Source organism: Ambystoma mexicanum, chromosome 1p, assembly GCF_040938575.1.
Source record: "Ambystoma mexicanum isolate Mex_15411 chromosome 1p, UKY_AmexF1_1, whole genome shotgun sequence".
NCBI classification, from domain to species: Eukaryota; Metazoa; Chordata; class Amphibia; order Caudata; family Ambystomatidae; genus Ambystoma; species Ambystoma mexicanum.
The window spans coordinates 933,307,070-933,379,158 of record NC_090921.1 but is presented as its reverse complement, the minus strand read 5'-3'; positions in this window follow the sequence as shown (position 1 = coordinate 933,379,158).

Genomic DNA, 72,089 nt, shown 5'->3' with positions numbered 1-72,089 from the left:
AACACAACACAACGAATACAAATTACAAGAAAGGAGTAAGTGAACTTCATTTTTCTTATATGTGTGTATACTTTTTGTATGAGGTGCAGAACAAATAATGTATTTTTGTTGTTTTGACACAGAAATGTGCAGTACTTTGGCGTGGCTGGAGGAGAAGTTTCAGAATGGCGAAATGTCAGAAGATAGTGATAATACTGGTACATCCTTCTCTGCCTAAGCAAATTAATAGTCAGTACTTTATGGGCACTTAACATGTATATATTTATTTTTAAAAGACCAGGGAAAAATTGAAGAAAGTCCACCAAAAGACACAGTCCAAGACACCCTGAAATGCATAGAAGACAAAGTAGACATGCTAAAAGAGAATTTTACTGGGTTAAGGCAATTTGTGGAGGACCACGTGAAAGGAAAAATCACATATCACTGTCCCACCTGTACCTGCCCCCCTTCTCCATTTCCCAGTGAACTATCCCCAAACCCTCAAGAACAACATAAACGTTTTGACAAAACTTCCATCCCCTCATCCCCTCACAACCAGCCTCTGGAAACCCCTAATTCCTCCATATTTGTTTCAGTGTCTGCTTCTCCCTCTCTCTCTTAATTGCTGTATGTGTCTAATAAAAAAAAATGTTATGTTAGTTTTAGTGGAATTGTTTGGGTCTAATTTTTTATTTTTTTAAGAGTTAAAATGTCTGTGGACAGCGCGCATGTTCAGTCTGTCCGTAATTAATAAAATATGGATGTTCTAAGGACAATACACCTACCCGTACCATTCGCAACCAAGATGGAACTGTTCTTAGAACACACCAGCTATCCAAGATGTCTGTAAATCAACAGAATGGGGGTGTCCTAAGGACATTCTACCTCTCCGCACTGTTCACAACCAAGATGAAACTGTTCTTAGAACACACCAGGTGTCCGGGAAGTCCGTAAATGAACAAAATGGGAGTTTCCTAAGGACACTATACCTGTCCGTACCGTCCGCAGCCAAGATGGAACTATCCGTAAAACAGGCGCGGTGTCCGGCATGTCCATAGTCAAACAAAATGGAGGTGTCCTAAGGACACTGTACCTGGCCTTACAGTTAGCAGAACATCTACGTACATGCGCACCACACCCGTAAGTCTTGCGAACATTGCACCTTTCCGTAACTGTCTGTCTCACTTATGTGACACTTTTAATTAGTTTCAGGACCCGAACACTGTCTGTAGAACACCAGCGCGCATGGGCACAACCATTCCTGTGCATTTAGAGTCCTGCAGGCACCCATTTCCTTCGCAGATGTGTTCACAACATCATCATGTGACCGCACCCATGCTGAGCGTGTGTCCTAATTTGCGCACTTTGTCCACTTTCGCAACATTTCAAAAGAACTTATGCAAACATGCCAAATTATTTTACAATACAAAATCACCATTTCACATGTCCCATACAATGGCCCTAGCTTTCAACATATTATTTGGAACTTTTTCAATGCTTTTGAGTGATCAATATGGTCACGAGGCACACCCCTCCGCCCCCAAGCTCATCTTCATTGTACTTCTGGCGATTGTAGATTGAGTTTTGCTGCCTTTAGTGCAGTAGCAGGGATGATCTCACCAACCCTAATGGCATCCATGGCTGTTGTTGCTACATCAGCCTCAGCACCGCCACCAAACCCTCCGCCGCCACCACCTCCCCAAGGGCCTGCAGAGGGAAATATGCGTGAGGATATAGAGAGCGAGGAAGAAGAGAATGAAGAGAATGGGATGGAGGAACTCCCTACTAGCAGCATTCGCCGGGAGTCGTGGGTGTGGCGGTTGTTTACCCTTTTTGGTAACGTACCAAAAGCATGTGTGAACCTGGTCACCTGTAAACAGTGCAACTTGGTGCTGAGTCGTGGGAGACCTGTTGCGTACAGCTTTGGTACGACAACCATGAAGCGACAACTAACTTTGTTCCACGGTGCGGACATTCGCAAGGTGGTACCATGTAAAGAACGTAGTAGGTCGAGTTCCTCCGCAGCATCCTCCGTGTCCGATCCTCTCACCACAAGAGACACTCCTGTGGGAGAGCGCATCCCTCCAGCTGCCTCATGGGCCATTCGCGATGCTGTTGACCCTTACCTTTTTAGGGTCACCATATTGTGTATGTACTGAGATGCAGTACTCTGCAGGGGGAGAGTCTTAAAAGTGCTTTCGAGACTACGGACATGGAGCACCAGAAGACTGCTACCTACCTAAATAAGGCCCACCCTACTTCTTTCTCTCTCCACCTGCCCTTTCTTATCCACGTGGTTGGTGTCCCTTCCTTACCCTCCTTTCCCCTCCTCTCCTAGTGCAGGGCCTTGCGCATTTAAAAAAATAATTGGAGTGCAGCCCTAGCAAAACCAACACACTTTTCTCTGGGAGTAAGTGTTGGCTCTGGAAAGAGCTTTTTGGTGGTGTTTTGTGTGTTTGAAAAACTTGGCTTCGTCAAAATGTAATGCAAAATAGGTGACTATAAATCCAAAAAAGCTTGCACTGCATTTTGTACATTTCGAAAAAATATCCGATTGCCAGCATATGTAAGATGGACTCCATCTCTGCAAAAAATGAATGTGCTACGAAACAAAATATTTTCATTGTGGAAAGAGGACGTGCAAACATCTCTTAGAAAGGCACAAACAGCCTTATTGACATTGCACTTCGCTTCCTCCATTTGTGGATCAAATAAAGCAGAATGCAGCCACATTTGTCTTTGTGCAATACGAGAAAAAATTACTTGGCAATTTGGAAACATGTCCATGACCTTCTGAAGTCCTTCATTCATTGCAAATTACAAAGAAATTCTAGAGACATGCCCTAAACTGTTTCCTCCACAATAAATGATAATTATATCAGGATGACGCTCTGTCTGTAAAGTAGCACAGAGAGGTACCAAGTCCAGCCACTTCATTCCACGCACTCCATGCCAGTGCACTTCCACATGAGGGAATCCAAGATCTGCAGATATACCACAACGTTCTGCATGCACCTTCAACCAATGTATCCATGAGTCCCCCAACATCCAGATAATCTGTTTTCGAGCACACACAGCCATAGCTGTCTGTTCTCCTCTCAGGAAAAAGACGTTCTCACTAAATCTCTCTGTTCAGAACACACCCACTGAACTTTACTGACCAATCTCTAGCTTTGCTCATTCTCATTTTCCCCTTTAATGTGGGCTCTGAAAAGAGCTGTTTTTTTGTTTTTTTTGCAGATGCCCGACAGACACCTGGTATTTTGTATTTTTTTTTTCTCCTTAGTTTACTCCTACAATAATCACATAACCTTCTCCAAAGCAAGCCTTACATTCCAAAAGTACATGCCATTTCCCAAAAAAGATAAAGAAACACCAACTGCTTCAAAATAAGCCACATTACTGGAAACAATGTTCTCGTAGCTGCAGAAAAACATACCAGCTCTTAACATGAAAGCACGCATGTTGTGACTGATGGCACACCTACCAATACTTTGATCAGGACAAAAAACAGAACTGTTGTCCCATTTTGCTCTAGGGAGTAAGCCAGAAAAAATTACTTTCGAAGTTGGAAAGATGTTCAATGACTGTCATGATCTCTGCTTCCAAAAGGTCAGGGTTTTCCCAACGCCCTTGGAAGCAGATCCATAACCCAGGTTCCGAGTGCCAACCAGTCCCAATTGGGACCTTTTGTACCCAGTCCTGGCGCCAGTGGCACCAGGCTCATAAATATGCCCAGTCCCAGCGCTGGAAGCGCCAGGCTCATAATGCTTGGGTGGACTTACCTGCAGCAGACCATGCTGCTTACTTGCCTGCCAGTTGAGTCTCTGATCCTCTTCTGTTTGGAACTACTTTTCCTGTTGGGTGGGGCAGGAGCCACTCCCTAGATTCAGAACACTGGAACTCTTCTGGAAAGCAGGAACTCTTTTCTTACCTAGGCGTGGCTGTGGAAGGAGACACCTAAGCACTACAGGAGGCTATTTAAACCACACCCGATGGATGAATCTTGCTTTGCGTTATTCTGCATCCTCAGCAGCAGAACGCTCATCGTGTATTCTGCATCTGATCCTGGGCCTAAGGAAAAAGGCTTACCATTCTGAATCCAGTCTTCAGCAACACCTATAAAGACAAGAAAGAACAGGTTAGCATTGCGGTCTTCAGTGACAGCTCTTCACTTACCTGGTCCATCGGCTGTCACCAACGCCTCGCGCTGCATTCCGGCATCTGAAAGACAAAGGCTTACCTACTCTTTGTGCGCTCCGGAAGTCTTCACACTGCATTCCGGCATCTGAAAGACAAAAGCTTACCAACTCTTTGCACGCTCCGGAGGCCTTCGGCGCTGCATCCCGCATCTGAAAGACAAAACAAGGTGCGTTTAAAGACATTGGGGAACTTTAATACTCACGTGCCATTACTCCTTTCCACATCTAACCCAGTGGGTATTACGGCACCCTGCAGCCGCCCCGAACTTGTACCTGCAAAATAAAAAGACAGTTAGAGCGCATCGTGAAGCAGGCAACAAGCGCTTACTTACGTGCTTCCAGGCGCTTCTATTCATCACACGGGCTCCATCTTCAACTCACTTCAGCCCGCCATCCGCCATCGCCGGAACCCTGCAAAACAAGAGACATCATTACTAAAGACTTTAAAGACATTAGAATTACTCGAAACTTACCGTTCGTGCAGTAAACGACGGACAGCAGTCCTCTGAAGTCAAGAGGCCTGCTCCCCTTATCCAGTGAAGAAACTGGTTACAGCACCCTGCCTCGAGGCAGATGGAGAGCATGGCGTTCACTTACCTAAGGTGAGAGCGTTAACCTTTGGGGTTCTACAGGAGAAGAGAAAGGGAAGAAGAGAGAGACATTCAATAACCCAGTTCATTAATCCCACATTTTCTATCTGCAGACATCTTACCCTTCGAGCCAGACATACAGTGCACAGAGGTCCAGCCCAAAGAGCCAGCCGTGTGTTACACATCACCTTTGAAGATACGTCATACGCCCAGTCAAGACCGGCGCCTCTACGGGAATCAGGTGAGCGTTACAGAACGCAAAGCCTACCACAAAACTCCCGTCCAGGCGCTATGGAAACCTCGGATACCGACCAGCTAGCCCAGTTACTTGGGGAACTAAGGGCAGAAGTGCCTGCAGCCCGTCAGGAAACGAATGCTCTAAGAAGGGAACTGATTATTTCCAAGGAGCGAACAGATGATCTCGCTAGACAATTGCTACAGTCACAAGCCGGACAGACCCCGTTACCCGCATTTGGGGGAAATCTTCCTTCTACATCCTCTATGAATCCAGTGCAGATCAACCTACCTGGGAATGTACCTCTGGCTCCACCCGAACGATTTTCTGGTGACCCAAAGAGGTTTGCAGTATTTATCAATCAGTGCCGGTTGCATTTCTTATGCCGGCCAGCAGCCTTTCCAACTGATCAAGCTAAAGTAGCTTTCGTGCTTTCGTACCTTAGTGGCAATGCGGCAGACTGGTCGATCCCTCTAGTAAATCAAGATGATCCGGTCCTCCATGATTTTCAAGCTTTTCAGCTCAGTATGGAAAAACTGTTCGCAAGACATTCACAGGGGCAGGCCCTGGACAATGAGCTTCTTTCGTTGCGACAAGGTAATCAAGACCTTTTGGCTTATATTGCGTCTTTCAACAGACTGATAGTGGAAACTCACTGGCCTGAGGACAAAAGGATTACGCTGTTTTATAGAGGTCTACGCGGAGAGCTCAAAGATGTGTTAGCCCAAGTAGTGAATCCCCCACAAGATTGTTTGGACTATATAGACTTAGTCGTTCAAATAGATCACAGACTGCAGAACAGGAAGGCCGATCGTTCCAAGTTTGATGCTCGAGTATTTTCCAAACCGCCAACTCCTTCCAAAGGAGTAGACTCCGGGGAACCCATGCAAATAGGGGGTCTGAAAGGTCCTCTAACACAAAAGGAGCGGGAAAGGAGAAAACAGTTGCAATTATGCCTCTATTGCGGAAACTCAGGGCACTTTCTTCGAGACTGTCCGGTGAAACCTGCCAAGAAGGCAGTAGGAGCTGCAGTTACCAAAGTTACAAACTCTGAGCAGGGAAACGACCTCGCCCGACAAGAATAGAGGTCCTCTTGGCGAGCGTGAAAACCAGTTCCGTGACCTCACATTTCGTGATACCTATGGTTCTCATTAGCCCTGATAATCCGGATCGATTACATGCAATTGAAGCTTACGTCGACAGCGGTGCCATCGGCAATTATGTGGATCATGAAATGGTTTTGAGGATGAATCTAACTCTTTGTCCCAAGGCTGTAAAGGACGTCATTACTACGGTGGATGGTACGGAGATAGCCTCCGGGCCCGTAATGCATACCACTCAAGAAGTGACGCTAGTAAGTCAAGATGGACACCATGAGAAGATCGTGTTCGATGTGATCAAGGCCCCTCAGTTTCAGATTATTCTAGGAATACCTTGGTTAGAGAAACACAATCCTCTGATCGATTGGCGAGCAAGAACGGTCCAGCTTCCAGAATGTGTCTCTACTTGTCACCCTCCACCTGGTGTTGCACTGGCAGCAATTTCTTCAGAGACTCCCCAGTTACCTCCCGAATACCTAGAATACCAAGATGTTTTCCGGAAGGATCAGGCTAACTCTCTACCTCCTCATAGGTCTTATGACTGCCAGATCGACCTGATACCTGGATCTACTCCTCCTTGTAGTAGAATTTATGCCCTCACCGAGCCTGAGAACCTTCAACTTCGACAACACCTGGATTAATACCTGGCAAATGGGTTTATTCGTCCTTCCAAGTCCCCTGCTTCTTCAGCTTTGTTCTTCGTTCCAAAAAAGGAAGGAGACCTTAGAACTTGTATAGATTATCGCTCCCTGAACCAGATCACCGTTAAGAATAGATATCCGTTACCTTTGATCCCTGAACTCCTGGACCAAGTCAGAAAAGCATGCATATATACAAAGCTGGATCTTAGAGGAGCTTACCACTTGGTACGAGTAAAAGAGGGCGATGAATGGAAGACGGCCTTCCGCACCAAGTATGGGCTATTTGAATATCAGGTCATGCCCTTCGGACTTTGTAATGCCCCGGCCGCCTTTCAATATTTTATGAAGATGTCCTCAGAGAGCTCATAGATGTGTGTGTTGTTGTTTACATTGACGACATCCTCGTTTATTCTTCATCGGAATCTGAACATCGGAAACACGTGAAAATGGTCCTCGAAAGATTGCGTCAACACAAACTTTTCGCTAAGTTGGAAAAATGTGTTTTCAACGTGACTGAAGTTGAATTCTTGGGATTCATATTATCACCTGGCGGAGTGCTTATGGATTCAAAGAAGGTCGATGCAGTTCTCAAATGGCCATCACCATCCTCCGTAAAAGGTGTGCAAAGCATGTTAGGCTTTGCTAACTTTTACCGCAGGTTTATCCCCGAATTCTCTCGAATAGTCCAGCCCATCACTACCTTGTTAAAGAAAAACAAACGTTTTCAATGGTCTACCGAGGCGGAACAAGCTTTCCAGGATTTGAAGACTAAATTTATCTCTGCACCAATCTTAAAACACCCTCGCCCCGAACTCCCCTACATCGTGGAAACTGATGCTTCAAGCCTTGCCATGGGGGCAGTTCTATCACAAAAGGACCCGGTAACCAATCAGTTGCATCCCGTGGCATTTTGGTCCCGCAAATTCTCGCCTCCTGAAATCAATTACACGATTACTGAAAAGGAACTTCTGGCTATCAAGTCTGCCTTTAAGGCTTGGCGGCATTATCTGCTGGGGGCCCGACACACCGTTACTGTGATTACGGATCACCGAAACCTGCAATATTTGAAAACCGCAAAAGCCCAATCCTCTAGACAACTCCGTTGGGCATTATTCTTTGCTGAGTTTGACTTCATAATTACCTATCGACCTGGTACAAAAAACGGTAAAGCTGATGCCCTTTCTCGGATGGGAGTGGAAGAACACTTGATCAACCCTAAACCTGTACCAATCATTCCCGAACAAAGAATTCTGGGTGTAATCGCCACAGAATCCATTGAGGAAGTTAAGGATAAAGCCAGGCAACTTGTAACTCCAGCAGACATACAGAATTGGCATCTGCAGGGAAAGGACTTTGCAGTAAAGGACAACTTATTGTATTTCCAAGAACGATTATACCTACCCAGCACAGATTTACAGAAAAAAGTAATCTCTTGTTATCACAATTCTTTAATGGAAGGACATCCCGGTATGGCCAAGACCTCAGAAAAGATCAAGCTCTACTTCTGGTGGCCGTCTTGGAAAAAAGATATCAGAGACTTTATAATGTCCTGTGGAGTATGCGCCCAAAACAAGAGTCAAAAGGAAAGACCAGCAGGCCTCTTACGCCCTATTGACATCCCACCTCGCCCTTGGCATACGCTTTCTATGGACTTCATCACCAATCTACCTCCATGCTCCGGATACAATACGATTCTAGTAATCATGGACTTATTCTCCAAGATGGCGCATTTCATTCCGCTCAAAGGCTTGCCAACAGCAGCAACTCTGGCCCGAGAATTTCTCAAAAACATCGTCCGACTGCACGGTTTTCCTTCGGTTCTAATTTCGGATCGAGGTAGTCAATTTATTTCTCATTTTTGGCGAAGTTGCTGTCGGTCGGCTCAAATTGATGTGAGACTATCGACCAGTCACCACCCTCAGACCGGCGAAGAAACCGAGAGGACCAATCAAACTCTGGAACAATATTTACGCTGCATGCTGCAACAAACTGAAAAAACTTGGAAAGACATCCTTTGGATAGCCGAATATGCCTACAATAACTCTGTCCATTCGGGAACTGGGAAAACCCCGTTTTTTCTTTTGTACGGCAGTCACCCTCGAACCTCGGAGTTGGATCCCCTCCAAGATCTTGAAACACCAGCAGTAGACTACCTGCATTTTACAATCACCCAAGCCTTTAAGTAAGCTGTTTCCCACCTTCAAAGGGCTAAAGAACAATACAAGAAAGGAGCAGATCAACATCGGAAGGAAGCCCCTCAATATCAAGTAGGGGATCAAGTCTGGTTATCCACCAAATATCTACCTCTAAAAGGGCCACGCACATTCAACCCAAGATACCTTGGTCCCTATTCCATCACTACCATAGTAAACCCAGTAGCGGTCAAGTTGGACTTGCCCCCGCACATGAAGATACATCCGGTCTTCCACGTCTCTCTATTAAAACCCGTGCAACCTCAAACCCGACTAACCAAATCTCCAAAACCTATCCTAGTTGATGGAGAACACGAGTTTGAAGTCAAAAGCATTCTGGACTCCAAGATCTCCAAATCTAAACTATTCTACCTAATTGACTGGAAAGGCTACGGCCCCCAAGAGAGATCCTGGGAACCTGCTGAATATGTCCACGCTCCTCGCCTAATCAAAAGATTTCACCGAACATTTCCTGACAAGCCAAAACCCCCGGAGAAGCCCGGTTTGGGAGGGGCCTTGAGGGGGGGTACTGTCATGATCTCTGCTTCCAAAAGGTCAGGGTTTTCCCAACGCCCTTGGAAGCAGATCCATAACCCAGGTTCCGAGTGCCAACCAGTCCCAATTGGGACCTTTTGGACCCAGTCCTGGCGCCAGTGGCACCAGGCTCATAAATATGCCCAGTCCCAGCGCTGGAAGCGCCAGGCTCATAATGCTTGGGTGGACTTACCTGCAGCAGACCATGCTGCTTACTTGCCTGCCAGTTGAGTCTCTGATCCTCTTCTGTTTGGAACTACTTTTCCTGTTGGGTGGGGCAGGAGCCACTCCCTAGATTCAGAACACTGGAACTCTTCTGGAAAGCAGGAACTCTTTTCTTACCTAGGCGTGGCTGTGGAAGGAGACACCTAAGCACTACAGGAGGCTATTTAAACCACACCTGATGGATGAATCTTGCTTTGCGTTATTCTGCATCCTCAGCAGCAGAACGCTCATCGTGTATTCTGCATCTGATCCTGGGCCTAAGGAAAAAGGCTTACCATTCTGAATCCAGTCTTCAGCAACACCTATAAAGACAAGAAAGAACAGGTTAGCATTGCGGTCTTCAGTGACAGCTCTTCACTTACCTGGTCCATCGGCTGTCACCAACGCCTCGCGCTGCATTCCGGCATCTGAAAGACAAAGGCTTACCTACTCTTCGTGCGCTCCGGAAGTCTTCACACTGCGCTGCATCCCGCATCTGAAAGACAAAACAAGGTGCGTTTAAAGACATTGGGGAACTTTAATACTCACGTGCCATTACTCCTTTCCACATCTAACCCAGTGGGTATTACGGCACCCTGCAGCTGCCCCGAACTTGTACCTGCAAAATAAAAAGACAGTTAGAGCGCATCGTGAAGCAGGCAACAAGTGCTTACTTACGTGCTTCCAGGCGCTTCTATTCATCACACGGGCTCCATCTTCAACTCACTTCAGCCCGCCATCCGCCATCGCCGGAACCCTGCAAAACAAGAGACATCATTACTAAAGACTTTAAAGACATTAGAATTACTCGAAACTTACCGTTCGTGCAGTAAACGACGGACAGCAGTCCTCTGAAGTCAAGAGGCCTGCTCCCCTTATCCAGTGAAGAAACTGGTTACAGCACCCTGCCTCGAGGCAGATGGAGAGCATGGCGTTCACTTACCTAAGGTGAGAGCGTTAACCTTTGGGGTTCTACAGGAGAAGAGAAAGGGAAGAAGAGAGAGACATTCAATAACCCAGTTCATTAATCCCACATTTTCTATCTGCAGACATCTTACCCTTCGAGCCAGACATACAGTGCACAGAGGTCCAGCCCAAAGAGCCAGCCGTGTGTTACACATCACCTTTGAAGATACGGTATACGCCCAGTCAAGACCGGCGCCTCTACGGGAATCAGGTGAGCGTTACAATGACTGCTTGAACCAACTGTTCCAAATCTCCCAACAAAGTAGGTGAAATCACGTAGCCCAAATGTCAAGCACCATAGAGCAAAACTACCAAATGGGGATTGGTCATCCTACGCATATCTCTGCAAACTTGGAGAATTGCTGCTACATTGTAATCAGTCGCAGCGCTCCACACCACCTCCACTCCTCTGACATCAAAATTGTTTGCCACATGCATACATTCTGAATAGTGCTGTAAGCCATGGACAAAAATATCCATTTACGAAACAACACCCTGACTGTCTCCACCTCTACCATCTTCACTACACACACTCTCTTTCTACACAAATCAACAATGTCAACATCGGATTGGCTGATGCCTACAGTCCCCTTTGCATGCTGGATTTGCTGTAAAAGCCTGTATGTGGCACGCCCTACCCGCGGACAAGCGCGGTTTCCGTGCAGCATGTAACTCTTAGCCAGTCCTTCTACCCTTTCCACATCACTCGCGAATCCATTCCCTCATTGGACACAGCTAAGCAGTCACACAACCATCCACCAATCACATCCAAGACCTCTACATCTAACTCTGTCATCAGAGTTCTGCATTTCAAATGTACTGTTGATCACTCTGAATACAAGTCTCATATCATTGCAAAGCACCTACTACAAAAACTACTGTGCAAGTGTCGCGGATTTCTACTTACAGCTCCATGCATACCCACATGCATGATTACAAAGTACAGGTATGCATATTTTATTCAGAGTGCATGTGTAACTCTTATGATTCCATTTAAACAAATTAATGCCACTAAATCTGCATAGCCAATTCATACATACCAGCGTTCCCACTTTAAGCACGAGACTTCCGATTTTTCATTGAAAAATCGCACTACTTCTTACTATCTTCCGCATAACCTATACATACATACCAACACTCCCAATTTACGAGCAAAATTTGATTTTCCATTAAAAAATGGCACCATTTTTTACTGTTTTCCACCTAAATTACTGCTACTTCCAATACGATCGTATGAGAAAAATAAACGTTCCCGATTGCTGTGGTGACATCTCCCTCTCAGATGCTCCCAATTTTTCACATTCCTACTTATAATATGAAAGTATTCAAATGTTTCCCATCTACTATAATGACCTATCACTTCCAAACCTCTCTGCTATGTACAACACAGCTGAAAAAAAACAAGGGAAATTCATGAACTGAAAATTGCACTCATTTGCGAAGAAGGTTCAACTAACATACTGCAAATAACATATAAAGGCTGCACATAGTGAAATGAAATGGAATGCCCGCATACACTGTGTTGAGATATCAAATGAGAATACTCCCACGGAAGCTGAAAAATGAACGTGTACATTAACATCACTGCTTTAAACACACAAAATTATTAACTTCTTCTTTTGCAATTGCAGTGAAGACCACTCTCCTGAGAATCAACAGCATCTAGACTGCAAACAACATATCCGAAGAAACCTGGTAATTCTACAAAAAAAGTAAGTACAGTACTACCTTTATATTCTTACTCTTCCTCAAAGAGACTTTGTGGGTTATTTATGTAATTTGCACAACAACAAAAAACAACAATTTCTGAACCATTCTGCCCACAAATCCCCATTTCTTGAAGATTAATAGGCAGAATGGCACACATCCCTGTGTTTTTGGAACACAAATAACATACAAAAGCCTTAGAATGTTAGTCCTACAAAACAAATAGCTGTTTTAATTTTATACCATTACTATTAATGCTTCTCCTCACCACTAGCTCACTTTCTACTCTCATCTGAAGCATAGTGTAGTAATATACAACCAGAAAAATAGCCTTCCCAACTCATTGTAACTGCCCAATGCATATTCACACACCACCTCAAACATCTTCCCCATCAAACTCATACACACATGCACACAGCACACATACATTGTAAAACAGACCAACCCATACCTTCTTTTTTTTTCAACAGACCCCAAAGAATGCCTACCAAAAAGCAAGTCCGTAGAAAGGAACACAGAAATAGAGCAAATGAAAATATAAGTGTCCAAAGTAAGCATCCAGCTCTACGAGAGTTTGTACAAAACGTTGAAACAAAACAGCTAATACAGTCATTTAGTGAAACAAAGGAAGCTTCAACTACAGAAACTTTGCCTCCTCTATCAAAATGTGGCACAAAACAGAAAGTGCTTTACAAGAATTCGGTTACCACTACTGCTAAAAAATCTCCTATACATCCTGATATACTAGCAAGAAACCATAGTAAAAAAAGTATTTTATCAAAAATGTTCCGCCACAGAGTCCTTCAGAATCTAACAAGAAGAGGAGAAAAATCATCCTCAACCCTTAAAACCTACCGCAGAAAATTAATCCTACAAGTTCTCATAGACGGTGCAATCCTTCTCAAAAGGAAGTTATTTATTTTAGTGTTAAATAGGAAGAAACCACTAACAAAACTAAGTACAAAACTACAAAAGAAACTTCTCAATAAACGGAATGTCAACAAAAATAACTTCTTAAATATTTGTGGAGGTGAATGGAGTCACACACCGACCACAGAACCATATTTTAATGAAGAAGCATATAAACAAAATCAAACAAACACAATTGCCTTCCATAGCAGTGGACGAGGATATGAAAGAATCAATAATACCATCATGGAATAAGAAACACTGCTTTCAAAAGTATCCCCAGAAAATTCAGAATTACCTCTCCATTCGACTGAACCAGACCGTCCAGTATACAAATGGCCATGCACGTCAATGTGTAACATTCCTAACAAATCTTTCAAATCTTCACGCCAGTTCCTCAATCATTATGTGAAAGGTAAAGACAAAATGAAAATGAAAGCGCTGCAAAATATTGATACCTGTCCAGTGCGCAAATACACAGGACTACAAGGACATTAATTAGCCTACATTTCCAACTTCCATGATATCAAAATGATATCAACACATCATTCAAATGTAAGAAATCTAGTGTATAAGCTGTACTATGCTAAAAGTCCAGCTTTAGAACTAGCCAATTCAACTAACATTCTTCTGCATGGTACACCCCTACAAGAAGAAATTGACTGTATCCAGAGAAAATATTTTGGAAGTGAAAGCCACTTACAAAATGCAATCGTTTTAGAACAGACTAGCAACAATTCTGCACATGGCAACCTTCTATTACACACATACAAAAAAGAAATACTAAAATTTAAAAGTACATCCGCTGAAGTACCAAACCCGTGTGTGTGTGTGTGTGTGTGTTGCTGCACAACTTTTTATAAAAGTAACACAAAAACTATAGATGTAACATACAAAATAGGAGACAATGAAGATTTCAAATGGTTTTAATTAGCTCTCTACCTTTTAGCAGAAAACAAATACTAAATAAGTGAACCCCTAATATGTTGCAGTTAATGCACTGCAAAACTTGACAACAACCAAACTCCTTCACGTGCTATCACAAATAATTTGGAATTATTCCCACTAACAAAACCCCTGCAACAACTCAATTTGTATGAGAGCATCATAATTCAAACAGTACACCCATTTCAAGCAATAATACGCCTTCAAACAAAAACAGGAACATTACCTCCCTCTGAATTGCTGAAAGGCATTCGTGGCAAAGTAGAAAATGTGCACACTCTAGGAGTGAAACGTCCAATAGAGCATTCTTTAATTGTCTTCGTAAATGGTGTAGCAACAAAAGACAAAAGAATGTGGCCACAACTCGTGGTCTTACATAAAGTTAGACAAGCCCTGTAATATCCGAAAGACAATAATGAATACTACAAAGAAATAAATATTAAATAAAGCTTAAGGGAAATAACTGAAATAATTCAAGAGTCATCAGAAACTGGTAAATTTGAACTTCTGGATCCTGCTGCAATATCCACTCTTTTGGACCATTATTTATTTATTTATTTTTTTTTTTAAATGTTTGTTTTACATTCAAACCGCTCATCTTGCTTCTTTTGTATTGATTACTCAAGTTGTGTAGAGTTAGCTATAGGAGTTATATCTGTAGCCTTTCTCGTAGTTGATGATTTTTACTTCAGCTTCTTTTTTCTTTCATCGTAGGGATGCGTTATCCTGCTTGTCTATTGTTCATGATGTTGTTCCAAAATGATATTAAAGCAAACACTAATTTTCTTTCATTCCCAGCAATCATCCTTGTCCAGCGATCTTCAGGTGTTAGAGGGATTTCGGTTTCCATAAACCATTCTCTGGATTGCTGTCTTTTTTCATTCAGTGCCGGACATATCATGATTATATGATGTAGGCTCTCAGTCATTCTGGAGTTCTTGCAAAATCGGCAGTATTTTTTGTTTTCGGGGATTTGTTTCCTAGCTGCCATTATTTCTCGAGTCAGAAGGATGTTCAACCGTGGTCTCATAAATGTGTCTCTTATTTTTTAAGACGGAAATATTTGCAAGTACGAAGGTAGTTGGTTAATTCTTCTATTATCAGATGTACTGTGTATGTTATGCCGGTATTTAGTTTTCTCTTGATTAGTCTTCAGCCAGTCATTCTCTTTTAGTTTGATTTTCGCTTTTTGTGGTCGTTCTAGTAGCATTTCCATTGATATGTCCTGTTCTTCTCTTTTTGCTTCTAACGCTGTTTTTCATATTTCTAGGGCGTGTTCTGTGTTATAAATTTTCCCAGTTCTGAATATTTCAAGCGGAGGGATATTGGATTTGGTCATAATTTTTCTGTAGAGGTCGAGTTGTTTCCATAGGACAATGGATTCGAGCGATTGGAGTGCAAGTTCAGCTCTAATTCATGTGGTAGGCAGTGATATAGGTAGATTCAACACTTTCTTCCAAAAGCTCCCTTTTAATTTGTCCCAGATGTTGCTGTTGATGTTTATCATTGTTTTCACTCCATATGCTAGTATAGCCGTTACTTTTTGTTTATAGAACGTAACTACTGGGGTCAGTGAAAATTTTCCGTACTTTCAATGAATTATTTTCACCTATCGGGTTAAGGACAGGGTTTTCTCTTTAAGATGTAGAGCCCATGCTTCCTCTGTCAGCGATTGGGAGATCCATATTCCTAAATATTTTATGGTTTCCACTTTTTCCATTCTTTTCTTTCCTATACAAAAGGAGGGGAGCTGTCGATTGATCTTATTTTCTTTCTTTAGTGACATGATTTTAGTTCTCTGTGTATTTATTTTTAGTTTGTTCTTGATCACGTATTCTTCTAGTTTTTCTAGTGCAATCTCTAATCCTCTCTGTGTTTTTGCCAGGAGCACAATATCATCTGTGTACATAATGCAGGGTATCGCTGTGTTATTTATTTTGGGAGGGTTTATTTGAGGAGTATAGATATTTATTTCAGGTTCTGCAATGTACAGGTGAAATAGAGTGGCTGCCAATGGGCATCCTTCTTTCAGGCCATTCCATGTTCTTATTTGTTCCGTGAGTGAGCCATCTCTCGATAATATAACTTTTATGCTGGTGTCGTCGTATAAGAGTTTGATCGGTTCAATGATATCAGTTGGACACTTCCATGCATTTAGTTTTTCCCATAGATTGTCTCTACGCACGGAGTCGAAAGCCAGCCGTAAATCAACAAAGGCAGCATATATTTGTGTTTTTGTTCTTATGGCTTCATGTTACAGTATGTTTAGTAGAAATAGATTAATATTGGTGCCTAGTGTTTTGATGAATCCAGTTTGTCTTGTTGGGTATTTCTTTCCTTTGTTTGCCCATCTGTCCAGTTTTCCTAGTATTAGTTTTGCGAATATCTTCCCCAAAGGATCGAGTAGAGCCAAAGGTCGGTAGTTTCGTGGTTCTTTTGTGGAGCCGTGTTTGAATATGGGTATTATTATAGCTTGTTTCCCATGTGTTTGGGATGTTTTTTGTGTTTTGTATCATCTTGAATATGCTCTCACAGATCGCTACCCAGACTGCCGGATTCTGCTTGATTACCATATTAGAGAGGCCATCTGGGCCTGGGGCTCTGGAGATGTTTAGAGTACATATTGCCTTTTGTAGACCTTCGTGGTCCCATTCCCATTTCCATACTGTTTGTTGTATTTTATGGATTTTTTTCTTTTGGTGAGTTATTCTTTCCATAGATCTCTGTGAAGTATTCCGTCCATCTTGCTTCTGGAACGTCAGTGATCAGGCTGTTTTGTATTTGTGTTTGATCATGCAGTAACGTCCATAGTTATCTCGTCTTTTTATTTTTTAGTGTCCGGAGCATCTTCTCTGTGTCATCATGCATTATCATACCTTTGTTGTTCTTAGTCCAATTTCTATATTGTTGTTTTGCAGTTTTGATTTCCTTATATTTTTCTGGTAGATTTTGTTTCATTATCAATTTTATTTTTGTTCTCATTTCTCTTTTCTTTATTATTATTTTCTCGTTGTATGCATGAATGTGTTTCTTTGTTAGTTGCTTACCATTTGATGTATTCTGGGATCTGTATGGTAAAAGCAACCATCCATAATTAATTTTTTGGAATTCATCTAGTGTTGAGTTGTTCATTATATTTGGTAGTTCTTCCATTGTTTTTTTCCAATTCTTAATCTGTTTTTTCTGTTGTTTATTTCAATTTTTGTTGGGTTTATTTTGTCATTGGGCATTTTCCCAGTGTTCCATGACCTTTTCATTATGTAATGGTCGCTCGCTTCTGTTTTGATGTTTCAGGATTCGCTCAATTCTTCATGTATATCTTTGGTCATGTATATATAATCGATTATGGCAGTGGAGTTGCCCCTTGCCCAGGTTTCTTTTTGCCTTCCGGTTGTTATGTCGAGGCTATCCGATATCCTCAGGTTCCTGCATCTTAATTCCTTGGTCCAGCATTTGGCTCGGAGTGAGAGATGAGATTCTTCTAGTTCTTCCCCTTTTTTATTAAAATATGTGGATATTTAAGTCTCCACATATTATAAATTCTAGCTCATTGTATTTTCCTTTGGTGTTGTCTATTGCTGATACTACCATGTCTATACATTTCTCATCCGTTATGCTTGCCGGGTTCAAGTATAGATTCATTAGTACCCATATGCGGTCCTTCTTATGATTTGTAGATGGAAATTCTTTCTCTTTGTTTTCCGTTTTGTACTTGAGTATTGTAATTTGAATCCACGGATTTAGATTTTCATATTCTACTATGTCGATGTTTCGGCCATTTTTAATTATGGTTAGAAGTCTAGAGGACGGTCTGCCCTTTTGTTTTTGAATTGATGGGTTCATTATTATTGTATAGCCGTCGGATATAGGTTGTTGTGTTATCCATTATTCTTGGATGCAGATTATGTCAGCCATTATGAGAGTCGGATTTGTTGTATTGAATAGGTGGCTATGTCCCCTGGTGTTCCATGAGCATAATGTGGTGTTGTACATCTTGTCTTCCCTTGATTGTTATCTTCTTCGGTTATAGATTTCTTCTATACCTGTTGTTGGCTCTTCTTGTATCCTCCATATTCCATATTTTCTATAGAGCTCATGTCGGTTTTGATATTCTTTATTATCGTTTGTTCTTGTCTCACGCATATGCTCTTCATTCTCGTGCTCAGGTGGTGTGCTTTCGTGTTCATCGCCCCTTTCATACATACTTTCATTAACCCCTGACTGTCTCCAGTTTGCTGTTTGGTTTTTCCTCGCTATGTTTGGCAGTTCTTCAATCAGTTAGTTCAAAACGTAGCTGATTGAAAATTGGTTTATTAGCTATCATTCTGTTCAATGTTTTTTCGGCATCAAAGTTGATCTTCACTTGGTCTGTTGTGATGTCATCGCAGAATTCTACTGTTAGTATATCTTTCGTTACGATTTCTTTCATATTTGAGATGGCTTGTATCAATCTTAGAACATTAGTGCGGTTCATTATTAAGTTGTCACTTTTTGTTATTATTCTTTTTAATTTTATTTTCTTATCAGCTTTTTCCATTTGTTGGCTTTGCGGGTGGACGAATGTAGGTAATTTTATTGCTTTTTCTATTTCGCCAGGGGTTATTTTGTTTTTATCGTTATTGTTTGGATGTCCCCTTGTCGGTGTGAATTGATTATTCAAGCCTGATGTTAATTCATTGTCATCTTCCCATTCGATTTTTGATATCTCATCAAGTGTCATTTCATAACTTGATCTTTCTTGGGTTTCATCTTCTTCTAGTTGTTCTTCTTCGTATTCGTCCAGCGTAATCAAGGATGCCTCTGCAATTTCAATTTGGGCTTCTTCTGATTGATCGATTTCGTCTTCCATATATGTTGATAGATTGATTAGTTGGTCTAATTCTGTGTCCTCGACTTTGTGGTCTGCGATTTTCATTTTCTCTTTAGGTTCAATGTTGTCTTGTTTATTGTGCTGTTATAATTTTTTGTTCTGCTGTGTTTTATTATTCGTTTTTTTGGTTGAGGTTCTTGCAGGGTTTGTTAAGTTTCTTAGGAAGGCGCGCAAGCCTCTTTGCTTTCTTTTTTTTGGGGTATATCCTGTTTTATCCTGTTCTTTGTTCGGTTGTGTCCTGTTTCCTTTTATAAAGATTTCATACGTTTCAAGTATGGGTCTCTTATCGATTGGTTTGCCCTTTTTTTCTTTGACTCTGTCTATAAGGTTGTTTGTCTTCGTCTCTTTTAGAGGTTGCCTGGTTAGGTCAATTAAGTTTGTTTCTTCGGGGGAGATCCTGCTTTTTGCTTCTTGTCTTTCTGCTGCCTTTGTAAGTTCGCTGTTCTCTGCCGTTTCTTGTTGTGTTATCGCTTTGTTTGTACTGTGATCATTTGGTAGAGACATCTGCATTGGTTTTTCTCTGTTCACTGTTGTCATCATTGTGATTAATGCATGGGTCAGATCTGTTTTTTCGGCTCTGTCGCTGCGTGCGATGTCAAATAGCCTTGTTTGCCACAGATGGCTATTTTGTGCTTCGATTTCAAGTCTCTCCAGGATTTTATTCATGCATTGTCCTAGATAGCTCTGTTTATAATGTATCAATGCAGTGAGTGTTGTTTGATCTTTTATTGAATCAACTAAGGACTCTTGTAACTTCATGTATGGCAATAATGATTGTGTTGTAGTTGTTATCAACATATTTTGTAGGTCTAGCATTGAAGTTGGTGTAGACGCCATCTCTTGCTCATTGTGGTGATTGCATCTGCATTTGTCTAGTGTTTCTAGGTTTGGACTTTGTGTTATTGTTTTGCAAGCTTCTATCTCTGTCTATAGTTTCTTGATCCTTTGATGTTAAATCATTTCCTTTTTGTTGCTTTCGAATCAAGGTGTCTGTCTCTTTTTTCCTTGCGGGTGATGATGTACTGCCAAAGACCTCTTTTCTTCTTTCGTGATTCCTCATTAGGTGTTCAATTTCGGTTATATCCAGAAATAGTCTTGCAGTTTTGAGATTTGTCTGTTCATTTTTCTTTGTGTCGAGTTGTTGAGAATGTCTGTGACTTTCGTACAGAGCCTGCCATCTCTTTTGTGCTTTGGCTGCTTTTTCTTGCTGGGTTATGTGTTTTATTTCTTTCTCGTCCTTTCCTTCTTGGATGGCCGGCGGCTCTTGTACCTTTGCAGCTTTATTTATCTCTTTCTTCTTTCTTGCTTGCGTTTTATTTTGTTGAACAGAGGTTGTTATGCTGTTTCATTGATCATTCAGGGTCTCTTTCGCTATGGGTCTTAGATCTCCTGTGGCGATCTGCTCATTTTCTCTTTTAGTTTCAGTCTCCTCTTGTAGTTCTGGGGTGTTATGTGTCTGTTCATTTGGCGTATATTAATTTGTGTCTTCTTTCATGATTGGGGATGACGATCCACTGGTGTTTCTCTCACGTTCATTTGTGGGTGCAGTTGGTTGTCTTATGTCTGTTGCTGCGCTTATTTTATCGCCGCTTTCCATACATCTGGGTATGTCTTCGGTGCTAGATTCTCTAGGGGTTGTGTTTTTGTTGCTTCCGTATGGTTTGATATGCATGTGTTGTAGTTCTGGCATCTCCATTATCTTTCTTCTAAGATTCATATGCGGGGGTTTAATTCAGCAGTTTTCCCATGCTGTATTGTGCGTGTCATTAAAAGAGTCAAGCTTTGTAATGTATGCTTTCTTGAGCTGTCTGCTACCGGGAAATATATGTTCCTTTATCTAAAATATGTTTCTACATTTTTTTTTCTTTTTTGCTGGCTGCTATATAGCGTGCGTTTCTTGCCGTGTCTGTTGGCTTCCCTTTGAGATACTATGTTGTAAATTGGCAGTTTCAGGGTCTCTCTCCTGTATGTGCCTCCCAATGCGTAGTTTCTTATGGTGGATCCATGGCTGTTTGCCCGCAGTCTCCACTAGTTTGTATAAAAGTATCCCTATAGGATTATGAATAAATGTGGTTGGTGTTTTAGGGCGGCTTGGTCAGTTCGGTGGTGATTTCCGCATCTTGCTCTTGCATCCAAAGCATCCAAACAGCCTAACAGCACCAGCCCTTCTGCCACCAGTACTTACGCCGCAAGGGTGGCTGCAGTCCACTGAAATACATGAAGAAAGTCACATGATTAAGCATGTGACCCACACAAGTCCTGCCTCCTTCAGGAAGCACGTAGGGACACGGCAAGAGCTTCACTAGCTCGCAGTGCCGCGTGAGGCTGTCTCAAGGTCCCAGGATTTGACAGCATTCAGGACAGCGTTCAGAGACATGTAGAAAGCCTTCACAAAGTAAAACCAATTCGGACCATTATACAATTCATCCATTGCACTCTAATGAGCGCATAGATGATGCACTAAAAACTTACCAAATGCGAAAAACCAAAGGGTCACCAATGAGCATATGGGAAAAAAGTAAAGAAGCACATGCTTTTTCATTGCTATTTCCTACTGGCAAAGAAGGAAGTTATGATGATAGACCCACTCAGAAAACAGCATCAGAATACCGCTCATTATGAATGTAGCCTGAAGATCCCAGATTTAGACAAAATGTGGGATACATATTCCACCTACTCTTTGAAGTGAACTAGCAACCCTATGTTACGGAGTTGCACACATATTGAAATCTGGAACCCACTTTCAAAATATGTCAGCAACACAATTAATACAAAAAGTTCAAGAAATAGATGAGGTTTTACAATCAAGCATAGCAAATCTGTTTGCAAACATGTGTGGTACGAAGGAATACTGGTTACGAAGGCACAGAGATGTACGTTGTATGATCAGAAACCTTGGTCCACCCACTTTTTTGTTACATTAAGTTGTGCAGAATATGCATGGGAAGATTTACATGATTTCCTACGCATATCAAACAACAACAAAAGCAACACAGATATACTAACACCTGGAGAACTTTGCTCTCTTGATCCTGTTAATGTTTCAAGATTTTTCCACCATCGTTTCATTGCTATGCTACACTTTATTTGTAATAAAATAGTTCCTCTCCTCGGAGAAGTGCAACACTTCTTTTGGAGAAAAGAATAGCAAGCCAGAAGAGCACCACATAACCACATGCTTTTATGGATTAAAGGTACACCTACATTTGGTCAGGACAGTGATGCCACTGTTTTGCAGTTCATCCAAAAATATTTCACTTGTGAAATCCCTTCACAAAGGACACATAGTGACCTTCATGGACAGATTGTACAATTTCAAAGACACAAATGTGGCAAATATTGTCGTCGAAAATACAAAAGCAAAGGGAAATACTACACCAAATGCCACTTTGGTTTCCCTAGACCAGTTATAGAATCAGGTGAAGTGAACAACTTCATGTCTTCAGTTCAACATAGTGTTAAAGATAAATCACCTAAGAACACGTATTACATAACAAGAACAGAAGAATCAAAATATATCAATGATTAAAATGCAATCATTGCCCTCTTATGGAATGCAAACATAGATGTGCAGTACATTGCAGACAATTCCACTTCAGTTGCACGATATGTTACAGCCTACTTAACAAAAGCAGAAAAAAACAGAGCTTCAAGAACTCTGGAATGACCTATCATCAGACAAAACACTATCTCAGAAATTGTACAGCCTAGGAATAAAAATGCTCTCTCATAGAGAATGTGGTGCCAATGAAGCTTCAGATCGTTTAACCGGTACTGCTTTGTATGGACAATCTGAAAATATAGTATGGCTAAGTCTTGGTCCTGCTAAATCTAGAAAAAGAGTTCTCAAATCATATGAGGACATAGAAACAATTTCCAAAAATGATCCCAGCAGCCAAGACATTTTAAAAAACAATTTACTAGACACATACTACCCGAACAGGATTACCTCTTTGGAAACCATGTGTCTATACCACATAGTTCAAAGCTTTGCATACAAAAATAATATAAAATCCGATGAAAGCAAAGGTAGATCTAGAGTGACAGATTGTGAGGGCAGTTTAGTGAAACTTAGCAAACAAAGCTTAATCATGTCAAATTGTCATTAAAAACTTGTAAACAGAAATAACTATATTACATGTCCCTGCTACAACTTTTTAAACCATGGAGAAAAGAGGAAGAGATACTAGATAGCTATGACTACTATGAAGACGTTTTCAAAGCAAATGAAAGCGCTATCACCAATGTGAACTTTACGCAGTACAAAACAATGGGGCACAATGAACAGCAACACGAAGAAGAACTCCAAGCCCAACTAGATAAAGACACTTCTGACAGTAGTCAACCTTCTGTAACAGGAAGTCAAGAACCACTAGGAAAGCCACTAATAGCAAATGAGGCAGAATTAGCTATGACAGAAGTGGAAAACACCATGGCCCTCATTACGACCCTGGCGGAAATGGAAAAACGATGGCGGAAATGCAATACCGCCATCGAATAGCGCTCGGTGCGATTATGACCCGTCACCGCAAAGTACGATGCCATTAGCGACACCGCAGTGAACGCCAACGCTAACTGCACCAAGTACGCGCGCGCGCGCCATGCCAAACTGCAATTACCACCATGGCGCAACGGTACGCGAATTCTGACCCCAGCGGACATGCACCTAACGCCATCAAGCACGGCGGAAAGTACCATTCCGCCATGGTGAGAAGTACGGCATCGCGAACCAACCGTAAACGGCCCTACTGAGTGCCTGTACACCGCTCCCTGGCCACATTGTACAACTCCCCGTAGGTTCAATGAAGCCACACAATGCAACCAGTGAAATGTACAAGTCATCCATGCCTGCCAACGAACAAATGAATCTCAAGAGGGGCCAATGGAAGCTGCAGGGCACAGATGGCACGAATACAGAAGCCACACAAATGGACATGACCTCAGTCTCCCTCCAAGAAACGCACGCAAACACAGGCACCTGTGACCAGCCATATTCTGATAATCACATCATACCACCAATCCAACTGGCTGACCGGCATCTGTTACACAAAAGCCATTCCCCCGCCCCTGAGCATCACATCATCAAAACAGTCACATTGGCAGCCCTCATCCCTGACCTCACTGGGCTTCGTAGGCAAACGCGCCCAGCACAGTACCACGCAACTATACTCCGAAGCTGGAACCCAATGCAGATCTCCTCACAATACATCGCTCCCCAAATAGGAATATGACACATCACCTGCAAAGAAGAACGCTACACGGTTCATATCAGAATAGGAATTTAATGCACAACAAATTCACCAAGGCCATACAGCCATCAGGCCATGAACCCCAAAATACATTTCACCATTGTGGGCTGCATCCGCAATAAATGACCAGCTACTTCTTGTGTGACGCCCTGTACCCTCATGGCACACAGGGGCTACATTCTCGTACGAAAAGGCAACATGGAAGCGCCTCGACCCGCAGGGCCGTCCCAATAGGGAGGCACTAGTCCAGCTGAAAGGCCGAAATGTTGCTCCTAGCCACTAGTACTGCGTAAGGGCATGTGGCCCATTGGCGATCGTCCCATAAGATCGTAATGCTGCTCCACTGATTAACACGAAGCAGCAGGTGTCGGGAGTAAAATCCATCTGCAGGAGTGGCATACAGATGGCAGTGGCAAAAGGGGAGGAGATACCTGTCACCCAAACGAAATGAAAAAGAATAGAATGGCCATCAGAACTACATTTGAATTACTCACTTCAATGATCACACCAAATCCACAGCCATATGCATGCTAGCCCACTCCAAAGGATCATCACCAACCAAAAACCACTAGCGAATCATAACTATCTATATCGAGGTGAAAAAACTATCACAAACGCCTGCTTCCATACTCACATGACATGTGAAACTTCCATTGAGTCTGTGCGTAATGCAGCCTGCAAAATCCACTGTTCCCCCAGCCCGTAATTCCAGTGTTGTGAAGCAACATGTAATTGGGAACGTCCGCCCTTATGGCCCACTTCGCTATTGCGCATCCCATACTATTCATATCAATCATTGCATCCTCGCCATGGCCCCTGTCCCAAGGACATTGAACAATAGAACGTTATATTCACAGTCAGACCTGTGGGCATCTCCTCGCCGCTAGCTGAAAACCGAAAGCGCCGTCCTTCGAATTCCTCATTTGCAACATCACGTCGAAAAGGCATCTGTGGCCGCTTGAAATCACTAATTAATCCATCTAGTGCGGCTGTGTGTGAAAATGGCAACTGCCTTCACTCACAAATGGGACGCCCCGCCCGTTGGTGAACCTCGGTGCAGTGTTGCATGAGGGTCCACCGTTACTCGAGTACTACGTTCCACTGACCCTTCACAAGTCTGTTCGCGACAGCAAAGATAGTATGTGAAACAATGGGACCAAAGCAGAATGAACATATCAACCAATGTTACACTGCCATCGGGTACAAATACATGATTGTAATGGCAAGATGCCATTCGTCGAATTGCAGCGTTGTGTGCGGGACGTGCTCGCCCAAAGGGGAGAGCAGCTTGCACAGGTGGAATGAATCACCACAGGTGGAGGCCATACAGCCTGGAAACACATTAATTGCACACCCAACCCCCTCCCACAACCACACCCACTCCGAAATGCTGCCGGCAGGACTAGCCATGTTGGCCCTGGGGGACCTGATAGCACTGCAAGTACTCCAACTTCAAGAAGAAGACGAACACCGACTACAACCGGCCGCACGGAGGAGACGCAGGAGGAGGAGGAGGAGGAGGGCAAGACAGGGCCAGCAAGGGCCGCCAGCACAGCCACTACCACCACGCAGGCAGCCCGCTATCCCACGCCTCCAAGCACATCCGTTCAACCTCACTGATGAGCAGATCCACACCCTCTACCGTTTGGACCGGGACACCATAACCGCCATTGTGGACATGACACAGGCTGACCTTGTCAGCATGATAGATAGCCCAACCGCCATCCCACCCCTACTGAAGGTGGTGTCTGTACTCCACTTCCTGGCCACAGGCACCTACCAGCACACAGTCGGACAGTTGCATGGCATTTCACAGCCACTGTTCTCACGGACACTATTGCAAGTGCTCGATGCCCTCCTGCTGCACGCAGACGACTACATCTCTCTACCACGCTCGGAGCAGGAAATTACGAACGCAAAAGTGGGATTCCATGCACTTGGCGGCATACCGGGTTGCATTGGTGCCATCGACTGCACCCATGTGGAATTGGTAGTCCCACATGCCATGGAGGCCCAGTACCGCAACCGAAAACAATTTCATTCCCTGAATGTACAAATGGTGTGTGACTCCAACAGGATCATTACACATTGTTGTGCCCGATTCCCAGGATCCACCCATGATTCTATGGTCTTGAGGAACTCTACTATACCACGCTACATGGACCGACACGCAGGGAACAGATCATGGCTACTCGGTGAGTCTCATTTCAAGCATGATAGTGTGGGGTATGTGATGCGGCAATGACCTGGCAGGAAGGGGGGGGGGTGCGTACGTAGCAATGGCATTCCTCTAAATACCTTCATTGTCCACATACAGGTGATGCCGGGTATCCACTGAAGAGATGGCTCCTTACACCAGTCCGCAACCCACGGGACCAGCATGAGGAGGACTACAACCATGCCCACTCACGTACCCGTGTAGTCATTGAACAGGCATTCGGCCTACTGAAGACTCGTTTCCGCTGCCTCAGCAGGTCTGGCGGGGCACTCCTGTACCGACATGAGAAGGTTGCAAAGATGGTTATGGCATGTTTCATGCTACACAACATGTGCGTACGTAGAAATGTGCCCATGCCCCCTGACGCAGAACCGCAAGCACCTGAAGATGGTCATGATGAGGGTGGGGATGTGGCAGCACCTCAAGGAGTCTGCGAGGCACAGGAGGGCCGTGACATTCGTCAGCATATCATAGATGCATGCTTCTAGCACTCACGCCTGGTGGCTGATACATGGACACGGGACTTGTGGCACTGTGTGTGTCTGGAACATGCACAATATGGACTGTACGCCTATAATGGCCACGTACACAAAGATCAATGTCCACGCATCTCATTGTATGATCGTGCATTGTTCATGGCATTTGTGATATCATGTTAAACACCCTATCGACCCGCCACCCAAGTAAGCCCAACACACCCCCTCCACCCTCCTACCTCCCCCCCGAACACCAGTGTCCAAAGATGCTCATTGTCAGTGGGCAGTCGCTATTGCAAGCCCCCTCTCCGGGTATCAGGGGCACCCCTGCCTGTGGAGCGCAGGTTCCTCCCAGATCTACGTTGGGGGCTGCCCTGGACGGAACTTGCAACGGATGATGTCTCTGCCTGCTCACGTCCATGCATGTCCCTAAGGGTTTGTGAGAGCTCAGTGAGCACACGGCGCACAGCGGCAAGTTCAACACATACGTCTTTGGACGTCGCATGCAGTTCCCCCCTCAGGCTCTCGGTGCTTCTCTCCATTTGTACTCTCAGGCTCTCGGTGCTTCATTCCATTTGTGCCCTTAGTGTCTCTGTACTTCTCTCCATTACTGCCCTAAGTCTCTCAGTTGATGTTTCTATGGCTGCCTTAGTACCCCCACATTCATCAGCATGGTCCTTGAGGAGCGTGGCCAGTTGCTGCTGTTGCACGATCACCTGGTCGAGGGACTGTTGCCTCTGCTGTGCCATGGCCATTTGCGGTGGTGTCACAGAGGGGCTGGTCACCTCATGTTGCCTTGCCACAGGGCTTGTGGGGGATGGCCAGTCGTCGTCTTGTGGGTGCCCCTGCGTGGTATCCTCATAGTGTACGGGATGAAACAGACAGGGGGATTGAGACAGGTCATGGATGGATCTAACTTCGACATCCCCGTTTTCTGTGTCGGAGCATGCTGCCATTAATGCAGTGTCACCTATGGTGCTGCTGCCACCAGAAGCAGTGCCTTCTGTGGCATCCATTGGGGGGGCCTGTGGTGGTGGTGGTGTTGTTGTGGCCATGCTGGCTGCTGGGGTGCCTGTTGAAGTCCCCTCCTGTGTGCTGCCACTCGATTTGTGCTGCTGCCGTGTCTTGATGCGTGCAGCTGAGGTGGAGGGTCTTTGGCCGTTGGTCTTGGCCCTCTTTGCAGGTGTGCTGGTAGGGGTGTCCTGGAGCTCATCGTTTGAATCGGACCCTGTGGTGGAGTAAAGGAGGGCGAGCGTTATTAATGGGTCTGTGGAAATTGGAATGGCAATGTATCACATGCATTGGGGTGGTACCTCAGGGTGATTTGGGTTGGGGCCTTGGAGGTGGTTTCATTTGTGTGTGGAGTGAGGGTGCAGTTGTTTTGCAGCCTGCAGTTAGGGTGTGCCTGCTGCACGTGTAGAGGGTGTTTTTAGGATTTTTAATTATTTATGTATTTAATGTGACTTTTAAAGTGTGCTATCAGGCCTATGCATGTGGCCGTTCTCCTGGACATGTGTTACTGTTGCACTATGTGGACACGTGGTACTTCACATGATTGGACATTGTGGTTTTGGCATTGTTTTATTTGGGGCACCTACCTGATTCTTCGGTTGTCTGCACTCCTTTCTCCATCCCTCCGACTCCCTCTATTCTCTCCATTCCAATGGTGGAGGCACAGATTTCTTCCCAGGGGGTCAACTTGATGGGTGATTCCGATTCCCCACCGGTAGCTGTGGCAATGTTGCGGTTGGCAGAAGGTATGCTACGGACGCGGATCCGCAGGTCGTCCCATCGCTTTCTGCATTGCTGTGGGTTGCGGGGTGCGGTCCCCACCGCACTTACCCGCTGTGCCACCAGGGCCCATATGGCCTTCTTGTTCGCAAGTGCCGTCCTGGTCATTTGCGTGGAGAAGACGGCGGCAGCATTCTCCTGGAGGGTCTCTGTGAGCACGGTGAGTTCCTCACGGGAGAAGTGGACCTGCCGCTTGCGGTCGCACGCTTTCTTCGCTACTTTTCCCATTGTTCTTGGTTTCACTAGGGTGGCTGACGGGTTGGGATGTGTCTCAGGGTAGTGTTTTTAATGGTTGTGTGGAAATAGTGTTTTTATAGGTGTACGGCGTGATGTTTCCCGTTCCGGGACCATGTTTTTACTTCCGTTTCCGTATATTTCCGGTCACCGTACTTTCCGGTTGCCGCTCATTGCGGTGACCGCTAAGATGGGTGGCGGAATTGCACCTAGGGCGCCGTACGGCGGCGGTGTGGCCCGTTTTGGGGTCATTTCCGCCATCGCGGACTTTGCACTTCCGCCATGGCGTGGTGCTCGTGCCCGATGGGTCGGAATGACCCGCACTTTGCTCCGTCGTGCAATGGCGGAAACGCTATTTACGCTATGGCGGTCCGGTCGGTCGATTTCCGCAAGGGTCGTAATGAGGGCCCATGTGTCACTATGAAGAAGATATAGAAGACTTAACTGTACTACAATCAAAAGTTAACAAAGATCAGCGCACCATGTTTGAAGAAGTAACAAAAGAAATTGCAAATGGTGTACAACATGAAAATAAAGAATGTACCTGCCAAAATTACAAACCTATAATGCTGTACGTCAGTGGTGAAGCTGGTTCAGGAAAACATTCTAAATCAAAATCATCAGCAAGTTCCTTCAACAATTGACAAACAACAAACTGTCAGCTGTTGTAACTGCCCCCACAGGTTTAGCTGCCTACAACATAGGCGGTGTCACTTTACACCGATTACTACTCCTTCCAGTAGAACACCAAAATAAATATGACTATTAGAAACTTTCAGCAGAAGCTGCAATGGAACTACGCAGAGTATTAAAACAAATGAAAATGCTACTAATAGATGAAGTGAGCATGGTCTCCAACCTAATGTTGACTTTGGTTCACTTCAGATTGCAAGAAGTACTTAAAACAAACTACGGAGAACTCTTTGCAGGAAAACACATTATCGTTTTTGGAGATCTTCTACAATGGACACCAGTGAAAGGTGAACCTATTTTTAAAACCTTAGGACACAAACTCTGCAGTAAAACTGTTGGCACCATAGGAAATGTCAACCTTTGGCAACATTTCCAATACAGAGAATTAACAGACAACATGCATCAATCTGCAGACCTCACTTATGCCATCATATTAATAAGTATTAGAATTGGTTTACTATCTCAAGAAGCACAAGCAATATTGGAAAACCGGCAATTCCATGCACTTTATGGAAATAACGCATGTGCTACTGATATTCTGGAACAATTAGCGCACAAAAATGTCAATTGTATGGCCTTAATGTCGACTCTTGCAAGCTTTTTCAAATTCAATGAAACAATGATAGAAAGAAATGCAACCAATAATTGAAATTTGCAACACAGACAAACTGGACGTACATGGTATGACATTACACATGTCTCAGCAAGCCACAACAAGACTAAATACCTTAGAAAATTCAATCTCCAACACAGCTGGGTTGGAAAAAATATTAAAATTATCCTCATATTGTAGAGTAATGCTTAAACGTAACCTTGACGTGGAGCGAGGACTAGTTAATGGGGCACTGGGTACAGTTGTTGGCTTTCAAACAAACCACGTGACAACAACATTCAGTTTGTCAATATTCTCTTTGACAAACTTTCAGAAGTAAAAAGGATAGGGCGCTCAACAGCTCGATTCCTTCTCTTCAAAGACATGTATGTACGTAGAGAACAATTTTCTCTAAATCTCGCATATGCAGTCACCATTCATAAATCCCACGTTCTTACCCTAGACAAAGCATTGATAGATATTGGAAACACAGTCTTTAAAGAAGGCACGAGCTACATAGCACTATCACGCTTACGTACACTTGAAGGTCTATTTCTAATCAACTTTCATGCAAGTAAAGTGAACGCTGATATTCCTTGCATTTTAGAATACAATAGACTGCGTTCACTGTAGACCCCCCATCTGAAATAATATCCTGTTCCAGAAAAAGGAAAACGTTGTAAAAGAAAACTAATTCAAACAGAAATGCAACAGGATCTGACTGCAAATCCTTCAAAGAAAACAAAAGAATCTAATACTTCATCAATTACCACAAGCAAAGAAGAACCTATTAGTGAAAGTAAATCAAGTACTACTTCAAAGAAGGAACAGAAACTCTGAAAAAATCAATCAGACACAGAACTATCTGGTCCATTCAAATTTTCAAATGAAACTGGTGTAAATTGCTATGCAAATGTAGCAATGAAAATTATATTTCAAGTGCCACCAATTGTTAACAACATTTACTTACACAGTACAGAACAATTGTATTTGCATATGTTAGTCTTTCATAGAAACGCAACAAACAATCCTGACAACACGTATAGTGTTCACGGAATAAGACAAGAATTGGACTACTGTGCTGGAATGGTGAGATTCACTATAAACTCACAAGAAGATCCACAAGAATTTCTAATGTACTTACTACAAGTACTCGAAATTAAAAACATACCTATGAATAAAATCTTCCAGATTTCATACATGTGGAAACATACATGCACTCTCTGTAACAATGTGATACAGGAACAAATCCCTAATGAGCGACTTGTGTATGTATCCATACCTAATTGTGAATCCATTCCATTTCAGCAACTTCTACAAAATTCAAACCATGGCAGATTATGTATTATCTGCAATTCAATTAATCGCTCCACCTTACTGATACAAACACATAGTAACTACATAATACGAATGCTTCTACGTTACAATGCAGATGGTACCAAAAACAACTGCAAGCTGACTGGATTCACACAAGGTCAAGTGTCACTTGGTAAGAAAACCTTCACAACAATAGGTATAATCTACCACGCAGGAGCCACAACCAATGCAGTTCACTACATTGCATATATTAAAAAGAAATGTTGATGGTTCGAATGTAATGATAGTAGCAAAACTCTAAAGCAGAGATTACCAGCAAATCTTACAAACGCATATTTAATCTTCTTAAAGCCAAAATTTAATAACTAATGTGTACTTCAACATTAACAAAAATACAATTAAAATACGATAAACAGATAGAATATGCCAACAGGTTTCTAACTTCCCCAGATTGCATAACAACCACACAGATAAATGAATACCACTGATTTGTAACAAAAAATACACAGTTAGAATACGCCAACAGGTATTTAACTGTATCTGCAACAATCCAACATACAGAATATTAATCAGAAACAACAAGTGAACACTCAAAAGGAAACAAAGAAATAGTTTGTAGCATAGCAAAGAAAGTTTTTTTTTTTTAATCCGACAATTTTTTTCCCCCAGACCCAATGATTTGTAAAACAAACACAGAAACTGAGCGAATGCACAGTACACTGGTTTGTAAACTAAATATGAGGGTAAAAAAAGCTAAAATGTCTATTATGCAATGTAATAAGTCTTTATGAAAATACAAACACTAACATGCTCTTTTTCTTTTATCACAGAAATTGAAACAGAATATTTCCTCCAAGTACTAAAGTCATGTAAGAAATATATTGAATCTCAATTAATTAGTAAGTATAATTTCACACATTTCATACATAATCAAATCTATACGTCTGATCTATGGCAGTAATATGGTGCAGTGACTGTAGGCAGGGCCTAGAGTCTTGGATGTATAACCTACGGCCTACACCCTGCGGCCATGCAACCAAGACTGTAGGTCCTACCCACAACCACAGCAGCATATCAAAACCATGGTGGCTTATAACTTCACTGCTTATAACTTTGGTCTTGGGGGCATGGCCTTTGGCCATGCACCTAAGACTCTACGGGCCTCATTACACGGTAGGCGGAGGACCAAGGTGCTACTAGCACCTTGGTCCATGCCGGTAAAATACCGGCACCGCCTTGGAGGAAAGGGGAATTACCGCCCTATTCCAAGGTTGGTGGGGCGGTAATTCCCCCTTCCCCCATTGTCCTTCCCCATTCCCATTTTTGCCCCATACGGCTCTATGGAAATGGGGAAGGCGCTAATTACAGTGCCGCAAATTGCGGTAGTAAGGTGGTAAGGGTTTACCGGTACCGGTGCCCTTACCGGTACCGGTAAACCCTTAACGCCGTCCGTGTAATGAGGCCCTAGGTCATGCACACTACCACCGCACCCCATGCTGACTTATAAATTCAGTGCTTATACTTCAGTCTTGGGTGCATGGACTCTAGGTCCTGCCCACAAACACCACAGCATATCACTACCATTGTTGTTTATAACTTCACTACGTATAAATTTGGTCTTGGGTACATGGCCCTCCCCACAACCACCTGATTGATATGCAATACTACGGGTGTATCTATTGCTGTGATATGCTAGGCCCTGGCTACAACCACTGCAGCATATCACCGCTATAGATACACCCGTAGTATCGAACATCGATCAGGTGGTTGTGGGGAGGGCCTAGAGTCTTAGGTGCATGGCCAAAGGCCATGCACCCAAGAACAAAGTTATAAGCACTGCAGTTATAAGGCACCATGGGTTTTATACAGTGCAGTGGTTGTGGGCAGGACGTAGAGTTTGGATGCATGGCCGCAGGCCGTAGGCAGTAGGCCATACACCCAAGACTCTAGGCCCTGCCCACAACCACTGCAGCATAATACATTAATACATTACACTCATAAAATCGAATATCTATCTGGTAGGTGTGGTCAGGGCCTAGAGTCCTGGGTGCAAATTGAGTGTATGCTGCAGTTAAAATGTTTCATTCTATGGGTGTGCTAATGATTTATAAGCCACCATGGGTGTGATATGCTGCAGTGGTTGTGGCCAGGGCCTAGGGTCTTGGGTGTATTGCCTACGGCCTGCAGCCATGCACCCAAAACTCTATGTCCTGCCCACTACCACTGCACTATATAAAACCCATGATGCCTTAAAACTGCAGTGCTTATAACTTTGTTCTTGGGTGCATGGCCTTTGGCCATGCACCCAAAATTCTAGGTCCTGCCCACAACCACCACAGCATATCAAACCCATTGTGGCTTATAACTTCTCTACGTATGAATTTGGTCTTGAGTGCATGGCCTTGCACCAAGACTCTGGGCCCTCCCCACAACCACCTGATCGATATGCGATACTACGGGTGTGTCTATTGCTGTGATATGCTGCGGTGGTTGTGGCCGGGGCCGGGAGCCTTGGGTGTATGGCCTACGGCCTACGGCCATGCGCCCAAGACTCTAGGCCCTGGCCACAACCACCGCAGCATATCACACCCATGGCGGCTTATAAGTCAGTACCACACCCATAGAAACAAACATTTTAACTACGGCATGTACTCAATTTTAATATTCGCTAACACCACGCGTGTCCTTAGAACAGGAAGTACTATCCTTATGAGACCCCTCATTTTCAGTAATTACAAACATCCCGGACAGGGTAGGCATGACGAATACATCATTAGCACCTGCCGCCTAAACAAATACAGTATTTCACACATCTCTTACTCTCTGAACCTCCCCAAGCACTCTGACACACCAAAACACTTTCCGAAACAGCATTTCCCCTCTGGTCACAGCCGCGCTGTCGGCGGATCCAAGATGTCGGGCGTATCCAAACAATCTGACGCACATCACGCCTCACTCCAGCCAATCGGCGAACATGTCATGTGTCCGCGGTCATGATGCAAGCCCCTTAACCAATCGTTATCTTGTCTGCGGAGTGAACAAGGAAGTGTGACCGCGGATTGGACATAGATATCACCAATTTTTTGAGACATACTTTTTGGTTTTTATAAAGAAAACTACTGGACGGATTGGCACCAAATTTACAAAAGCACACTTTCGGGACCAAGGTCCTCCTCCTGCAGCAAATTTGGTGAAAATCCGTCCAGCGGTTTGACCTGTAGGCATGCGCAAAGTTTTTCTCCCATTGACTCTATGGGAAAAAAAGACGTTTTGGGGTCCCCCCTATAACTTTTCCCCCCTGGACCAAACATCACCAAACTTTGTAATAAAAATCAGAGTGGCCCGTATACTTTGTTTGTGATGTTTGGTGAGGATTCGTCCAGGGGGAGCGAAGTTATAAGCCACCCAAAAAGTGCTCTTCCTATGGAAACAGCAACTTAACCATAACTACACAGCCACTACCGTGGCTGTGTAATTCTGGGGTTACAATCGTCACTCTAAATATGTAGCAATATATACTTTCATCAACTCCCACATGACATTTCAATTATTGGCATACCAATATATATAATAACGTAACCTACAGAATTATATAAAAAGGTCAAAGGTCATACATATTTTTAATTCATACAACAATATAAATATATACTATACAAACACAGGTGCCTCACTGAATGCACGGTAATCCATACTGTCTTAATCTACCCACATATGTATGTTTCTGTCCCTGACGCTCATTTGTGCTGGACATTTTTCAGGGGAATATATCCTAATTATTTCGATACACAATTTTCAAAGTTGCATGGATAACTCTTGTATGGGAAATAATTCTGTTTTTCTTTTGCTGCTAGAGTTTCCAAAACGTCTACAGAAATTGACACAAAATAATCTTTTCAGATTATCCAGATTAATGTAAGATTACATAGAATGGCCAGGAAAGGGACAGAGGGAGAGCTAAAATGTCACTGACCTTTGGGCTGTTGGTTCCTTTTCATTTAAGAAAGCTCTTTCTTTCTCTAATAAATATATATGTGTTAGAAAGATATACTCATCATCTTTGAGTCATCTCACAGAAGAAAACAAGCACGTCTAGTTAATTGGGAAGGTATTCCTGTCCTGGTCAGTTACACAAAATAAAATTATTGTTATTCTCATTCTACTTTATCCTGAATGGCTGATAATCTAGTTGAATAAAAGAATATACATCTAATTCATTTGAAGACTTATTGGTTACGTCACTTATTTCTAGCTCATGCAATACACAAAAGAGGTACTCACACAGCGTATTTAAAAATGACATATCTTGCAGTGTTTCTTGCATTTGTCATATTTATGTATTTATTGTTCGCTTGTTAGGTGCTTAAACAGGAAGCAAATACTGTTTTCAAGCGCCCAGAGGGCAACAGGGAGGGGACAATAGACAACCATTGTTAATACAAAAAATATAAACATAGACAAACAATAGGGAGGGAAAGATGAACCAACTATGCCCAGGGACGTCATTTCACCAAGATGCCAGGGGTAGCGGAAGTGACATCACACAACCCTTTACCTCTGATGACATCACAGGAGGTGATGCCATTTTACCCCATCTTAAAGTGACATCACGGGAAGTGATGGTGCACATCCTTTTACCCCTAGACAAAACATCAAGTGGCATCACATGGCATTGTTCCTACGTACACTACGATTAATATGATTACACTATCATGTAATGTGATATACATTTCATGCAAGAATTAATCATCATATGTATCACTAATATCAGTGTATATAGGTCCATATTACGAAATTACTATGAATGCAAGCAGACGTCCAAGGCCAAATGATAAAGATGTGTTATTATTTGGCACATACACGCTTTATAAATAACAAATATACTTACAATATCACCCAACCTGTGTTGGTACTCATTTATATACCTCTGAAGGATGAAAGTCTGAGATGGCGTGCCAGGATTCGAACCTGCAACAAGCAGGTCACACACACATTGCAAGAGCGAGTGCCCAACCCACTGACCTATCTTACCAGCTATAGCTATCTTCCTAGCTATAGTAAAATAAGCAATAACATGTCTGAATGTTCTCAAAGTCAGAAAGCAAATTACACTTTGTAGTGGATATCAATAAACTGCACCAGAATTGCAGATGAACTGGCCTGCTGTTAAATCTCAGTTACCAAAGTTGGCCACATGTTAAGCCTGTTTGGATCCATTTGTCAGGCTTCAGTGGTTGGCAAAATACATACCAACTGTGTATTAAAGAATTTAGAGCAGCGCGGGGAAAGCAGGGCACTCACACAGCATCCTGTACTCTGGGCACTCTTTACCTCACACATGCAAACAAACATCCTGAAAAGCATGCCAGGTAGATAGGAAAGATAGACACATTAGAACACAGCCTTAATTATGGCACAATGAAATCAAGGGTCACTTGATGTGCTATGGTCAAACATTGCTACACTGTACACAAGCTATTAGGCACAAGGATTTTGTCAAGTGACCGAGGACACAGAGATGGAATGTCTTGTGATGATCGTAAAAGAGACAGGCAGAAAAAAATATACTATAACTGCAACTTGCAAAAATCAAAATACATATAAGGCCTTATTATAAATATAGCGGTAAGGCAACAATGGTGCTGGTATCGCTACCAGCACCGTTGCTACCGTACTACGGGTTGTGCTCACGGGTCTCGCTCTGCCCGCCAGGTCTGACCTGGCGGGCAGTGTGGCACCCACAAGCACAACTTGTGGATGCACCGGCACCATTATGCAGACCTTCCAGGATTTTGCGGCATGAAATGGAAAATTTTGCAGCATGAAATGGAAAATTTTGCGGCACAAACCTTTATTTATTGCAGCATTTTTGCGGGACATTTTGTATTAACTGGAGGGTGTAAGATTGCCACATTGCAGGAAATAGGCATAGTGCAAGTCTACAAGAGAGCCAGGGTATCATTATTATGTATCTTTTGCATTCATTTAATAGGAAGAGTCCCAGATGTCTCTGGCCTGGCAGAACAGTGTTTGATTTGGCTACATTTCTGGTTTAATGTTCATGCCTATTTAATAGTATTAGCTAAATTGATCATTATCAATTGTAATGCTGAAAATATTCCCCTTCTATGTTCTCCAATCCCCCAAACACCCACACACCTCTCTCACCAACCCACATCTCACCAACTCTCTATCACAACTTCCATTCCTTAACCTCTCACTCTGTCATACAAATACTCATGTGCTATGTCACACTGTCAAGTCACAATTTGCACTGCCCAGCCCCTGCCACACTCCAAATCATACTCCCAACTCACACCTTACACTCTACAATTCCTCCCGCAATATACAGTCCATCATTATTTTGTGCTGCTTCTGCATCTTGCATCCTTTCTCCCATTCTATCGCACTCGTCCCTCATCCTTTTTCCCAATCTGCAGCTCACTGCCTCTTTCCGGCCAACTGCTTCCTCTCTGCTTTCTGGCTAACTGACCACACGCTCCCTCTACTTTCTGTACCTCTGCTCGCTCTCAGATTTCTGGCCCACCGCATCACTGCTTCCTCTGCTCTCTTGTGCAGCGCTTCCTCCTCTCACCCACTGCTTTCTTGCCTATCACGTCACATCTCACCTATCACTCTCCTCTCTCTCATAGTGTAACCATTTTTTTTAAATGTACATTTTGACCCAGTTCCTCAAATAATGGGGCATTTAAAAAAAGAACGGAGGATATGCTATTTTTAGACAACCCATTTCTGGAAATGAGCAGGTCACCTTATTCTCAAAGGTGACCGGCGCATTTCCACAGGCTTGAGCTGTAGCGCAAATTGTGCGCTGGCTAGCTGCCTTGAATGGTGTTCTGGGTTGTTTGACCGAAGTGTAATTATTTGCGGCGGAATTGACCGTAGTCAATTTTGCTGCAAATTGATTTGCACTTCTGCCAAACAAGCCAAAATGTACCTTTCACCACCACCCCCCCCTACTCAATTGCTTGGTCGCTGCCACTTCCCCTGCAACCCTGCGGTGCCAGATCCGTCCCTCTAACGCGGGTTGGATCCGACTCCGCAGAGTCCCTTTTTCGTTATTTTCTTTTTTTCTGTAACCGCCTCCAATTTTGAAGAAAAAGGGGAAAACACTTCTGCAACCACCCTAGACCAAAAATACTGAACATGGGGAGCGGGTGACACCCCCGCAACACATGTTCAGTATTTATAAAAATCGATTGAATAGTACTGGACGAAATAGGTCAAATTGGAACATTCAATAGATTTTTGTCATCAAAATGGGCAGTACGTTGAATAGAATCGCTCTCCCGACAGTGTTCTGCAAGCTCCCAGCGCCTTTCACAGGGACAGGCCCTCCAGGTGCCTCCCGCTGTAAAATGCGACCCAAAAAATTCATTTTTATCCTGGTTGAGGAACAGAAATGCAAGCGATACAGCAGCGGTTCATATCTTAAAAGAAATGCATGACAGGGTCAGGAAAGACCCTGTCATGCAGTGGCAGCCCCACATCCCGTGCTCGTAGGTTTGCCTACAATTTCTACACATTTAAAAGTGCATCTTGCTTGGAAAGGAGGGATGTGCTTTTAAATTGAGAGAAACGCCACTTTACTTGATCAAGGAGGTGAAAAAGGCCATCTGAATGGGCGCGCATATAAAATGTGCCCATTCATGTGTCCATTGTGGATTGGGCTGCACTTTTTTGGGGCGCAAGCGATGAGATGTGTTAGCGCATTTCATTTCTTGTGTAAAGCAAAAAAAAAGTTGAGAACCTGACACCCTGAGTATAATTTTTCTTAAAACAGTCATTTTTGCAGATTACTTAACAAAAAGTTAAAAAAATATAAATATTTCTTTTTTTTTAAAGATGCTGTTTTTGCACAAATCGGCCGTTTTTGCGGCATTTTGCACAAAACGGCTGTTTTTGCGGCATTTTGCGGGATCGCAAAATCGCCATAAAATGGAGGGTCTGATTATGAATGGTGCCAGTACATCCGAGCTCCTCATTCCCATTCAGCCCTATGGGGCTGAATGGGGAAGGGGAGTCCCTTATTGCCGGCCCACGCGAATGGGCATTTACCGGGTTCGCCGATCTCGGCATGACCCGGTAATTGCCTATTCGTGGGTGCCTGTAAAATCACAGGTTCGGCGGCAGCCGTGCCTTTGTTACAGGCACGGGTGCCGCCAAACCCGTAATGAGGCCTGTTGTCTTTGTCTGCATTGTGAATAAGAGGTGTTTAAGAACAGACTGAATCAGACTAAACCATTGACTCACCACCTGAAGTGTGCCTAAAATAAACGTAAAATGAGTCAACCAAATATTGTATAGAATTCCAGAAAGACTATTTGTTATTCCGATACTTTCTTATTTAGGGTCACTACTCAAAGTGTTACACTCTAGGAACCCCCTGTTTTTTTCTTTTTAAGAGGCGTGAACAAGAAAGCCAGCTACTCCAGAAACAAAAGAAAAGAAACAAAGAGCCACAGCCCAGAAGTTCCATTTGTAAATATATATATATATATATATATATATATCCATTTGTAAATATATATATATATATATATATATATATATATATATATATATATATATATATATATATATATATATATATTTACAAATGGAACTTCTGGGCTGTGGCTCTATATATATATATATATTCACTAAAAAAACTTAGTTAAGGGGACGTTATGGTCAAGTTGCGCTACTACAAACCTGTGAAATTCACAAAAAAAACTTTATAAACGTAACATTATGGTTGAAAGTATAACCGAAAAACCCCTGAAATTTGCCAGTTATGGTAGGTTAAGCAACCATAACTGGCCGCACCACTGTGCACTGCTAACACTAACACCCAGGACATCAAAGATGACATCACAAATGATGTCACCCAGGTGGCTTTCTTCACTGTCAGTCAGGAGTTTAAGAAGGTAAAAGTTCTATATTTGTAGTCCTTATCCTTCTCATTTGTTCTAACAATACTTTCCTTAGGTTACGGTTACATCATATCATACATATGCATAGACGAAGAAGGAATTGACAAACACAAGAATCTTTCCTGTGCATGAAGTTAAGTAGTTTCGGTATGATCATTTTCTATCAAAACTGCACTTTTTGGTGCATGCTTTACGTTCCCTGTATATGCTTATATTTTTATGCATAGTGCTCTCTATATGTTTTTGTGAGCAATAGTGCAATTTTGCAGTAAAGGAAGCATACTTATATACTTCTGTTTCACAGTATGTAAACATTTGTAAAGGTAGCATTTATCAATGTGGAATGTAACATGGGAAGATCGCAAATATTGCAACTCTGTAGTGCATGCTGCATACAATGCCTACATGTCTTCATGAGTGTGTTCATGTACTGAAAGAATTGAGTAATGGAATTGTTTTTTTTTTCAGCAATGCATTCCTTAATGATCTACGTGGCATATCTTAGTTCTTCAATCATCTCTGATACTTTTCTGCCAATGATATAATTACAATTCCTTGTGGAGCCTCTGCATGAAAACTAAATGTACATGTGATGTCATCAATGACATTTCTGATGTCATCTTTGATGTCCTGGTGTTAGTGTTAGCAGTGCAGAGTGGTGCGGCCAGTTATGGTTGCTTAGCATACCATAACTGGCGAATTTCAGGGGTTTTTCGGTTTTACTTTCAACCATTGTCACGTTTACAAAGTTTTTTAGTGAATTTCACAGGTTTTTAGTAGCGCAACATAACTATAACGTCCCTTTAAAAAGTTTTTTTTACTCAATTTCACAGGTTTTCAGTACAGCAACTTAACCATACTGTCCCTTTTGCAAAGTTTTGTTGCTAAAGATGATTGGTTTATATTAGTGGCACGTAACCATAATGTAAAATAACTTCTGACTTATTTACACACATTGCAGAGAATACCACATGACAATATGCTGGTGTACAGCACGGTAACGTGCCCCAGAATCGTAAACACTTAACGGTAAGATGTTTGCCTCGTGGACAGTGTGGAAACAGATTTTATATTGATGTAAGAACGTCCACCTGCAACATTTGCCTTGCACAGCACCAACACGTATTGGTAGTCAGCCATTAACAATGTAGTACACATTACATACTTTAAGCAAAAGATCTAGTTATCTAAAAATGACATCAGCTAAGGCCATCCCTCCTCCTCAAGAAACAGCAGCACTCCTGTAATGAAGGAGCATGACAAACACTACCCCAACCTTAGAAATAACAAATGCAGAATATTTTTGCACCGTCCACCCCCCCCATATCATTGTTTGATGCCTCTTTCCTCATTTCTGTTCGCAAATGTCCTTATTAGTAGTCCTACTAAAAAAGAAAGCCATCCGTTAACAAAGTCAATGTTGCATTAAGAACCACCTTTTACAGTGTAAATATATTTTTAAAGAATTGCATACACTCCATGTAATTTATATTTCTCAGTAAAGGACATGGACGCAATAAAATTTGTCAGTAATAGTATAGATGTGCAAAGCATTAACGTGTGCTACTGAAAAATAGGATTTCTGGTTATAATCCGGCCTGGCGCGGGCTGGATTATAAAACAAAATCCTTTTTCAAGATGGCCGCCATCGAAAGGAAAGGTGGTTGTTCCATACATGGGCCCTCATTACGACCTTGGCGGAGGACCATGGTGCTAATAGCACCATGCTCCATGCCGCTAAGGTCAGGATTCCGCCATGGTGGATGGCGGAATTACCGCCCCATTCCAAGGTGAGTGGGGCGGTAATTCCCCATTCACCAATGGCCCCTTCCCCATTCCCATTTTTGCCCCATAGGGCATAATGGGAATGGGGAAAGGCGCTAATTACGGCACCGTAAATTACGGTGCCGTAATTAGCACCAAGGTCCCTTTGCGGCATGGGTTTTAGCGCCTGCAAAAAGCAGGCGTTAAAATCACCATCCCGCAAAGGGACCTTGGAATCAGGCGTTAAGGGTCGGCGCCGTTTACGGCGCCGTAAACCCCTTAATGCCAGGGTCCTAATGAGGGCCATGGCCCGTCTTCGCTTTCCATGGCAGCCAGCAAAAAGCAAAAGTACGTGCCGAGACGCAGAACCTGTACATAAACATACAGCGATTACAAAACAAAATCCTTTTCAAGATGGCCACCATAGAAAGGGAAGGCGGTTGTTCCATACATTGCCCCTCTTCGCTTTCCATGACAGCCTCCAAAAAGCAAAAGTATGTGCCGTAGAACCTGTAAATAAACATACAGTGACGTACAACATGGTACCTTACATTTTGAAATGACACACTGGATTTTAAAATAAACATTAACATTTTAGAATTTGTAAAGTACTTTTATTTAACAAACAACTGTCAGAGACCATCGGACTAATCCCATTTTCAATTAAATTGTAACAATGGTTCTAAGCGTGACATTGAAAATGTTCATGGTGAGACACACGCAGTTATTTTCGCACACATAACGTATGCATTTCTGTTAAAGCACCCACTTTGTTTGCACAGATATTTCCAATACAGCGCCATGACCGTTGCCCTACACCACCATAAATGATGTTATGTTACTCCTAATGGCTAGTTCAGCGTAGGGACAGAGGGGGCCTGGCCGGTCATCCCATAACATTATAATGGACAGGCAGCCGGTCACGAGCAGTTGCATCTGGCGTTGAAAGAAGCCGTCACTCGGCATCTGGAAACCATGGCACGCACAGTATGGCAAGATGTAGCTAGGCGGAAAACGTAAAAGAAAATCTGTGTCAATACCCAACCTTTAGGAAAACATTCCCAAAAAGACACAAAGATTGTGGAAAGTAGTACACAAATGGAAGTGGACAAACATGAGATTTTAAGGAAATATTAGCGTTGACCATGGGTACATATAGTGACAGCCTACAAACTCTGAGAATCAGTACTCGACGTAAGGGTTAAAAAAAGGGCAACTACACAGTGAGATGGTAATTCAGTTATGAAGCCAACATGAATGGACAAGCAAGAAAAAAAATACATGTCTTGATGTTACACAAGACCAAAAGAACGTGCAAACTGATACACAAAGCTATATGGGCAAGCATAACATTTCAAAGAAGAAGAAATAAAGGTCAACAAGGGTGACTCTAGTCATATTCTGCCAACGCAGACAATGTGCACTCTCTGTTATTGGAGGAAAATTACAACTGTGCAAAAAGATGATACTTCAGTTACATTGTCACAATTAGTGTTTCGTAATATAAAATGAAAACGCGGGTCGGTGTAGTCGTCAAAATTAAACTTGCATGATCTAGCCAGCCGTCATTGTTTTTGGCAAAGTCAGACAGCAATGTGTTTGCATCAAAGAATCGTTGTGAACTGATATTTCATGTTCCTTACAAACGTTTTTAAAACATAACCTTATCAAATGGTATTTTTTTCCAAGCTTTCATTCCTTGCATAGATTTTGAAGTTTCCCTTTCGCTCAAGGTCAAAAAACAATAGCCCCTTATGGATTGACTTGGATGCGTGGGCCTACTGAGCTCGCAACCAGAAAAGCAAATCAACTGACCTTCACTCAGAAGGCAAATACATTCTCACTTTGCAACAACATATGAGAATCCAATCATGAGAACAGCTACTCCCATACGCCTCCAGAACCACTGTTTCCATCAAACACTCCAGGTGGCGGCCTCAGGTTTCAAAACGTGGGACACCAGTCCGACTTCAATATTAATATGAAAACATTGTAACACAGACGCAGGCATTGGTTGTCGTACATTGAGCACCAACTTCCACTTTACCGTATGAATTTAGTGGCAAGAAAACACCACTTTTTAAGTTTGCGCTACCACATTCCATCCCAACTTAATTAAAGCTCACCTTCGGAAACAGTATTTCATAAGTATAACTAGTGCATTGGTGTCTTGTTTTGTATATGTTACCGGCGATGTCTGTGTACACCAAAATATGAACAAAAGATGGCGGAGGCAGCGCAGAAATCTGACGCACTTCACGCTGTTCCACAACCAATCAGTGAAAGTGCCACATGCCCGTGGACATGACGCTACGGATTAGCCAATCGATTTCTTGTCCGCGGAGCGAACAGGGAAGTGTGTCCACGGAGCGGACATAGATATCACTCATTTTTTAAGACCTACATTTTGGTCGTTTTAAAGGAAACTACGGGGCGGATTGTAACCAAATTTACAAAAGCACGCTTTCGGGACCAAGCCCATGCTGCAAATTTGGTGAAAATCAGTCCAGTGGTTTAGCCTGTAGACGTGCGCAAAGTTTTTCCCCCATTCAGTCTATGGGAAAAAAAGATGTTTTGGAACCCCCTCTATAACTTTTCCCCCCATGGACCAAACATCACCAACCTTTGAAAAAAATATTTAGAGTAGCCCATATACTTTTTTGCAAAGAGTTTGGTGAGGATTCCATAGTGACCATAGTGGTAGCAAGGGGGACCTCAGGGGTTGCAGTTGCGACCCCTGGTGACCCCCAAATTACATCCCTGACTATGCCTTGTGAGTGATCAGAATGAGCAAGTGCAGAAGGGAGAGGGTTTAGGGTAGGTGTTGTGGTGCTCGTGGGAGAGCAGCAGGTGAAGTGCTATGAAAAAGGTAAGTGCAAGCCTCCAGAGTGGAGGGTGGGCTGTGGCAAGTGCAGAGGATAGACAGCAGCGGAGATGATACAATGTGGGAGGTCAGGGCCTGGAGGATGCATAAGGGCCCTGCACACCAATAAAGCTATGCAATTAGCAGGGAAGAGAGGGAGGGAAGGAGGAGGTAAAGAGGAAGGTCTTGGGGCTCTGTCAGAATTTAAGAAGGTCCTGTTCAAGAAGAAGAGGTAGGGGGAGGTTGTTTAAAAGAACTGAGCCAGCTGAGGAAAGATGGACCACATGCCCACTGTTTAGCAAAAAAGCTTTACACACAGGGAATTGGTGCCACAGGAGCACTGGGGTCTAGCGGGGGAATAGTTAGTCGGAATGAGTTGCTGATAATGTGGTCCCTGGCCCCAGACAGCTTTGTGGATGATACAGAGGGTTTTGAATTTAATCTGTGCTGATACTGGGAGCCAGTGAAGTCTTTGTAGGGCAGGAGAGGTGCAGTCCCTGTGCTTGAGGCCAAGGAGAAGTCTTGCTGTCCTATTCTGGATTAGCTGGAGGGGTCACAGAGTGGAAGAAGGTAGATTCAGGAGGAGGCTATTGCAATAGTCAGTTTGGAGAGAACCAGAGACCGGGTAACATTGAGCCACTAAGGGGAAGATGAGGAAAGGTAGAATTCTTTTGAGGAGTAAGAGTTGAAAGTGGGACTTCCTGGCAATGTCCTGAGTGCGAGGGAGGAAGGAGAGAGAGCAGTTAAAGATGACTCCAAGTTTTCTGGCTCCAAAAGAGGGGCCAGGTGGAGCACCCATGGTAGAAGCCCAGAGTGAAGGGAAGAAGTTGGATGCAGGGCTCCCAATAGGAAAGCTTTGCTGGCATTGAGGCAGAGATCATTGGAAGTGCACCAGGATTGGATGGCACCGAGGCAGTCGGGATGATGGAGGGTGCAAGGGCATATGCAGGTAGTTAGAAGAAGAGCTGTGTGTTCTCAACAATGTGTGTCATCAGCATAGCACTGGAAGATGGGGGAGAAAGAGGAGATGAGGCGTGCCAGCAGAGTAAGGTAGATGTTAAAGAGCCAATGCGAGAGAATAGAGCCCTGTGGGATGCAACAGGTGGAGAAGGAAGTAGATGAAGAGAAGGTGCCCAGAATAACACTGGACGAGCGGTCAGTTATGAAGGAGGACCGTCAGCCCAATGCCCACTGTAAGATACAAAGGGTGTCATGGAGTCTTTTTTATGGAGGATGGAGTGCTTGACTGTGTCAAATGCAGTAGAGAGATCGTGAAGGATGAGAACAGCAGGGGAATTGGAATCAAGAGATGTAAGTAGTTCTTCACTGGTGTTCAGAAGAGCAGTTCCCGTGCCTCGGGATGCTTGGAATCCAGATTGATGGTTGTGGAGACCACCAACAAGTCCAGTGTGAGAGTTAAGATGGGGAAGGGCCAAATTCTGCAGCAGTTTCCCCAGGAAGGGCATGGTGGAAATGGGGCAGTAGTTGGAAGGCAGGAAGGGTCTGCTGAAGGTTTTTTAAGGAGGGGGTGCACAAGGGAGTGCTTGAGGGAGGATGGAAAGGAACCAGTAGCAAAGGAGTGATGACCAGGTTCTGTGAGAGCAGTGGCGAGAGAGAAAATGTTGTCCTTGATGGTTCTGGATGAGCAAGGGACAACCTGTTTGGAAGAGACCTTCATGGAGTTGACAGCTCTGGTGACTTCTTCCAGTGAGACAGAAGAAAAGGAGGAAAAGGGGGAGGGTGAGTGGCAAAGGGAGGCAAGGGGATGAGTTGGAAGAGTGCATGAAAAGGCTGTTCAGGATGTTTGGAGTTTTTGGTGGTGAAGTGAGTGGCAAGTGTGTTGCAGAGGGCCTGAGAAGGAGTTTGGATGGAGGATACTGCAGACAAGTTGGCAAGTTCCCTGCAGATTTTTAATAGTTCAACCATGTTGCTGGATGCGCCATATACCTGTGCCTGAATGTGGGCCCTTTTTTGGCATGGATAGAGAGTCTGTAATGCCTTTGGAGCAGGCTGCAGATCAGTTTGTCAAATGGTAAACCCGAGGTTTGCCACTTCTGTTCTGCGACCTGGCACTTACTTTTCAAGTCTGCAAGTTCAGAGTCATACCAAGTGTTATGCATGGAGGCGGGTTTCAGGCAGATCCTCATGACTGGGGCAAGAATGTGAAAGTATTGATGATGTATAGGTGGAGGTTGCAGAGAGAAGAGTCAGTTGGGTGGGCAAGGGGGGTGATGGTGGAAGAGAAGGCAGCAGCTGGCATTGAACCAAGTCTCAGTGAGTGCGAGAATGTCAAGTACACTGTCTTCAATAAGGAGGCAGATGTCAGCAGAGTGTTTGTTGGCTGAGCATGCATTGAGGGTTGCCAGGTGGAGGCAATCACTGCCTTTGAAGGTTTCCTGAGGTGGAGTACAGGGGCGTGGTACTTCAGTCAGAGATGGTGTAGCAGGGAGGTTAGTAGGTGGAGAGGCAGGAGAAGGAAGTTGATGAGAGACGGCAAGATCTGGTCAAATAGAAGGAGTTGTCCTGGGGGCCATGAACCAGGATGGTGCCAGTGAGGTAGACATTAATGCAGCAGCAAGATGAGAAGAAGCCGGCCAAGAGGACTTCCCAATTGGTGTCGCCATTAATGGGAGAGGATGCAAAAGGGAGAGAATAGAGATGAGATGAGAAGTCCATTGGTCTGGAGATGGGACAGAGAAGAGGATGTCAGTGAAATTTCTCTGGCGGATGCACTGACATAGGTGTCTGTGATTGGGAGGCCAGGGTTTGCATCTAGGATGTTCTTTCTGTGCTTTTTCCATCCAGAATATGTGAGAAAGGATGGATAGGTGACGGTGTAGCAGTTAGAGAAGATTGGCGAGATGGAGAGTGACATCTCAGAGGATAGATGTGAGAAGGCAGGGAATGAGGGCAGGGGGGCTGCAATGCACCATCATGACTCAAGCTCACAGGCGGCCTAGTGGTTCTAAAGGAGGGCACAATAGACGATTTGTCTTTTAAACATACATTACATAATATCACACTAAATAGTCCTTTTGTTTATGGTTTTTTTAACCCATGTATAAAGTTCCCAGTTTCCTTACCTTCATTGTAGAGGCCATGGTGTTTGAGGCAAAACGCACCAAAATCAGCATTTTACTTTTATGGGCTTATACATTCTATTTTGTAATGCTCAAATGTGGTCTTGAACTAAAAGGAACTGTAAATGTCTCGTAGGAAGGTAAAACAATAAAGAAAAAGGTTCTTCACCTCCCGTTAAAACCGGGTGCTGGTCCTTTCTGGCAGCATTTACAAACAAATCTGGGGTAGGTGTTCAGTGTCATAAATCAATCAGAGTTGCAAGAAAAAGGTCTGTCACAATCTTGTTGCATCAGTCTCTGGTAATCTTTGGCTATGTTAAACGAGTCCCCCTCTGGAGTCGGCCTTACAATAATGCCAGAATCATAGGTAGAAATAAGGCAACCCTAAGGGCTTTTACAGCTTCTCAAGTGCCTCTATGATGCATTGCCTCAGGGTTATTTGTTCACCCACTCCAAACTCACCATTGTTCATTATGTTGGTCTCTTCCGGCTCCTGAATGTCTGTTCTCCCTCTGATATTCCTGGCCTACTCCTCTCTCTCTTGGTTATTCTCAGCTTCACGTCTCGTATCACTATTCAGCTCGTATCACTATTCACCTCTTCTCTTTGGGTACCTCTGTGTTGAAGGTGGGATATGTCACATACTCCTCCATGGTTCCTCTCACAACCTCCCGTTCTGTTATCATCATCTCATAATTAGTTCCCTAACCACCTCCTCCTCACCTTCCCTCACCACCTTCTCCATAGACAACTTTGTAGCCAGAGTCAACTTCACAATATCTCTCTTACAATGTTATGGGCACTTCTTTTCCCAGATCCCCTCTCAGTCTCCCCCATTCTCTCTCACTTTCTCTCTCTCTCCTCCTGGGTCTCTCTATCACTCTATCCCTAGCCTGCTAGATATTTTTATCCCATGCCTCCTGGGTATTTATATCCACAGGTCCCTTAGTCTTTCTTTCACTGGCATCATGAGATTTCTCTCCCAAGCCTCCTAAGTCTAGAAATTAGATTCTCTAGACTCCCAAAGGCTTCCATCACATCTGCTTGTTTTTATTTTGCAACCTACCAGCATTGCTTTGGTCAAAGGGAATTCTATTGAATCTTGCTATGATGCAACTATGGAGATTGGCTGAAAGGCCCATTCTCTGGGGTTGGCGTACATTTTGCAGTGGGACATTGTATTGGATAATCCCTTCCCATGGCCACTTCTCTGTCTGCTTGCCAGACCCCGGCCCTGCCCTTTGGGAAGACTCCTTCTGACTAATAAGTCTTCAGTGTATTTGTGTGGATACCTTGTTAGGTGACTGCTTAAGTTTCTGTCTTTGATGAGGTCCCTCTCCTTCCCCCTGTAGTTTTGGATATATATTCTGCACCATTAGGAGGAAATCCAGTCATGCAAGTGCTGCAGTCTCCAGGGTACTGTCCTTCATAAAAAATGTCATGAATCACTTAAATGCAGAAGTGGGTAGAGCCTACAAAGATTCCTTAGTAAAATTCAGATCAAACATACTCGTTCTTAAGGCGCTAAAGGGACAATAGCTTCAAAGGTGGCCATGTGAGGATCACCTTCTTCCAGTAGGTGGTGTAGTGGGGGTAGACAGGGCACCCCTTTCCTAGTATCACTTGGTTTGAGGTGGCACCCAGCCCTCTTGGTGACCCCATTAGCAACCAGTAAACCATAGAGGGGACTGTCAGTGGATCCTCTCTCCCAATCCAAGTACCACAAACTGGATGTTCTGCATCAATTTATTTGGTTCCACATACTAGTGGAGGCACTCCTGCAGTTTCATTGAAATCTATCATTTTTCATTGTTTCCCCTTTTATTACCATCTTGAACCTTCACGTACAAGAGGGTATGGTGGTTAACAAGCATGCGCTTTTCCATGGCAGCCCCACTGCCACAGGATCCAGTTGGCCCGACTGACAGATGACAGGCAATGCTGGTGGTATATGCTATAATTTATCATCACTGCCCTCTCATAAACAATTGGCACCATACCCTGAACTCTACCACCACCGTCAGGAGCCTGCACTGCTAGTGGTGCTAAAGCGACCCATCTAGTCGATGGTGCCAGTGGGTCAGGCTGTGCTCGGCCAGGCATGAGGGAGTCGGGAGTATGTTTGAGCTAACCCAGAGTCAGGTGGGTTGGGATCCCTTGCTAGAGCATGAAAGGCAATGAGCTCTCGTGTCTTCTGACATTCCTTTGCCACTGACATCACTTCTGCTGGAGTGTGGTGCAGTATGGGGGTCTGTGGCATGTGACCTTCATGCATTGCCACCATCACTGCTGAATGAATGTGATACAGTAGTGTGGCATGTGGTATTCACTCATGGTAGATAGCCTTGTGCCAGAGCGTGCATCATTTGATCATCAAGGATGTGCCCAAGCCATTGCATGACTTAAGCCACCTGTCTGATGAGAATCCTCATATACACAAGAAGATAAGTACAGGGCCCTCTACATACTGCTATCCATTGCAGAAGTTAGATTGTCAGCCTAATATAGCCCCAGCAGACACCTGGTGGCACTCCATTGCTTGGTTCAACGTTCTCACCAACGGGATTGCCCAGTGATTTGTTCAAATTTAATGTGCATGACAAGAACTGGTGCACCTGCCTTCTCAACAGTTGTAGTGCCCAACATTAAGTTTGAAATCAATCTGTGCATGGAAAGCACCAATAAACCTGGCATAGGGTTCCTCTATTGTACTTAGGCTTGTGCCTGGGTGCCTCTTACATTGTTTGTAAAATGTGTAGTTTTCCCTACACAAACTCTGCACAGTGACATAATGGTACCTTGGTACCTTCTGTCCTCTGGAGATTGGAACAGCTACATGGCCAACTACTCCTGCAAACCACACAGTTGCTTACACACTTGACATTCAAGGTCCTTTCAGCTTCCATACCGAACAGCACCCTTTACCATTCTTTTAAAAGTGAATCCAGACCGACTGGCTCACCAGACTGTGTTCTGTCTCTTGTCCCTTATCGCTGAGTACCCATTGGATATTTGACCCCCTCCTTTGGAGAGAGCAAACCAATGATTAGCGTTTCGTGAATATAAAATGGATTGACCAGATCAGATGAATACTCGTGGTTGAGATAAACTTGAGCAAATGTTTGCAGATCAAGAGGTGGTATGTTTGAAATAGTGTCTCTTCCCCCGATTGATACATTAAGGCATTGCAGGCGGCTATATTCTATATCAATGATGAGAGGCTTCCTATGCTGAAACTAGTTGGTCTTTAAAGGCTGGGAAACAAAAATGCAATAACAAGACCAGACCTATTCACAGAAGGACACACCTGAGTATAAACATACATCAAGTTTGATAGTGATTATCTTTTACAATATTCACAACTGCCGTCTCAGTATTTCACCAAGCAGTGTGACGAATAGTGGAGGTATAATCATTTAAATGTACACACATGTATGATGTACAAATCTACAGACATTACATATTTTGTCATTTGTTACATGTATTGTTTGGACTGACAAAGAGTAGAAGCTGAATTGGGGATTCTCTCATATTTTAGAATACTCTGGGGGACTCACTTTTTGTTGGGTGCTAGGCACTGCACGTGCAGGACCCACATATGGCAATACATATTCCATGAAGGTGACTGATCCAAAACTAAGGACTAGAAGATTTGTAGTCAATCATAAACACTGGTACTGATCTGAGAAACCATTTAAAACTAAAAAGCTGCCTGCTTTCCCATTACAGAAGGGAAAACGCATGTGCAAATCTGACCCAAAAGGGGTCTCCATTCAGAACTGCTAGGTCACATGCGATCTGCAGAAGACGCAGAGCAATTCCAGTTCTTATGATAGATTCAAAATGGTAAGTCTTTTGAATATGGATGCCACAGAGGACAGCCAAAAGGACATGTGTGTTTAATGAAACATATCATCTTGGGTAACAAAGGAAAGGAAGGTCATCAGGCACTTGGGCCCTCATTACGACCCTGGCGGTAAGTATGCGAAATTACCGCCATGGCGTAATCATCGTTTACGCCATGGACCGACAGCGTAAAGAGCGCCATATTCCGACCCATCGCGCACGAGCATTACGCCATGGCGGTAATGTAAACTACGCCATGGCGTAAACAGCCCTTACCGGCATCGATCGCCGCGCAGGGTGACCTACCGCCAGCCATCATTGCGCCGACCGTAATCAGCGGGACCCGTAATTAGCAGGCACCATAATTAGCGGGCACCGTAAATAAGTGGAACCGGAAGTAGCGTCATTGCGGCGGAACGGGAAAGAGCACAGCGGCCATCTTTAAAAACACAATCCATTGCCATGCTACCCAACCACACTACATTCGACCCTGAAACCCTGTGAATCCCATTACCCACCCATTTCCTCACCTAACCATGCCAAAAGTTGTTAAAAGAGCCTGCGACAGGCAGCGGCAGGACCGCTTCAGTCGCGAACAACTAACTATGCTGGCAGAAACGCTGCAGGAAAAGGCAGACATTGTCTTCTCATCAGAGATGACGAGACCAGCCATAGCCCGGAAAAAAGCAGTATGGGAACTCGTGGCACAACACGTCAGTGCCGTAGGTACCACCCCACGCACCGCCAGACAGTGCCGCAAAAGGTGGGATGACCTCCGGCTCCGATTAAGGGGCATACTGTCAGCAAACCGCAACCTGGGACTGGCAACTGGCGGTGGAGCAGACTCCCCACTGAAGATGCAGCCATGGGAGGAGACATGTGCCTCATTGATCGGCATAGAGTGCATTGAGGGCGTCGGCGGAATGGAGAGAGGAGCCCCGACATCAGGAGACACAGGAAGGTGCCTCCAATTCAGCCTTGCAAAACACCCTGAATCACACTTACATGGGAATCACAATGTCGCCCCATATGGCAAACGCAACACATCAGCAGAAGACCCACACCCTGCACACATGCAGCGTGTACACTCTACAGCAGGCACACACATTCCTGCATGCTCAACCCACCCAAAAGGGAGACAACCTGTATGTCACGGCCTACAAAGTCCACCATCTATCCATCTAAACCATGGCACTCATCACAATGCCTGCTCAATGTCTGCTGAACCATCAATAACACTTTCCCTCCTCTGCTCCACCACAGGCTCACACTCGGACACCGGCAGGGACGAGAGTGGCACCACCCCAGCCAAGAAACCCAGGACAGAGGGAAGAGGCCACCAACCATCCACCTCTGCTGGACCCATGGCCAACCCACAGCAGGCCAAAATTCCTGTTGCCAAACAGCCCAGGGCAGCAATTCCCCCCGAGGAAAGGGACATGATAGCACCCACGGCAGACACACAACCACTGCTGCCCACTGAGGGGATTGTGTCTGCGGGGAGCAGTACAGTCGGGGAGACTGCAGCCATCACAGCCTGTTCTGACAGCGATGTGGCGAATGTGGATGATGACATGGAAGGTCCCCCCAACACCCAACTTTCCTCCCCACACCTGTCCCCATGTAGCCTGCATGGACAGGACACACAGGGGAAATCCCCTGGAGATTCATGGCCAGCCACTCCAAGCCCAGTGGGAGTAGGGGAAGAGGGGAGTAGTCCTATTGGGCCTGCAATTGCAACCTCCATTGGGCCTGATTTCAGGCAGGTGCTGGACCAAATATCAGCGAGGCAAGAACAACTGGCGTCACTCCTAACGCAGCATGTTGCTGATTGTGGAGGTGCCAGTTCAGGCATGGAGAGGTGTGCTGAGAGCATCAAGGCAGCCATCCAATCAGCAAGCATGAACATATGCACAGAACTAGCCGCAGTGCGGAATACGATTAGTGAACTGATACGGACAATCATGGACACACGGCGTACCGAGCAGGCCGGTACCTCAGCTGCAAGTTCGGCCCCATCCAGCCCCGTCCGCAGGTCATCCAGGACCCGGAGGAGTACAGGCAGGGGGTCCCAGGTTCCGGGACAGGGGGCTGGCAATAGTGCCCGCCCAGTGGACCACTGAAACATTACCCACTTCACCACGGGCACTGCAGGGATTTCTGGGGGAGGGAGAGGGGGGATTGGGTGTGTTGGGGTGTTCAGGGGGAGGGGGACGGGGGATTGGGTGTGTTGGGGTGTTCAGGGGGGAGGGGGAGGGAGGATTGGGTGTGTCATACCTTTTCAGAAGCACAATACACTTTTTCGTTTATCACAAACCAAATGTGTGGACATTGCTCATTGTGTATGTGTGCTTTATTGTTGTACAGTCTACAGTGTGCATATACCAGACACACACAGTGCCCCAAGTGCCTTCCACATGTTACACCCACATGCTGTGTGTGCTAGAAGTATTGGTCAATGAGATTCTGACGCATTTCACGCCCTTCCTGTGCATCGCTGCCTCCTTGAGGTGCTGCCACATCCCCACCTTCATCATCCTCATCATCAGGTGGTTGCAGTTCTGCATCAGGGGGCAGAGGCACATTACGTCTGACGCACATATTGTGTAGCATGTCACATGCCATGACGATCTTCGCAACCTTCTCATGGCGGTACAGGAGTGCCGCGCCAGACCTGCTGAGGCAGCGGAAACGTGCCTTCAGTAGGCCAAAGGCCTGCTCTATCACCACACGGGTACGTGCATGGGCACGGTTGAAGTCCTCCTCATGCTGGTTCTGTGGGTTCCGGACTGGTGTAAGGAGCCACCTCTTCAGGGGATAGCCTGCATCACCTGTAAATGGGCAACAATGTATGTGTCAGGAATGAGATTGCTTTCTGAACATGACGTGCCACCATGCCTTGCATTCAACTGTTACTTTGCACCAAATTTAGTTGTGCTAATGGATTCACACTATGCAACCGGTATATGTTCATGGCTCTCATGTACTGTTTTGCATGCCAAGACACAATGCAGGGGGGACAATAGCCTTGTGAGTGCCCATCCACTGTGTCCGTTCAGACCGTTATTTTATGTGACCTGGCACGTGTCCTGTGAGGTCAAAGCTCACATGATTGCAACATTGCTGTCTGGCTCATTATGACCCCAGGGAACAATACTGGTGTCAATGGGGACAGTTTGTGGGTCTTGCGGTCTGTGTAGTGGTGCATTGATGTTCCTGTCCGACATGTGCCTCCTTTGTGCGCAGTTATGGGGGACAGGCCTTTCAGTAGATGGTGTTTGGTGACGTGCATGTAGGTGCGTTCCTTTGGAGTCAATGTGGTCACATTTATCACAATGCACTTGCAGATGGTTGTGTCATGGTTGGGGTACACTTTCCTTCATATGTTAGGGCTGATTAGATCAGGCATCATGTATACAGTTGTCAGATGACGTGAGTGCTGCCTCAGGGTATGATCTGGCTACTGCTAGTCGCAGCCATGTGACGTATGCATCATCCCCCCCTCTTTCTGCCAGGTGAAATATGCATTGGTACGTCGATCACCTACACACTTCGCATTTCCATGCTCATGTCATTAGACTCACCGAGTAGGCAGGATCTTGGGCCTGCATGTCGCTCCATGTAGCGTGGTATTGTGGAGTTCCGAAGGACAAGTGAATCATGGGTTGATCCGGGGAATCGGGCACAACAATGTGTGAAGATCCTGTTGGAGTCGCAGACCATTTGCATGTTGATTGAGTGAGATAGTTTACGGTTGCGGTATGGTACCTCCATGGCATGTGGGACCACCAATTCAACATGGGTGCAGTCGATGGCACCAATGCAACCAGGTAGCCAGCTAGTGCATGGAAACCCACTTTGGTGTTGGCAATCTCCTGGGCAGACCGTGGCAATGAGATGTGGTCATCTGTGTGCTTGAGGAGGGCATCGAGCACTTGGATCAGTGTACGTGAGAATAATGGTTGGGATATGCCATGCAAGTGGCCCACTGTGTGCTGGTAGGTGCGTGTGGCCAGGAAGTGGAGCACGGACACTACCTTCAGTAGGGGCGGGATGGCGGTGGGTGTTTCTATCATGCTGACAATGTCGTTGTGTATCATGTGCACAATGTTGGTGATGGTGTCACGGTCCAGTCGGTAGAGGGTGTGGATCTGCTCTGCGGTGAGGTTGAATGGACTGGCTCTGATGCGTGGGATTGGGGGCTGCCTGCGTGGTGCCACTGGCTATGCTGGTGGGGCTTGCTGGCCCTGCCTTGTCCTCCTTCTCCTCCTGCGTCTCCTCTGTGCAGGTGGTTGTTGTTGTTGTTGTTGTTGTTGTTGTTGCACTCGCATTGCTATCAGGTCCTCCAGCCCCAACATTGCTAGTCCTATTGGTATCATTGTGGAGTGTGACTGGGGCTGGTAGGGGTGGGGTGTGCTCTTTTTGCACTCGGAGAGTCTGTATTGCCTCCACCTGTGCTGATTCTGTGCACCTGTGGCAGCTGGGAACACTGCACATGGCCATTTACGGTTGGTTCGCGATGGCGGAATTAGCGCCATGGCGGTAAGGTACTTAACGCCTTGGCGATGGCGTTAGGGGCATGTCCGCTTGGTTTGTGATCTGCGTAGCTTTGCACCATGCCGGTATTTACGGCATGGAGGGTCACGCGCACGCAACCTTGGTGCTGTTAGCGGCATCGTAAACTACGATGTTGCTAATGGCACTTTCGCGGGTCATAATCGGACCTAGCGGAAAACGATGCCGGTATTCATTTACCGGCATCGTTTTCCGCTTACCGCCTGGGTCGTAATGAGGGCCTCGGAGTCAAAATGTTGCTTCACTTTCTTGAAAGGTCACTTCAAATCCAATTTGTTGACATGTTTGACCTCAGTGAGTGTTTAGGGAGTTTTCCTAAAGTCCTACTGGTAGTAGACTTTAGTAAGATACCCCAGTCTTTTGAGTATCAGTCTGTACTAACTCAGGACCTTGGTAGAGTGGCGTAGCAGTCAGGATTATATTAACAGGAAGATGTGAGCTGTAGTGAAGTACACTGAACATTAGCTGGACATGCACATCAAAGAAGCTCAAACTTATAATTTATATAAAATTATATATTTATTATATATACACCAGAATCACTTTAAATAATTCAGATGTTTACACTAGAACACTTTGGAATACACTCCAAAAGACACTTTCACTTTTGTGTTTGTTTGCGGTTACATTTGTAGCAACGTTAGGAAGGGAAAAGACAATGTTGTCGTATTATCGGTTATTACACGCACCTGCGGTTTTTAACAGTTCATACAGTAATACATTTCCTCTGCAAACACATATAGTAAAGTCACTCAAAGGGAGGAAAAGGGTTCATTAGCTAGTGTAACATTAGTCTGGTTCAAGGTTCTAGAGAGGCGTTCTTTGCACAGCAAGTCTTCAGAGTCCCAAAACGCAAACCTAGCTAAAGGCAGATTGGAGAGGGCTCAAAGTCTTGACAAGCTGCAGAACACAAAGAGTTCCTGAGGATTTCTTCCAGTCACTAGTGTTATAGAAGCAGCAAGTTAACACCTAACAAGGGAGACCTGTAAAAGGACTCAATAAAGGGAAACAAGCAGCGGCTTGAGACAGAGGCAAGAGGGGGTGATCCTGGACACCTCTAGGGGCAGTCTTACACTCTTGGAATCAGGTAGGCAATACCTTTTTCCCCACAGTACCTTACGTTAGAAGAAAATGTTTGTGCTGGATGTTCCGCACTGTTGCAGCACTGGACCCGACCTCCAGCTTCCTTGGTCTGATGACTGAAGGCAGGACAAAGGACGGGATCTCTCAGCCGCAGTCTCGAGGGAGGACCTTGGGCATGACTTTCAGCAACTTCTTGGTTAACTCAGTGGTTTTGGTGTCTTTTCTGAAGCACCAACAAAGGGCACGGATCGCCCGGTCAATCTTCTTCACTTCTTGCAGTGCCACACTCTGATGAGGCGGTCTGGATGAGTTGGATCGGATCTCTGGAATGTCCTTATGGGTTTGGCAAAGATTTGGATTGATTTGGCTGTTCAACAATGATGCACTCGAAATGGGCAGCAGGTCTCCTTGTATTGAGGTTCTGAAATTCTAGAAACTCTAAGCATCTCGGGCGATGGCTCAATTTGAAATTAATCTTGCGTCTGGTTGTTCCCACCAGCCAAATGAAAGGAGTCATCCTCTTTGGAGCTCCTGTTTCGCAAAGAACACAGGATCAGGACAGCAGTGGTCACTTCACAGTGTTGCAAACGGTCTGCAGGCATCTCTGGTTGTCTTCTTTGGTTACTTCAGCATCCAGTGGGCAACTTGTTTTTCAGTCCATAAGCCTTGCCTTGTATTCACCTCCAGCACTCACCCATCTGAAATCTCTGAGCTTTTTACAGAAAGAGGCATTTGGCTGTCCAATGAGGACAGCCAGACCCCCCTGTGGGAGCTGGTCCTATTCTGGCAATCTGGCAGAAAAAGGACAAGTGGGTGGAAAACTCCTACCCCACCTCCTGCCTGCATGACACTCTGGAGCCTAGATGGGGACTCCCGAGTGTTCCCTCCAAAAGGCAGAACACACACACTGACCTCCCCCTCTCAGAATAGTAGAAGTAGGCACTCGAAGCAAGTACTGATTAAGTACTACTTGGCTGCCTTGGTGCCTCGCTGCCTTGCTGCCTTTATGCCGTGTTGCTGCTGTTGCAGTGTGTCCTGTGAAGTGTGGTCCCTTTAAGAAAAGTCCCACCACTAGGTGGCTTTCTCATGTGCACCAGTAGCTTTTCCTCCATCTGGGCACCACTCTAATTGTTCAGCCCTTCCCCTTTCGGACAATATCATGCTTCACACACCTCTTCCTCGACCTTCTCGATCGAGGCAAGGATCCTTGAATGCCACAGTGCCCCGAACTTCTTCCCCTTGTACTGACCCCGACCTATCCCTATATGTGAGCCAATGTGAGTCTCCCACTTCCATCTTCCTCGACTCACATGGCGGCGAGGACATTTCCTCAGGCGGAGCATCCTCACCAGATTCTCCAACAGTATCTTTCGTGTACCCCACGCAAAGAAGCACGCATGCCCCAGCCCTGCATGTTCCTACTTTGCCAGTCCCTTTCATTCCTTACCCTGCTCCTATGCTAGATGTCATTTTGGCTGCTATGCAACTGAATTATCAGAGCTTGTCCAAGCTATATGATGGGCTTGATGCCAAAATCATGGAGCAATTCATTCAAACCCAACAAGTGCTATCTCTACTGAATATGTTGGTGCAACATTTTAGGCTGAGCCCACAAGAAGCCTCAAACTTGGATGATGCCCCGGCAGATGACGTTTCAATTATCACCATTGGCTTGGCCGGGTCCTCAATCTCTCCAAATGCTCTGGCTTTACCAGCCTTTCCAAACATTATCACCACAGAAGTGCAGAGTGGAGTTGCTGCCGGTGTTACTCCATTACACGAGTCTTAGATTAGCCTCCCTCCCACGCCGGTTGCTAATGCTCCTCCTCCATCTATAGCCCCCCTGCCGACCAGGACACCTATCAAGGAGGAGGCTTTACCCTCAATGCCACCTGTTGCAATAAAAAACAAAAGAAAACAACTTTCAAGGGTTCTTACCAGTACACCAAAAAATAAAAACATGTCACTCTGAGACTTCCAAAACAAACAATGAAATCTTTTTTTCACATATTGAACCCCAATGTAGACAAAGGTAAACCCGCTGAGGTAGCAGCTTCTACACTCCCAGCACCTCAGAATGAACCTTTTCCTACCCTATCCTTCAGACCTGCTCCACAAGAGCCCACTCCTTTACCACAGGACTTGGCAGTGTCTCCGACAGTTATTCCTGTGTTTCCAACGAAGGAAATCTCGGCCACTCTGATTCTCAGTCATCCTCTTCACAGACCTACCTTTGTGCCGCAAAACCTAGCGGTGCCCCCAGTGCCTACACCCCTTCCATCTACGGCTTATCCCCCATTAGGTGCTCTAATTTGAGAATTGGATTTTGCAAACTCACAGAGAGCACTAGAGACGCTTAAAAACACACTTGGGTTACTACCCCAACAGAACATTGTGGTTCACTCTGCTAAGACGAGCCCAAATGAGTCTTATGACCTTACCACTGTCCAAATAAGCAAGGCTGTAGACTCCTACTTAGCGTCACGTACTCAGGACCCTGCATTGTCATCCACCCTCGAGCCTTGAGAACAAAATTCTAATTTGCTCCAATGGCTCATTCCGAGTGCTGCAGCCTCAAAGGTGGGTGGTTTGTGTAATCCTCCCCTTCCCCTATCCAGTATTATTGACTATCCCCTGCACTCTCGTCATATGGAATCCTCTTCACTCCGACGAAAATCCACCGAGCCAATTGTTAACTCTAATCGACAAGATGACTCTACATTGATACTCAGCCAGCAAGCTTCCGATAATCGAAAATGTCATTCTCTCATTTTAAAATGTCGAGGAGGCAGCTTCGGCTCCTATGATCTGAATCGACGCACTGTGTTGAATATATTCTCTGAACTAGTTGAGCTAGAAGACATCTGTTCTAGTGACATTGAACAAATCGAGTTTATCTCCGAGTCTAATTGTTCGGTAGTGCTTTTGTTGATCCCCCTCGGGGATTGTGTTGAATACTGTTTGGAAAGCAAAAATGCAGTTGTTGCCATGGGATTTCTTCTAGCTCAAGACCCAACACGGATGCACATAGGAAATGATGTAAAACAACTAGTGCCAAACACACAGATCCATGAGCTAGTAGCGAGAAGTGCCTATCCTGATCATCCCCACATGTCATAACCACCAGTAACAGAATGTCTCTCTACCACTGTCAGCTGGAACACACGAGGCCATTCTCATCTACAAGCCTCCATTTCCAGCTTTTCTAAGGTGTATGATATAATAGCATTGCAGGAAACCTGGCTCTTACACCTACCAGCGCGGAATTGTACTGCTACCAGCTATTGCAGGGACCAAGGTTTGCCCCTCCTCGGGCCTTCTAGTGGGGGTCAACATGTCAAAGGGATTCTCTGTCCAGTCCTGGGATTCGGCATCTGCCTACATACAACTTGTGAAAATGTCATGCCCTTCTCATACAATAGCCCTGATTAATATATATTGCAATCCTCTTGGGCTAACAGATTCAGTTTACTATGCTGGTATGTCCAGACTGCTTGACCTCATAATTATCACTCCGGGCATCACAGATACCATCATTGTTGGAGACCTCAACCTTAATTGTCTGCATCCTAAAGGCAAAAATACTGTTGCCAAGGTTAACTGGTGGTCTTCATTCATGCTGGAACTAAATTTTCATATGACCAACGGCGACATTCCAGCCCACCCGACGTGGCAAAGAGAAACTATATCCAGCACGATTGATTACATGTATACTCATACCAATCTGATGGCCAAATTCAATCTTTTGAAGTCATTCCTCAGAAACATAGTGACCATCATCTGCTAGTAATAACAATAAGCTGGAATTGTGCACTGTTAAATAAATCGTTTTTGCAGCAAAATCTCATTTTCAATAATGCAAAATCCCGTTTTCGTTGGTCTGATAGCAACCTTTTAGCCTTTTCCAAACTAGTCATTTTCAATAACAAATCCTTTAATCGAACTCAGTATACAAATGTTCTGTTCACTTTCAAAAACCTCTCAAAAACTGCTAGTCTCCGAGGACCTTTACATAAACATTCATTTAATCTCTGGTCAAAGCCAGGAAGACTGAATATATGCGTGAAAAAATATTAATTTGCAAACTAAATTTGTCCTCTTGTAATCAACAACAGAGATCTGCTAAATGCAAATATCGTAATTGGATGCGGCAACATCAAACCCAGATATTACAGCACGCCAACGAACATATGCTTAGACTGATAGCAAATAAAAACAGTGCAGAAGCATGGGCCATATTAAATCAGTGTGTCCATCAGTCTCAACCCTACATGTAGATCCTTAGTGTCTCCGAGGCGCAGTGGATCCAGCATTATACCAACCCAATTTTTCAATATTCCACCTATAGACCAGAGGAACAGGGGAAATGGTTTCTAGAATGCTCTTCGACCATTCCTGAGGGATATATTAAGCACATCAGTCCCTCAGGAGCTATGGGCCCTGGTGGGTTTAGTAATTTTATGTTTAAATCCAATCCTGTTATGAGGGCAAAGATTCTAAATGATCTATTCCAACAGATCATTGCATCATGCTGCATTCCCACTTCGTGGAAAAGTTCCATCATAGTACCAATTCATAAAAAAGGTGATCAGAGCCTTCCCTGCAATTATAGGCCTACTGTGCTGCTAGATGGGCCTGGGAAGCTTTTTTTCAAAACTCATCCTTAATGATTTGAACAGTTGGACACAAGCCACTCACACAAGCGATCCCTTTCAGACGGGCTTTCTAGCAGGCATGGGTACGAACATCAACCCTCTCTGCCTTAATGCTCTCAAATTCCAAGCCCAGGCATCAAAACAGGCAATTTATTTTGCCTTTGTAGATCTTCATACAGCCTTTGATGCCATCTCTCGGCCCCTTTGTTGTTCTCTAAACTCATAAGAGATAAGTGTCCCTATACATTGCAGCAAATTATTCAATCTTTACATTGTGACACATCGATCCGTATTAGACTAACTTTAGAAGGGTTGTTGTCCTTGGAAATTCCAACTGCCCGTGGCCTCAAACAAGGCTGTCTACTCACCTCTGTGCTTTTTAACTATTTCATGTATGACGTACGCCAGCTTTTTGAGGCAGTACCATCAGACTCACCCAAACTAAACAATGTCCAAATCCAGACTCTCATGTACGCCGACGATCAGGTACTAATTTTGAAAACCCTGAGTGGTGAAAGGAAGCGCCCCCAATTTCAGCACGATCCTCCCCGCAATGAGAGACAATAAGGGACTCTCCCGTAGTGGGAATAAGGCCAAGACAGAGTGCGGGTGAGCGTAAGTGGGAGTTTATCCAAAAAATAGGGCATGCAAAGAACTCTGCAACCTCCGAGAGCGCTCTGTCTGACAATAGCAAAGACAGGCGTATTTCTAATACAAAAAACGTCATCAGAACCTACACACTATAGGGGGCACAAGTTAATTGGGATTGGGTGGCGTCGACTAACTATAGGTGTTGCTGCAGCGTGGTTGGTCTTGGCGTGAGGACGTCACTGGTCAGCCTCGTGGGTTGGGTTGGGCCTGGCGGGCCAGCTTGAGGTCATCCGAGCGGTGTTGGTATGCTGGGGCAGCCTGTGACAAAGATGAATACCTTTCCTGACTCGTTTGCCCTAGGCCATGCACACTGCAGTTATTCAAGAAACGACATTTAAGTTCATCAATAAATCGCTCAGCAGTTTATCTTATAAAATAAACGCAACACATGAGGAATGCACCTCGTGAGAGGTCTGGTGGTTGTCGGTTGGGGTGAGATTTACCTGTGTCCTATTGACCGGTATTTTAGGTCGAGGGGCTGGGCTCTGGGGCCTGAGCCGAATGATACATGTCTGTCTGCTGCGTTAGAAGTTATTATATAAATGGGTCTCTGTGTCTTGTCCCAGTGATGGGGGTCGTCTTTGCACGGGGTCATGATTCTTGGGGTGGTCTAGGGGGGTTGTGGGATTTACGAGAGGGTGCTGGTAGATCAGTGGATTCAAACGTGGGTTTATTACCGTGCTGTAAATAACACAGGTGGCGGGCTGTGGCCTTGGGTGCGGTACCGGGGCCTCTGACTCTCTGAAGCGGCTCCAGCTTGGTTGGGGGAGGTGAGGGAGCACGGCACATGCCTTAGCTTCTTTATCTGGCAGGCTTGGTAGGGTGGGAGGGAGAATGGCCTTGCATATATTCACAAAGGTTTTTTCCTCGTGCGTTGCTGACTTTTGAATGCAGAACTTTTATAATGTTCTGCCTTATTTTGATGTTATTTAAACACACATATATATTTCAATTTCGTTACACATTTCTTTAATACAGTCGGTCCGAGTACCTTTTCATTACCTAACATTATATTCACTACATTGTGTGATTATTTTATGTACATTAGACGTTACACGAGGTAGTTCTAGGTTATGGCCTACAGAGATTGATGCTCGCCGCTTTGGGTGATTAAGAAAACATATATGAGTTCAGGTTTCTACATAAAATTGAAAGAACACTTATACAGATAAAGGCTATACGTTTGGTCGACATCTTTCTCTGTGGTTATAGCAGCACTAGTCCAGGCCTGGGGTGATATCATATAACGTTACATCTTTATGGTTTATTCACAGTTTACAGGATCTGTTTAAACAGAGGTAGTTCGTTAATACCAATACTTGAATTATTTTCTACTTTCTTCAGATAGTGATGCTTCAGCTTTTTCCCCGTCACCCCGGCCTCGCGGACCAGGTCGTGCAGGGTGCAATATTACATTGTGAATGATAAAATGTTACAGTGTTGGCATCTCGGGTTTAGCTCATACCCGACTTTCTCATGGGAACGCGCTCGCAGCGGATCTACCAGGGCTACTGCGGCAGGGATACTTGGAAAGCCCTCCAAAGGTGGGGGCCGCACCGCAGCGCGCTGAACTCACGCCATCTTTGCTAGACAAGATGGCTTCTAGGCCTAACTGATTTTTGGTATATGCAGGGAACGGATACGTGTGGGCAATGTCGTCGGCGGGTGAACCCTCCTCCACATGGGCCCGGGTGGCATGAGGGGACGCCCACCGAGTCATGGTCCTCACCTGGGGAGAAGGCTGCAGGTGAGGAGGGCCTCGCGGCCAGTCCTCCCCTACATTTCCCCCCTTTCGTTACTAAAGTAACGAATTCTTTAGCTCTTCTAATCTTCTACATTCTTGTTCCTCTATCACTGCGTCATCCCATGCAGGTGTTCCTTTTCTAGGCATCCAGGCTCTACATACCCCCCTCAAGCTCTCACCTCTTCTAGCATACTCGTCTGGTGTACATGTTAAATATATACAGTCACCAGTTTCTTCCAAGTCTACCCAGACCTCCTCATACCATTCCAGTTCCACGTCTCGGGGTTCTTTGATAGTGGTGTGCCATAGTTTGTCTACTATGTACTTATCACGGTACATAGGCACTAACTGGTACCTGGGAGTGTTATCTGTTCCTGTCTGTACATGTACTTCTTGTGTCGCCTTAATTGTACCACCAGAGTTGCCCATTGTCACCATCATCATTGCACCGTTAGGGACTGCGTTAGCACAACATCGGAGGCCCACCTGGCACAGGCAGAACACCACGAGGAGGACCACCACAACTGGTATCAAGAACTTCATTGCCATTCCAAGCCATGAGGGAACCCAGGAGAAGATATTGTCGAACCATGAGCTATCTTTAGCCCCACCTTCCATCTTCATCTTCTCTCCCAGGTTATGTACTGCTTCAATGACGTGGGACAGGGACCCATGTTCTGCGTCTTCAGAAGGTACGAACGTGCAGCAGGCACTTCCTATTTTTCGGCAAACACCTCCATCGATCGCTGTTAACAGGTCCAGAACATACCTGTTCTGCATGGTCATTAGTCGCAGAGCTCGTAGTTCCACCTTTATTATGTTGAACCCTTCTTCAGTGTCATTGGCCAGCTGAATCAGTTCCCACCGTGTGATCTGGAGCCATTTTGCATTTGCTCTTGCTTGGACACTTGAAACTAGTGAGGCAAAAAATGTTTCCACGGAGCTGAACAGGCGATACCTGTCTGGGATCTGTGCCAATAAATCGGATGATGCTTGTGATATGTAGTTCGATGCTCGCTTGTTCCGTGATAGCTCCTCTTCTTTCCCTCCGGAGGACAGGACATAGAGGTGCGCTTTTGCAGTGGGAGAAGTCGCATCCTGGTTCACGTTTCCTTGCCTCCTTTTATTTTCGTCGACGTGACTTTCTGGAATCACCATTAGGGCCGAATGCAAAGTGGCCATTGAGCAGCTGCCACTCCATGCCTGGGGAAGGTGCAAGTAAGCCTGATTCCCACATACCCAGTATGTGTCCATTAGTGCTGCTGTTCCTTTTTTCATGTCTGGGATGGTGAGAGTTTTGTTACAGTTTTTATTCGTTCCCATTGCCACTTTTCCTTCTCCCTTGAAACATAGTTCGTTTTTTATTTCACTTTGTAGCTTGAAGGGTTTCTCCATCGCTGTTACCCATGTTAGTTTAGAGATGTGTTCTTTCCATATTGGTAAGCACGTTTTTTCCATCCACCGCAGCTTGTCTGGTTGGACACCTCTCAGTGCTTCCGCTTTGCACAGTACTTCTTCATCTTTCCATTTGTTTTCGGAAAACAGTGTCCCTTGTATTGCAAAGAAAGGTTCTTTAAGACAGACCACTCCAGACGCTTTTGAATAGCACGTTTTGTTGTTCTGTATCATTTTGAAAGAGACATCGTGTGCTTGGAAGGTGTTCTTTATTCTACACAGTGTGAGATGAAGGAGACATTGGGCATCCACAATGGGCAATTCTCTTGGCAACAACACTTTGGGTGTGCCTGATGCATGGGGGATGAGCGAACAGACATAACAGCTTTCATTGGTTGTCTGTTTAGCTGTTGTACTCATATCTGCATACCATTTATTTGCTTGGTGGGGGTGTCGTGGGTCTTCCATCTTGTCTAATCCTAACCCATAATACTCATCATACCCCCTCCTACTTGTCTCTCTTCTTCGCCTACTTTTCTCCCTCCTCCTATACCTTTTAGTTTCGATAGGTGAAAGAATAGGCCCCCCTTTCTCCTTCCCACCCCCCTTTTCCAATTCCTCATATAGGAACTTGTGTTCTGTCATCGTAATTACTTTTCCATTTTCCTCAATAAACAACAAATCGCTGTTTTGTATCGGGGCGGGAAGGGTAGTGGGGCTGTTATATATTTCAGGTAGGGACATTGTGTCATTTTCCATTTCTTTATTTCTTGATTGTGACAGGGCAGCAGTGGGTGGTGCAGTATAGTAACCCCATACAAAGTGTGATCCATCCCAGACCAAAAAATCACCTTCTTTAATATTCACACTTGTAATTGAATTTGTGCCAGGGGCAAGGGTGATGTTACTCCCCCCTCCCCCCTCGTTCATCTCGATAGAGATGAACGCTATGAACCAATATGTTACCAGGCAAAATATTGAGATGAAGAACACAATAACACACATTGATAAACCACATTCGTATGAATATGTCAATCTATCTACTAACATTTCTCTAAATCTAACAAATCTATTAGTTGCAGGCTGCCCATTGGATGCCATGGTAAATCCTGTTTGAAACACAAAAGTGCATTAAGTACAAGCATGTAAACATTTCTAACGTTGTGACGTTGTTTCGACAAAGTATGGGAGTGGGTGAGGGAGGGGGTGTGTCCACAGACAAGGTAACTTTACAATCATTACTATCCGTACATTATTTCATATATAAAAAAGGAAAGTCGAGAGAAAAAAAACTTCTCCAAAACCAAAAAAAAACCCCACAAAAACCTTCAAAAGTTGTAAAAAATTATATATATATATATATATACATATTTATTTCAGTACACTTGTCGTGCGCCAGTCGCGTTCAATGTTCATCACTTAATGCACACAAAATTCCCATCATTCATTCTGCACAACTTCATTGTCCGCTGTTGCCTGTGCCTCGTCCTGCACCTCACCTTCCACGGCGCTATAGGCTCTGCGTACGTCTGTCAAATGCACCCAGTATCGTAGGCCCTTCACCTTTACTGCCGTGGGCGTGCAAAACACTACCTCATAAGGGCCATGGAAACGTGGCGCATTCCACCTTCGCACAAAACTTCTGACATATATAAGGTCACCAGGCATTAGTTGTAATGGTTTTTCAGGCAGTGTCTCTGTTTCTGTTGTGTTCCCCTCCTCTCTTGTAGAGGGGGGGGCTAGTTGCTTCGCAATTACGCGCGCTGCCCGTGTCAGTTTTTTCAAGTACTCTGTGAACTCCTCTCCCAATATCGCTGCGCTTCTGTGTGCATCAGAACGTTCACGGAGAGGCGAATGCGCTGTGTGCATTCTCCTTCCCGTGACGATCTCATGCGGGGACAAATGGTGGTCTTTACTTGGCTGATTTCGCAATTCGAACAGGGCCAAAGGCAGGCAGTACATCCAGGTCTTTTTAAGGGAAAAACACAGTTTTGACAATCTGCTTTTTAACAGACCGTTCATCTTTTCCACTACGCCATTACTTTGAGGATGATAAATCGAACATAATTTGTGCTTTATTCCCAATAACGTAGTCACTTCCTTGAATAGTTCATTAACAAAATGCGTGCCGTTGTCTGAGCGAATAACTTCGCAAATTCCCCAGCGCGGGAATACTTCCCGCACTAGGAACTTCGCGGCGCCCTTCGCATCAGGGCACGCACAGGGGCCTGCCTCCACCCACCTCGAAAATGGACATACAACCACAATCATGTAGCGAGCCCCGTTACATCTTTCTCCCATGTCTACATAATCAATGTGGAGCTCTCTGAATGGGCCATTTGGTTTTGGTATCGTACCTCTTAGTGTGCGCAATGTCATACCTGAGTTGTAAACATGACATGTCGTGCATTCTAAAGCCAGCCTTGTGATGTGTTCCTGGAGGCAAGGTGCAAACCAATCTTCTTGTATCTCCGCCATTATGTGTTGCTTTGCGTTACGTGCGGGAAAATGTAGTTGTTGAAATGCTACTTCTAACAATGTAACTGGCATTACCGCTTTTCCTGAACTTTCTTGTCGCCACAATAAATCAGTCGGCGATTTGCTGCATCCCCTCTTAGTCCACAGCAATTTTTCTTCTGCACTAGCTCCCTCTTGCAGCTCTATTATTTCCTGTGTGGGCATCATGTTGTATCCTGTGGGGACCTCTTGGCTTGCTGTGTGGTGCAACATGTACTCTCCTACTTCACCTTTCTGTAAATACGAAGCTTCTTTGGCAGCGGCGTCTGCTGCCGCGTTCCCCAAAGATATAAAATCTGTATTTGTGGTGTGGGCTTGGCATTTTACGATGGCCACTGCCGTGGGGTCTTGCAGGGCCTCAATCAGTTCTTTCAATAATTCTGCATGCTGAACCGGTGTTCCATCTGCTCGTCGAAACCCTCTCCGCCCCCACCGTGCCAACCCGCCGTGTACTGTTGTTGTCATGTATGCTGAGTCTGTATATATTGTCACTGCGCACCCCTTGGCGGCATGCAATGCTTCTATTAGCGCTATTAGTTCTGCTGCTTGGGCTGAATAGTGTGATGGGAGGCGGTGTTGCACTAGTGTCTCGTATTCATCTTCCTCTAATCGTACAACTGCCATACCCACATGTTTCTCTCCTGTCTCCATGTCTATTGATGCTGACCCGTCCACGAAATACACCTCTCCCTCGTTCAGGGAATTCTCAAAAATCACTTGATCCTGACCTTCGTCACCTGTGTACGTAGCGCAGTTGTGGTTCTGCATGTCTTCTACGGTGCACGCCTCTGTGATGAATGTGGCCGGGTTCACTGTTTTACATCTTACTATATGGATGTTTGCGCTGGACAGTATTATTTCATATGCTGTGGCGCGTTGTGTCGTCAATGTGCTCTTTGATCGCTCTAATATTGCAAAGAGTGAGTGTTCCACAAACAGTGTCACAGGACAGCCCATCACTATCGTGGCACTTTTTTCAATAGCGAACGCGGCTGCAGCTAGGGATTGCTCGCACGCGAAATGACCTTGCATTACTGCGTCTAGGGTGCCACTATAGTAAGCCAGTGGTTTGTGCCCTAACGATGTCTTTTGTGTCAGTACTGCTGTCATCAGTGTTCCTTTACAGTGTGAAAATAAGAAGAATTCGCGCCCATAATCTGGATTTGCCAGTACTGGAGCGCTTGATATCAGCTCTTTTAGTGAGTTAAATGATGTGTTCATCTCTTCTGTCCATTCTATGTGTTTGTTTTCCTGCTGTGCTTCTTTTAGTGCCTGTAACAAGGGCCTTGTGTACGCTGCATAATCCAATATCCATGCTCGGCAATAGTTGCACATACCCAGAAATTTCTGCATCTCTTTTACTGTTTTGGGCTCCCCAACTGTTTTAATTGCCTGTGCCCTGTCTGGTATGATCCGCTTGCCATCCTTTGATATCAGCTGTCCCAAGTATAGGACCTCTGTCAGACAGTATTGTAACTTCCCCTTGTCCACCTTGTACCCTTTATTGGCCAATAATGTCAGGAGTGTTATTGAGTCCTTTCTACACTCCTCCTCAGTTTGTGCACAAACCAATAAATCATCAACGTACTGAATCACTGTGCTTTCTACAGACAAATTCCCCAGATCTTCATGTAGTACCCTGTTGAATATGCTTGGGCTCTCGCAATATCCTTGTGGTAGTCTGCAGTGTTCGAACCTCCTCCCCCCTAGTGTAAACGCTGTTAAGTACCTGCTCTCTTCTGCTAAGGGAATCGAGAAAAATGCATTTTTCAAGTCAATAACTGTGAAGTGGGATGCCGTTTTCGGAATGTTGCACAGTATTGTCGCCGGGTTCGGCACTAGAGGGAACTCCTTCTGAATCACATCATTTAGTGGGCGTAAATCTTGTATCATCCTCCAGGAACCTCCCTTCGCTTTTTTAATTGGGTAAATGCATGTGTTGCATGGGGAGTTTGAGGGCACTATTATTCCTTGTGCTAGCAGTGCATCTATTGTCTCTCTGATCCCTTCTTCTGCTTCGCGTGACAATGGATATTGTTTTACCCGGGGTAGAATTGCTCCCTGTTTAAGTTTTATTACCACAGGCTGAACCCCATGTAGTAACCCTACATCGTGGGGGCCATTTGTCCATAGGTTAGTGGGTACTAACCTCATGTCATCATCAAAAAATGTATGTGGTGCTCCTACTACTGCCATTAATTCAACTTTAGTTTTTCTGGCTGTAACTACAATGTCGCACGGAATTGCTAGTTCCATCACTATTTCGCCATCTGTCTCAGTGTCAGAAAATAGCTCCTCGTCCGAGAGCTCCCTCAGTGGGATATTTGCATTTGTACACAGTACTGTCCGCCACTCACATCCTTCCATGTCAACGCCAATCACACATATTCTGTTCGCTGACACGTGTACTGCGTGCAAGTCCAACGATAGCACCGACCCGGGAGCAGTGTCGGGGCTTGCTATGGGGCGGAAAAGGAATTCGGCTGGAATCCTCCAATCCATCCTTTTTAGTTCTGGTACTATGAAAGCCAATGTTCTCATGCCCTCAACAAACATCTCCTCGTTTCTTGGTAACCCTCTGATCTCTTGCATGATTGTGTGGCCGTGTATTACTGCTAATATGCGGAGGGGGCATATGCCTGGCGTCGAACATACGATACCGCTCCCTGTGAATGATATTGTCATATTTAGTTTGCTTAAGAGATCTCTCCCCAGCAAATTAATGGGTGAGTGTTCATAGTACAGTAAGGGTGCTTTCACTGTTTTACCCCCCACTGTCACATCCAATGCCTCTGTGTAAGGAACTTCAATTACAGCCCCAGAGAACCCCTGCGTCTCTAACGTTCTATTAGATAACGGGAACCGGCCCTCTCTAATGCATGATTTCTCCGCTCCCGAATCCACCATGAATATGAACTGCTTGTCTCCTATCTGCGCTCCTATCAATGGTTCCTCTGATGCATTGTGGGTCGTAGATAGTACTGGACACGCAAGTGCTCTCTGTGGGCTGTCCTATGCGGGGTGTCTCATTGCCCCCCCTTGATCAAAAATGTTCCCCGAAACTACTGACACCCCGCTATAAGGTGCGGGGGCAGGCGCTCCATTAGCTACTGTGGCGAAAGTGTTACCTGGCGTGTATTGCATATTGTCATTATTCTGTGGGTGGTTTTGTGTTCTGTACTGATGTCCGTGTAGTTGTGCGTTACTTCTTTGTCCTACATTTTCTGGTTGCTGGTATTGTCCCATGGGGAGGCCGTAGGGGCTTCCTGGGTGGGGGTGACCGTACTGCTCTGTCTCCTGGAACCCGTTGTTTTGTCTGCTCCTGCACTCTCTTGAGTA